Source organism: Micromys minutus (genome assembly GCF_963924665.1).
Source record: "Micromys minutus genome assembly, chromosome: 28".
NCBI lineage: Eukaryota > Metazoa > Chordata > Mammalia > Rodentia > Muridae > Micromys > Micromys minutus.
This window is the reverse complement of record NC_137963.1, coordinates 2,052,488-2,124,576: the sequence shown is the minus strand read 5'-3', so window position 1 is coordinate 2,124,576 and position 72,089 is coordinate 2,052,488. Positions and strand designations below refer to the sequence as shown.

Genomic DNA, 72,089 nt, shown 5'->3' with positions numbered 1-72,089 from the left:
AACAGGAAAGGGAAGGGAGAGAGACTGATTTTGTAAAGTAGATGGTGCTTTGTGTGACTGAAATCAAACAAAGCACAAACAATGGCTCGGTCACTATGACAACAGAGTTCATGCCTTGGTTTCAGAAATGCTTTGGCAGCTGACTGTAGTCTGAAGTGTTTGCTTTGCTACCTTATATCATGTGAGCGGCACTAAGGCCCTCAGAATGCAGGCCTTGGCAATTTAAGAGTTCACTCATCTAGTGAATCAACAACCAGGGAGCCTGCATATAGGCTACAGTTGTGTAGATTGGTCTTCTTGTGGGACTCCTAACGGTGGAAACAGAGGCTCTCTGCCTCTGTTGCCTGCTTCTAAGACCCTTTTTCTCCTACCTGGTTGCCTCATCCAGCCTTGATGAGGGTTTGTATTTATTCTTATTGAAACTTGATATGCAGTGTTTGGTTGATATCTGTGGGGGGCCTACATTTCCTGAAGGGAAACTAAGGAGTGGATGGGGGTGGGTGTCGGGAGACAGGAGGAGAGGAGAAACTATGGTCAGGATATAACATGTAAGAGAATAAGGTAAGAACAGAAAAAGTTCATTCATCTCATGTGCCACACACACGTGACTAAAGGCCACAGAGTCTGAGCAGTGCTCAGAGCTGAGCCTCTCACAAAAGTCAGAAGGAATCCCATAGGCCTTTTTTTTTTTTTTTTCAAGCAAGGTATTAGGTAGAGTTTACTTAAGCATCCACTTAGTCCTATGATATGTCTGTAACTAGTTTCATACTAGCGATGACAAATCTCGTATTCAGAGAGGTTAGGCAAACTTACATTAAAGTCACCAGAAAGCTTGATGCTTGGGTAGTCTGAAATCCAATTATATTCTTTCCAGTTTAGCCCTTTCTATGACTTTGATTTTTGTATTCAGGAGTATAGTTTAGAAAAAAAATGATATTTAGGAAACACCGATGTCTTAGAAATATTTTATGAGGGCAAACAATAACATTAAGAATAGAGCTATTGTTGGTAGCCTCCACCTGTGTGTGCATAATTTGAACATAAATGAATTCTCTGAATGCTTCTGAAGGCTGATAGTCCTATTTGAAAAGCAAATAATGTCTCGGATAGATAGCTCCAAGGAATTTTAATAGAAAGTGGGAGGTAAAATGCTATGCTATCAGGTCACATTGAAGAAGTTCCTAACAGTATTGAAATAAATAAATAAAAGCTCTGTGGCTTACTTCATCTATCTATTTGCCTATCTAGCTATCCATCCATTTATCCATCCACCCACCTACCCACCCACCCATCTATCTATCTATCTATCTATCTATCTATCTATCTATCTATCTATCTATCATCTATCCCTCTATCTCTATCTATCTATCTATCTGTCTGTCTGTCTGTCTGTCTGTCTGTCTATCTATCTATCTATCTATCTATCTATCTATCTATCTATCTACATGTGTGTGTTTTCCCTACAGTAAAATTCAGAGACTGGAAACCTTAAAGGTGAGTTGTAGGAAGGATGGGTAATTCATTAGCACTTGATTACAATATGGGTATCTGCGATGTTTAGTGTGGATATAGAAGCAAGAAAGCAGTCCTTTAGTGCTTAGGACACTTGTTATGGGTGGATATAAAAAAAAACAGATGATTGACATACATATCTTAATGGACAAGACTGCTGGGAAGTTGGTCAGACAAAATTGATAGACAGACAGAAATTGCAGTAAAACACAATTGGATGCTGTGGAACACAGTTGCCCTGCTTAACACAGGGGAGCCACAGTCACCTGAGATCCCTATTGACCCTGTGAGGTCTTCTCTATGCTGTCTAATATACACCTTTCTACTTTGACCACTTTCTCAGTTACCATCTTTCAGAATTAGCATATGAGTTAGAATTTTAAAATTGTGTATGAAGTCTACTTTCTCAACTAGATTATGAGTCTTTTGACAAGAAGCCATACATTGTTTCTTTCTATATTTTGTTTCTTTGGCTGTCCTTGAACTTGCTCTGTAGACCAGGCTGGTGCCCAACTCAGAGATCTGCCTGCCTCTGCCTCCAGAAGGTGGAATTAAAGTTGTCAGCACCAGCATCTGGCCAAATCCTTTCTCCATTTTCAAAGTCAAATGCTTTCTTTGTCTTACTGACCCCTCTACCTCACTTATATGTGAACATGGATAACTCTGAACAGTGTGTGAACTCACAGTGAAGAAGAACGTCTCAGGGAGATTCTCACATTGCAGGTTGAATTCACTTGACTGATTTCTTGAAGCATAGGAATCAGGCTTTTTGTTTGTTTTGTTTTTAATGGTTTCTTTCCTTTACTGTTCTTGTTCACATATAACCCATAACACGTACAAGGTATAAGGAAAGAAGAAAGTAGGAAGAAAGGAGAAAATAGGGAGGAGAAAGAGAGACTAGAAAGGAAGAACAATGGGCCTAGGTTGTTGAGGAAATGGCTGAATATGAGCAAGAAGTGAGAACGGTGGGCAAGAGGACATTATCAGCCAGGCCCTAAGCCATTCTACTGGAACAGGACACTGGCTCAGGATGCCCTTGGTCATTATGTTGAATAATAGCTTGGAAGCCAAACTATAACCATCCAGATAATGGGGGCGGGGATAATTTTGGGCTAACATTAGAGGCAATGGAACCATCTAAGTCCTAAAAATAACTTAAAAAAACGTACTTAGAGACAATATCTTGTGAGTTAGATGAGAAGAGAACATTTCTCAGAGAAAATGCAGTTAGAACCCAGGTGGAATCACAGGCTGGTGAGCCAAAGCTACAGTAGAGTGTTCAGACTAGAAAATGTCTGAGCACCCACATAAGTTCTGCATGTGGTGGTAAGGGTGGGAGACAATGTGAGTACAGTGAGCCCAGAAATCCTAAGGTCAGCAAGTAAGACAAGCAAGAATGGAATATAGTCTGAGGAGGGTAAGACACTTAAGTTTGCACAAGATGATTTAATAAAGTGACAGATCATGACAATGTTATGGATTATAGAGACAAAGAGAAGAAACAAAGCCAGGTGCCCTGGATCATCATGTAGACAAGCTCTTACTAGGGACAACCTCATGAGCACAGACAGCCAGCACAGACAGCACAGAAGGTTAAGGATGCTTTATGATCACTTTCATTATTACATCTTTGGGTGATTTTGTTTCTTAAAATATTAATGAGACACATGAATCTCTGCTATAATTATCATGGTGCAAGGGTAAAACGATATGATAGAATTTTTAGGGCACTATCCAACCTTTTGCAAGTTGAATTCAGAAAGAGCTACACCCAAGTAGAGATGGTATGTATCTTTTTAGCAGAGCTTACAGGGAATTATTACTCATTATATCTACTTTCCGAGCAGGCTGGAGGCACAGTTTGGTGTCAATGTGGATGTTAAGTTGAACTCCTAACATGGCATAAAAAGGTTTGGAAAGGAGAAGAGCAAAGGAGGCACAATGTACAAGAAGTATTCTCTGAAAACAGACACACACACACTAACACACACACACAACAGAAACAAAACAAATTCTATAATTAGTTGAGGTTTTCTATTTGTCTGCTAACTAAATACTTCTGCTCTGTCTTTTCAAATGTTATTTTGTCTATGTGCATCTCATATATGTGCAGGCACCTACTGAGGCTGGAAGAGAGTATCAGATGCTCTAGAGTTGTAGTAGCAGGCTACCTGACATGGATCCTAGAACCAAACTCAGGATCTCTTCAAAGGCAGCACGTGCTCTCAATCACTGAGGCATAGAGGTCTCCAGCCCGAAGTTCAATGATTCTTCGTGTTTGGATTGTTTCTTCTGAGGTGCAGGATGAGAATAGCCAAGCAGGCTCAGTGGGTGTCTCGACATGAACTCTAGATGTCCTGGAACTTGGTATGTAGACCATGGGGGCCTAGAACTCACAGAGCTCTGCCTGCCTCTGTCTCCTGGCCCTCATATTCACGATTATAAAGTAATAAGATAGACTCTTTTCCAACTGAGCAGATGTGTTCTACAAGGTTTAGTAACCATGAGAACAGAGGCTCTAAGTTGATGATGAAAGAAGGAGAGGTTCTGGGTGACAGAATTCTCAGTCACCGCACATCTGTAAGGAGTTTCAATCAGGTTGAGGAAGGAAGTTGATCCCTGGAGATTTTGACCAACACAGAGAGAAAGCATTTACTACTGATTAAGCACACAATCTCTGGATTCAGAGAAGGGTATTGACCTTTAGATAAAATGTCTCCTAACTGCACAGCTGTGTGAACTTTATGACGTTAACTGAGCACTATGTTGCATGTGGCATGGTAAGAAAACCAATATTCTTCTTAAATTATATTTATCACTTGTTTCACATGTACAGCTATTGCTTTTGTTTTTGTCCTTATTTTGTCTGCATATATGTCTGTGCACCATGTGCATTTCTGATTCTTGTAGATGCCAGAAAAGGACACCAGGTTCCCCTGGGACTGGAGTTACAGATGGTTCTGAGTCTCTGAGTAGGCACTGAGAAGTGAACTCAGTTCCTCTGGAAGGGTAGAAAGCACTTTCAAGTGCTGGGCCATCTCTCCAGCCCTGTACTTAGCTTATAATTTTATTATAGAGGACATGCCCTATGGTGGTTGTGAAGACATGATGAGATGCAGAATAATAAACACCAGTGAACAGTATTAAAAGGAAACTGTTAAATCTACTTCAACACATCACATTTATAGTAAAAAACTTGAAATATAAGGACTGACAGACAGGCAGACAGACAGACAAACAGGCAGAGAACGTGAGAGACAGAACAAAGGAAGCAAGGATGGGTAAAATTAAAAAAAAATAGGAAGGAAGAAAAAAAAAGGAAGGAAGGAAACAAAGAAACAAACAAAGAAACAAAAACAAAGGAAGAACTGAAGGGAGAGGGATTAACAGGCAGTTCAGTAGTAGGAAATAGCAGGCTCAAGACCCTGGACTCAATTCACAGCACTGGAGGGAAGAGACCGCAGTGAGGGGAAATAACAACAGAAGCAGGAAGAGGCATGGTAAGGGAGAACCGTTCATTGCTTCAGCTTGCAAGCTCTTCACAGTTGCCCATTCCTCCTCAAAACAGCTGAGGAGCACAAAGACCATCACCATGACAGAAGCAAAAAGAATGTTTAAGGGAACACCCAATGAGAGCTAGAGGAACCTGGAAAGAGCCTTGGTATTGAACATAGACAAACAATCGACAGTGTGACACGTGACTTAAAAACTCTCTTTCTGTATTGATTGTTCTTGTTGTTCTGGCTGCTGTTCGTTTGTTTTACTTAATTTTGTGTTCTGTTTTTTTTTTTTTTTTTTGGTTTCTCTTTGCTTGTTTCTTGAAACAGGTCTTTATTCTGTACTTTATGCTGGCCTCAAATTCTGCTATGCTCCTGCCTCAACCTCTGGATGCTAACATCTATTTTCTTTTTCTCTTTTCCCTTTGCTTATATGTCTGAGGGTTGATTCAAATGCTGTTTAAGCACTGTGAAATGCCCCTACCAAATCAGAACAGTAAATACCAACCCAACTGCAAACCCTTTGACCTACAGTGGTGTCCTGCCTGCAAATTATGCTACCACAATGTCATGGGAGTAGCCGAGAACTCCAGGCCCACTCCACCAGGGGGAACTCATACCTGATACTGCTTGATGACCCAAAATCTCAGGCTACATAGTCCAGGGACTGTAGATTGTCCTGAAGCTTTTCATATTTTAATATTAATTCCACTTCCCCAAGAAGTGCCGCCTAGTCATAGACTCAGGACTTCATCAAAACCTTCCCATTTTAATTAGTAAAATAAAAGCTAGAGTGGGTGATTGGGTATGAAAAGGGGGTGGAGAGAGACAGGGTCAGAAGTCAGAGGATGGGAAGGAATGAGAGTCAAATACCAAGATGGACCTCGGGAAGAATGAATTCGATCCAGGTGGGCTTTATTGGCGCTAAGTAGCTATGAACATTTAAGGATTTTATAGGTCTAATATCTCATATAGAAGGGCAGTTTGTATCTTTGTCTATTTGATGTAATGTTATTGTGAAGAGGGTTTGTGGATTGAGTGTTTGATATATAAACTTGTATGAAAAGCTGTCGGTTCTTAGAGTTGTGTTTATGTTGGGATTTGGGGTAAAGATTTGGGGTAAACACCCTGGGATGGAGGCTGTAGGGCAGGCAAAATAAACCACCAGGAAAAAGAGTCATGCAGACGGAGTGAGACCACGGGGGTGGATTGGACTAAGCGATGGAGGCCGTGTATGGGCTCAGTACTAGAAGCAGGCCCTTGGGGTGAGACCATGGGGCTAATAAAGAGATATACCTTTCTTTTTTAAAAAAAATATTTACTGCAACAGGGGCCTTGGGGAAAACCAAAGACAACTTTTCTATTAAAGTGACGCAGCAATACAGTGACTCCTAATAATGTTCTGCTATACTTATAGGTCAATGTATTGGTCAACCATTATCAGAGAAGCTTCTTCCTGCAGCAGATGGGAACAAATGCAGAGACTCACAGCCAGACAGAGATTGTACAGAGACTGAGACCTAGAAACACTCATCCTTAAACAGGAATCCTTTACATCAAATCCCTCCCTTCAGGGTTTAGGGAACCCTGTGGAGGAGGAGGAGGAGATAGAGGAGGAGGCGGAGGTAGAGGAGGAGGAAGAGGTGGATGAGGAGGAGGTGGTGGTGGTGGTGGAGGAGGAGGAGGTAGAGGAGGAGGAAGAGGTGGAGGAGGAAGAGGTGGAGGAGGAGGAGGAGGAGGAAGTGGAAGAGGAGGAGGAGGAGGAGGTGGAGGAGGAGGAGGTGGTGGTGGTGGAGGAGGAGGAAGAGGTGGAGGTGGTGGAGGTAGTGGTGGTGGAGGAGAAGGAGGTGGTGGTAAAGGAGGAGGAAGAGGTGGAGGAGAAGGTGGTGGAGGAGGAAAGACTGTAAGAACCAGGGGTCGGTCAGGGGACGAGGACACCAGGACATAAGACCTTCTAAACACAACAGAGACTGAGGCAGCATGCCCAGGGCCTGCACGGCTTGCTCCAGATAAGTCCTAGAGCTGAAAGAGGAAATGGTCACCCCCCCCCCCACCTCCCCCATCATCCCCTCAATCCAGAAGCTATTTCTAATTGATAACTAATTGCAAATAAAAATTCATTTTTCTCCAAGGGAGTCTCACCGAGAAGACAAACTATTCTTAAGAGTAGGCTGCTTGCCCAACAGAAGATGGCTAACATAAAAGGTACTCAAAGGTATTGAGGTTTCTTGTCTCCTAATGCCAGTGTCTGGGCTTTTCCTTCTTCTTTTAATTCTACCATTTTTAATGTTTTATTATCTTTATTATGGCTTTCCAATTTTGTGGTTTTTGGAATTCCTGAATGTGCAAATATATGCATCCCCATCTTTCAGGCTTTTACTTGGGCTGTTTTTTTTTTTCCTCTGCTTGTTTGTCCTATTTCAATGTGTCAATTTTTATCTTTTAAAAAAATGTTATATTTTTATCCCTTGCATGCGTGTTTCTAAGGAGAGACAAAAAGGGGCTGGCTCTGACTGGGATAGGAAGTGGAAGAAATGAGGAGGAATTGATGGAGGGGAATCTGTAACTGGAATATATTGTATGAAAAAAAAACTATTTTCAATAAAAGAAAAAAGGAAATATATGAAATGCATACTCTTTTAACCAATGTGAACTTCCATAAGCAGGAAGGGGGCTGGAACACAAAACAAGCTTCTGATTACACGCAGACACCCACGTTCTGTAAAACAGAGCCTACACCCCAGTAAACTAAAACATGTCTTCCCTAATCCCTATTCGCACTCAACTCTGAGTAATATCAAGTCAGGTTATAGATCAGCTAAATCATTCCTGTCATGGATCCAAATACTTAAGGAGTCTGTCTGGAGTTGGTAGCAGGCAAAAGAGGTGAATGACTATGTTCTATCTGCTTAGTTAATTAGAGGTCTCACAGTAGATCACGGCCATTCTATTTAAGATGTTCATACACATCCTTGATACATCTAGGTTGTGACTCTGCAGATATTTCTGATCATATCTTCTCTCTTGGCCCCATACAGGGCAACAATGAGTCACAAATTTAAACCAAAGATGAAATGCTTTCTGGTACCGCATGTCATAATTTAAACAGAACTTAGCATTAGCGCTAAACCTCGAAGTGTTTGAACTATTACAGACAAAGGTTATTCTGTTAAGGGTCAACCACCACAAAGTCAGCTGCCATAGGTAGCCAGGGCATAGGAAGATCATAGGAATGAAGTGGGTGGAGTGGGGTGAGTCAAGGAAGAGGGGCGGGGCTGAGCCACTGCCTTGCAGTTGCCATTCATCTTCTGGAATGTCAGGGTGCCTTGACATTTTCTTCTTGAGACATTGTCACACTCTGGGCGTTCCCTTCATCAGATAGACAGGGCAGTCTCCCTGGTCATAGGGTCACAGTCCCACGACCCAGGTCGAACTAAGTGCGCACATACTCATTGGGACACTCTTTCACAAGCATTGGACAAGCATTGCTTTGACACCTCCATACTTCACTTGGGGCCATCATCTGTGAACCAGGTCCCTAACTGTCATGTCTGTCCAGACCTACGTTCTCCCAAATGCAGATCTGGCATCAGGTGTTGGCCTTGTCCTTCCCAGGGGTGTGAGAGTTCATAGGAGCTGACTTCCCAGACCCTTTCCTTTCACTGAACATGACTCTTACAAGACAGCCTCAGCTAGTTTCCCCCTTTTTATTTCTTCTGCCTCTTATATTTTTGAAGTCTGTTTCAGCCACTGAATGAACTCCCCTGATTCATCAGAAAAACGAATAATTTAAGTTTTTTTTATATTTTGATTTCATTTTTAAAGATTTATTTATTTATTATATATAAGCACACTGTAGCTGTCTTCAGACACACCAGAAAAGGGCAATGTATCCAACTTCAGATGGTTGTGAGCCACCATGTGGTGGCTGGGATTTGAACTCAGGACCTCTGGGAGAGCACTAAGTGCTCTTAATCACTGAGCCATCTCTCTAGCCCTGCATTCTGATTTCTTAAAAGTGTATGTTCATCTGGGCATGATGCTACACACATTTAGTCCCAGCACTTCGGAGGAAGAGGCAAGTGGATCTCTTCTGAGCTCAAGGCTAGCCTGGTGTACATGGTAAGGTTCAGGCTTGCCAAAGTTATAGAGTGAGATAGTCAGGGGTGGGGATTGGGGGAAGGAAGGAAGGAAGGAAGGAAGGAAGGAAGGAAGGAAGGAAGGAAGGAAGGAAGGAAAGAAGGAAGGAAGGAAGAGAAGGAAAGAATAGAAGGAAAATAAAGAAAAAGACATGAATAACATTTAAAAACATATGTTTAGTGGTAAAAGTACTTTCACTTCCCCAAATATGTAGGGCCTCCTAATTCTGCTTTTGTTGCTATTACTGTTGTTTGTTCGTTTGTAACTTTGTTTCTGTTGTTTTGAGACAGGCTCCCTCTATGTATCCCTGGCTGGCCGGAAACTCACCACGGCAAGCATACTGATCTCAGACTCATAGAAATACGCCTGCTTCTGCCTGCCAAGTACTGAGCTTAAAGGTGTGTTCCATCTTGTCCGCCCTCCTTTACCTGTTCTATATTAGGACTAAAGATCATCTAAGGTGAAGAAAACTGTGGATGGGGTTGCCAAGATGTCTCTGTTGATCTTCCAAAGGACCTGGGTTCAATTCCCAGCACCCCATAGTGCCTCTCAACCATTTGTAACTCCAGGGGATCCAATGCTCCTGGTACCCACACAGAAAATAACATGAAGTTGGTAGTAGACTACAATTGAGGAACAGTTCTAGTTTCCTTACTTGCCCCGAGTAGAGTAGAACACTGAGTTTTTCATCCTTTGTAATTTAAAATGTTGCTTTACATAGGAGGGTTAATGGCATTTGTTTTCTAGATTGCTTGGAGCATTAAGCAGTAAAACCCTGTAGGGGTTGGGCATAATTCCTATGCTGATTCATATAGATAAAAGCCTCGCTACAACACACTCCTCCAAATGGGATATGACATAGTGATACATTTTAAATAAAATGACAAATATGATAGACCCAATGACTGGTAGCCATTTGATTTATTATTCCGAGAACATAATTATAGTGGTTGTATTGTCCATAAAATACAGATACTCTGCATGCCTTCTTACAATCATAACAATGTTCTCACCGAATCATGAGCTGCTTTAAAATGCACACACATGCACAAACATCTGCACAGCAAAGCTCATCGATAGCCAGTGAAGGCTAATTTTCAGCTGTAGCGTTGAGAGTGAGAGATTAGGAAGACACGGGATGATTTCAGCTATAATTCACTAATGTAAGCTACGCTGAGATGTGGCAAATGCAGCCGTGATCCAATAAACGTCCTTAAAAGAAGAAACTATTTGAGGTACGTACGCAGAGGAAAGAAGCAGCAGACATGAAAGCAATGGTTGTAGCTGTGCTGACACAAGCCAGGGGACACGCGGGTCACTTGGCCGTTGCTTGAGAGCTTTAGCTTACAAAAGTTTAAAATAATAAATTGTTATTGTTTTCAGCTAGCCAACTTCGTGTGACTTTTTGGCAGTCCACAGAAACTAACACAAGCGATTGATGTCCCAAGCTGTCTCAAGTGCCGTAGTTTCTCCAGTCATAGCATTGCCGACTCTCGGAGTTATATCACATCAGTGATTTCCCTTCAGCAATTATGAGAAGCACAAGTGTCCATGAGCTGGCCCAAACCAGTTTGCAAGAGATTATTGTTAAATTTCCAGGAAATGTCTGCTGAACACTTCTACTGTTTAAAAAAAATTGTATTGTGTAATTTTTAAATGTGGTTCCATTGTTATCATTTCCATTTGATTGTCCCATGCTCTGGCATATATTTATTTGCCTGGGTAATTCGCTATTATTACTTACATCAATAGCACACTTGTTTACAACTCTCTGTCCTGCACAGTGGAAACACCATACTGACCTAATGTGTGGACGTCCTTCCCCAACTCAGGTTGGTTACTCAGAATCAGTAACCAATATCAGACTGGTATTATTTGTACCACTGTGGAACCTTACAAAGCAGTTGCTGGCATATTTGCACAGAGCTTGCTGCAAACATTTACCAAAAACAGAATCAAAATCGCCACCGTGAAAAGTCACACTAAGATGTCTACAGGGGAAAGTACCAAGATTTCTCTGTCCGAGTCCAGTTTGAAAGAAAGAAAACCAAAGCCTGAGCAAAGCACGAAGGAGGAAAATCAGGCACCAGGACAAGCAGCAAAGCAAAGTGAGATGTGACAGGGATGGAGAGCGGGGATAAGGGAGACTTAGACACTGGTGACCTAGTTTTAGTATTATGTGCTAATCTCTTCAGGAAGTGGCTGGCTCTGATTATAAATATTAATTAGATTTCAAAGAGCACCTTTTAAAGGCACTGTAGTCCTCAGAGAGAAACATTTTGGATACGTCGAAGGTAAAAACATACATAGGAAAGTAAGTCGATGATAGAGATAGACAGACAGATAGATAGATAGATAGATAGATAGATAGATAGATAGATAGATAGATAGATAGATAGACAGACAGAAAGACAGACAGACAGATAGATAGACAGACAGATGCTAGATGATAGACAGATAAACAGACAGACAGACAGACAGACAGAGGACAATAGTTATAGCCATCACATGCACAACTTTGTTCAAGTTGACTAGTAACATAGTAAACTGAATGATGTTACTAGATAAACAGATCTAAACCAGCAACAAAATCATTAGGTGATTTAATGGGGTTATAAATGGGCCAGATAAAACTTTAGTGGCTTTACTAAATATATAATTCCCCTCTATATGGCTAAGGTCAACATTCTTTAGCTTTGCTGTGATCCTTTCCTTGTTCGGCCTATAAGCTGAACACAAATATTTACACCCACAGCAGCTCTACACTTTTAAATAAAAGATCCAAAGAACCCGATACCTGTTAAATAGCTACTTCCTAAAACTCTTAAGGGTAATTTGACCCCTCTGGCAGCTTGATTTTCTTTGGCACTGGAGGGAGTGGAGTCTCTGGTAGAGAGTCCTTGAACTTCGTGCCAGCAGGAACTGGGCACTGGGCAGACTTTGAGTGAGTGCCGGAGCAAAGGTGGTCAGTGTTCTTGTTTAACTGCAAAGCCAGCAGCAGACTAAGAAGTAAGGAGTGCAGCTACCAAGCTAGCCAAGTCCTGCTGAGTTGGCCATTGCTCCAGGTTCTCTCCTCCCCAACTCCCTCACCATGTGCTCTGACCAGGAAGTGTTCTTATCGAGGAATGGGAGACTTATGTCTCACCTCAGTTTGATGTGACCAGCGCATTCTTTGAGACTGTGTCACCTGAGTCCAAAAATGTTCCCATTTCATCAACCAACAGGGATTTTTCTATAATAAATAAGAGGCCTCTGTTCTTTTCTAGGGACACAGCAGTGGAGGAAGTTCAGTCTCTCTCTTTTCCATGCATTAACATCCATCCTTAGTTGCACATGCATGGTTAATAGAGTAGAAAGCCTAATTTCATGTGAGTGAGAACTAATCCAGAGCCCAGACCTATCACCTACTAAAAAGCATAAAAACTGCCACACACACAAACCTAATGTTTTTACAGTTCTGTGTCTCAGTACATTAGGCCTGGGTAAACACCCAGTGAACTAGGGAGCACTGAGGAATAAGTAGGAATGGGCAGCGAGCTGTTAAAAAGGGTGCAGCCAGGGCGTGTCTGCCTGTCTGTTTTCTTCTTCCTTCTTTCCCTCTTGCAAGGCTGAAAATGCTGTTCCCAGTCCACTGCCCATCTAGAGCTTTTGGTGGCAGCTGATGTCTAATTTCCCACATCAAGACCAACCCTCTTACACATTTCCTCACGGGAACATCTTTAAAACAAACAGAAAATGTGCTCAAGACTCAAACTGTTAAAAAAAAAAATCTGATTTTTCAGACATTTGGAAAGAGAAATACCATATTAGATCACAGAGAAAAAAAAGTCTACCATACTCTATGATAGGCCTAGTAAAAGATTGTAACTCTAAGTTGTTCCCGAAACCTGCTGTTTAAAACATTTCTATTTTAAACAAATATATCATAAGGCATCATAAAGACCACTTTACAAACTTAACATAACCAAGTTTTTCTTCAAATGCTTAAATGTGTTTTACATTTCAGCAGAATTAAATGCTAACGCTACACAGTACACTTTTTTTGTTCATTTGTTGTTTACAAACAGGATTTCTCAGTGTAGCCCAGATGTCCTAGAACTTGCTCTGGAGACCAGGCTGGCCTCCAGCTCCCTGCCTCTGCCTGCCTCTGCCTCCCGAGTGCTGGAATTTAAGGCATGTGCCACCACACCCGACTACAATACCCTTTTTATTATAAGGTCAGCTGCTGTCTTAATTATCGAGAGGCACTCCACGGATGAGAACTCGACAGTGACTTGTTGAATGGAGATCAAACTAGATGCTGAACACACGAGGCTTGCTTTAGATTTAGCTCTGAGTTGGACTTTGTACGGTTTATAATAAAAAGCTGTCCGTGACTCAAATGAGAAGCGTCCATGATTATATGCCGCAGTGCAACCCTCACGCAAGGACCTTGTGGTCTGTAAGCTTTAAAACAATACATACAGTTTTATGGGAGAGTTGAGATTTAATTCGGTTCTCCTTTGATTCCATAAATGGTAGTTTTGACTTTGAAATGAGCCACCTAACTTACAACATTTTCTTTTTCTTTTTCTTTTTTATTTCATTTAGAAACAGTTAACACATGCAAAGGTCTGGCTCCTTGACAAAACAATTTCAGCAGCGTTTTCCCTGAAATGAGCTATTTCATTCAGAAGGTCTATGCTTTTTCTCCTTTTAAGGTTTCTTAGATGAAGAAGGGAGAAAACCAACTGCAATCCCCATTTCTCTGTGTTGTTTTGAATGAAAAAGCTGAAAGGGAAGAGAGGCCAGAAGAATCAAAGGCACAAACTTCTACTGGTCCCAGGAAAAAAGGGTCAACTTGGAAATACTTCAATGGAAGCCAGAAATTATAGTTTAGTGGGTTGAAAACGCTATGCTTGATTCTCCTTGACACAACACAATGTTCAAACAATCTACGGACTTTACGCACGGGACTCCAGATTAATAGTTTACAAAGTGTGGTTCTTCCTAAATAGCAGTAAATTATAGGTAACTTATCAAAGAAAACAAGCATGATTTCAGTTGTTATTCTCAGAGTTTCTCTTCCATAATTAAAGAGAGAGGATTCAGCGTTTTCCTCAATTTAAATTTTAAAATTTCCTGCGCCCTCAATATTCACATATATGTGTATATATGTATGTATGTATATATATGTGTGCATGTATGTATGTATATATATGTGTGTGTATGTATGTATATATATGTGTGTGTATATATATATATTTATATATATATGCTCTGGCTATCCTATGATTTATTTCTACTTGGGGTGTATACTGGAATTTTCGTAAGGTAGTTATATCTCATTGCACATTTCACTGGAATATTTATTGATTGAATTTCCCCGTTCTTTGGGAAGTTATTGGGCAAGATTTCTAACCCTATGTATATTGGCTTTTAGGAAAGTTGAAGAAAATTTAGCCATTTTCCTGTCTCTAAGGTTAAAACTGTATTCTTCCGGTGGTAGCTGTCAGGGTACTTTAGCAGGACAATATTTAACTCAGTAACCAAAACATAGGTATTTCAAAGCTGAGGCAAAACTTGCATGTCAGTTTCTTAGCTTCAGGATTGGGAAAATGTTGCTGCTCTTCTTGTCTGTGACATACGGTACAAGGGTTGGCTCTGCTTTGGTCCACCTGCCAGCCGAGTTTAAAGTTTCCGAGGCTCTGAGGAACACAATGACTTGGATGAGACAACCTAAAAGGGAAGGACACTGCTACAGCAGCCAGGAAGCCCTTGAACCCCAGCTAAGCTAGCCGTGTCTTTCTTGTCTTTTTTCTTTCTAAATATTTTTAAATTCGTCTATACCGCCTACCCACACGACGAACCCACCTCTTTCACTGATCAGAGATTTTTTTTTTCCTGACCGTCCAAGATAGTCTGATCCTTGGCGACATATGGCTGAAAAATGAAACGACCCGGGAGTGTGGCCACATCGTTATCCTGTGTGGTGTAATACCAGATGGGCACCGTGAACGGCGCAGGGATGTGAATGGACAGTTTTGAAATGGGAATTTCCCCCCATCGAGCAGGTTCCATTTCCCTCTTGGGTCTCTCGGTATAACGCACTAGCTTTTTCCCTTCTCTGCGGTATCAATTAACTCAACTTGCTGGTGGAGTGGCCAGAGAGGAAGGAATGAAGCGATCTGGCTAATCTTACTGGCTGCGGAGCGGCAGAGCCTGAAACTGCGGCCGGGTGCAGATCTGCCCACTGCGCCCGGGGCATGGAGCGCACCGGCGCCCGCGGGGACCCAGGCCGGGCCGGGGGAACCCAGTGTTGAGCTCCGGAGCCCGCCAGGCCGCCACCTTCTCGCGCCCTCTGCCTTGACTGTCTGTGTCGCCCCTCGCAAAGAGTCATGGAAGACGGCCCGCTGCCAGACCTCAGAGACATCGAGCTGAAGCTGGGGCGCAAAGTGCCCGAGAGCCTAGCGCGCTCGCTGCGCGGGGAGGAGCCCGCGGCCCGGGAAGGGGCTGGGGACCCCAGCGGGGTTGGTGGGAGCTGCAGTAGCAGCAGCAGCTGCAGCAGCTTCGCGCCCTCCGTGTCCTCCTCGTCTTCATCCTCCCCTGCCTCTGGCTCTCCACGACGTAGCCACCCCAGCGCCCTGGAGAGGTTAGAGACCAAACTGCACATCCTCAGGCAGGAGATGGTGAGTGTGATGCGTCAGTGGCGACCTAGGGACCCCCGAGGCCTGGGAACCGAGAGGGGCGGCGCAGGAGCTGGGGAGAAGGCAGAAGGAGGTGAACGGGAGCGCGCCTCTGGACTCGGCTACAGCTAAGCTTGAACCCTGAGGACTTTGCTCCGTCACGGGGTGCCCTGGCAGCTCAGTTGGCTCCACTCTACTTTCTGATAGTGCCAGTCACTGCGCACCAGGCTGCAGCTGCCAGCCGCAGATTCTCCCGCACTAGCCTGCTGAAGGCCCGCAGTTAATTGCGCGGGTCTGGGCCTGCTGTGAGTGGTTTATGTTTTTTGCCTTGGTTCAAAGGGTGGTTTAGTCCAAGGCACTTAGCACAGAAATGCCTCCCAGCTGGCCGGGAGGTGGCGCGGCGGGGTCCCTGCAGCCTGCCTTGGTAGTTTGCTCTCCTCCACCCTCCTCTTGTAGCAGCTGCAGCTGTCCCAAGGCCACTGTTAAGTAGATTCGCCACAGCTGGTTCTGAAAACAATGGCTCCTCGCCCTTGAAGTGCGGGTGAATGGCTTGTTTCACTGTTTTGATCCTGGAGAGCAGGTGACCCTGAGCTTAGGGATTTGCTAATGACTGCCTCCTACCCTTTCCTCTAGTCCTCAATCAGCACTTGTTTTCTCTACCGCTTCTGTTAACCTAGGATTAGGACAAAGGGTCAAGTGGGTCTAAGCCTAAAACTAAGGCATTCATTCATTTGCCTTGAGCTCTTGGGCGAGTCTTGGCCTCTACAGATCTCAGTTTGTAATCTTTACAACGAAGAGCTGATTGGAGGAAATTATCTCTTTCTAAGCCTTTTGAAGCAAATGGCCACACACCAATGGCATTTTCTAACAACTTGGAGAGGAGGATAATTTCAACAGTGGCCCTCAGTCTCCCAGTGTGAGGTGACTACTACCAAAGTAGTCTGTGGGGGTTCACATCTAAGTGTCCTTCCGTTCTTATTTCCTGCGATAGGGAGACCCCAGTGATAAATTCCAAGGGGGGGAAAAAAGCAGTCTTCAGAGATCGTGACCTAGTAAAACACTGTAGAATATAACTCTAAAGACCCTCACTAGATCTCTAAACCTGGTCTACTTGAAGACTTCATGTGTTCAATACTCGATTACCATTTGAAAAGGTTTTAGATCGTGATATATATATATATATGTATATATATATATATATACACATATATACATACATATATATATGTATATATGGATATATACTTTGTGCATTAATTACTACTCATATTTCACTGCCTAAATATACATATACATGTTATACATATTGATCAGTCCAAATATTTAGTGCAAGTTACCATATCTTAGTAAGCAATGAGCTCTGAATATATACAATAAAAAAAAATCAAAGGAAGTGAGATTGATTAGACCCCAAGCGTCTCAAACATCTACCAAGTTCAGAGTCAGTACTGGTCTAGGCGGTGGTTCTCAACCTGTGGGTCTAGACCCCATCTGAGTTGACATATCAGCTATCTTGCATATCGGACCCCTACATTAAAACTAGTAACAGTAACAACGTTACAGTTATGAAGTAGCAATGAAATAGTATTATGGTCTAGGGTCACCACAACATGAGGTTGAGAATCACTGTCCTCAGAGGATGTAAAGATGCTAGCTCCTAAGTCTGATGACCTGAGTTTGATACCCGGGATTCATTTGGAGAATCAGTTCCCACAAGTTGCTCTCTGACTTCCAAATAAGCACAATGGTGTCATGTGCACAAGTATGTACACCTCACACACTAAGTCCATGAATGTTAAAAAGAAGAAGCAACTTTTCCATCAGTGAATTTGCCCCATAAGGGCTTTCCAATTTCTTACGCTTATTTGGCTTTTAATTGTAATCTTGAATTCTGTAGAATAAGGGAAACTGGTCATTTTCCACTAGAACTATCTACCAGACATCTGCTTTTCCTAATGAAAATTTCCAAGTTGATAAAACATTCTTTCTGCTATGTCTTGCTATTTATAATGATCATGATGTATCACATTTTAAAACAAAATTTTTATTTTACATGTTTGAATGGTTTCTCTGAATGAATTTCTTACACTGCATTCATACCTGGTGTCCTTAAATGCCAGAAAACAGTGTTGTACAAACCAGAACTGAAATTACAGACAGTTGTAAGCTACCACATGGGTGCTGGAACTGAACACGGGTCCTTTGAAAGAGCAACAAAGTGCTCATAACTGCCTAACCATGACTCTAGTGTTAATCTAGTGTTAAATTTTGAAAAGACAAATGGACAATAGCAATACATTAATGAATCATCACTGGACTTTCTCTGTGAGGTCACAGGGCCTGTAGACTTTAGAAAAATGCATGCCATGATTCCTGATTTGGAATAAACTCCTGTGTTCTAATAAAAGTCTCCATTGAGTCAGTCTTTCAAACACTAGCTTCATTTAGAAAGCAAAGGAGGCATATCCACTTTAGCTATGCACAGGTACATGTGCAGGGTGACATCATGTGACTTCAAGTGCCTTCCTCCATCGGTCTCTATCTTGTATATTGAGGCATCCATCTTCCGTTTGTCTAGTCTAGCTAGCTAGCCAGTCCCCTGGATGACAGGAATACATCTGGTGTTTATGCGGATGCTAGGGACCCTAACTCTGGTCCCCATGCTTGTGAGGCAAGCACATGTCCCACTAAACACATCTGAAGTCTCCCTCCAGCCCTCTGTCATCTCCATTGATGCTTCCATGAATAACATCTTTTATCCTTGTCTGCAAATGTTGTAGTTGTTGCTCTTAAAAATCTGGAAGGTGGTTTGAAAGGCAGGAAGGTGGATAAAGACATTAAAGTTGGGTAAGAAGCTGTTTCTGGCCAAACTCCTCAATGTTGAAACCCTTCTTAACAAATCAAATAGGGCCATGTATAAGGAAAATATCAATAAAGACGTTTGTAAGCATAACTTGATACAGTAGGCAAAATTTAACTAATGTTAGGATGTTTGGGGTTGGATACTTTAGGATGTTCCATTGAAAAATTTTAATGCAAATGGTTCTTATTTTGAATTTAGAGATTAGGAAGCTTGGCAATACAAGAGAGAAATGTAGAATTGCATGTGAAGCTTATGATGGAACTGGAAGGTTGTATTGGGCTCTGATACAAAGTTTACCCAAGAATCCCATGAGCGGTGGCACCACTTGGGAAGCAGAAGCCGGCAGGCTTCTGTGAACTCCAGAACAGCAAGAGCTACCCAGTGATCCCTTGCCATATAAAACAAGAACAAAACATAATACAACTTACAGATGATAAAACAAAATTTGTGCAGAAGTATTGTTTATTACTTCTCAGCACATTTTTACTTGTCACATCATTTGTACCCAAGATTAGACTACAACATAGGAGGTAGTTTCGTTCACACTCAGAAAAAAAAAAAAAAAACCTTTTTGTCTTGACGTAGAGATGGGTTGGGAATGAAGTCAAAGGCCACACAGTTGGTTAGTAAACAAAATTATCATTTGAAGTTTTGGCACCTGACTTTATGTACTGTGCTCCCCCCTCCGTCTCTATTCCAGAAATTTCTATTTTATTTATTATCTTATGTACACGAGTACACTGTAGCTGTCTTCAGACACACCAGAAGAGGGTATTGGATCCCATTACAGATGGCTGTGAGCTACCATGTGGTTGCTGGGAATTGAACACAGGACCTCTGGAAGAACAGACAGTGTTCTTCACCACTGAGCCCAGATTTTTCTTTTAAAAATATAGTTTAGCTCTTGTAAATCTGTGATATCTCAGTACCTCATAAGATGATAAGAAACCCACAGAACAAGCCCTTGGGATATGTGGCAGGGGTTGTTGTGAGTGTGGTGTAAATTCATTCATCAGTCAGTAATTGTGTGTGTCTCTGTGTGTGTGTCTGTGTGCATGTGTGTGTATGTGTGATTCCTGCCATTGACCTTAGGGAACATGAACAAAATGTCTTCCTTAAAAAAACTCAATACTGTGGTTTTTGTAATGGCTCCATGTGTAAAGGCATTCACTGCCAAGCCTGGCAACCTGAATTTGAGTTTAGAACCTACATGTGAAAGTAGGTGACTATCTCTAACAGTTGTCCTGTGGTCTACAAACACACACACACACCATGGCACATTGGTACGTGCCCTTGCCCTCATACACATCACACACACATACAACAATAAATATTATTTTTAAGTCAGTTTTGAGAGACTTATTTTGGAACCTTCTTTCCACATTATAAGCAAAGATTCACTTTAAACAATTTTCTTAAGATGAAGACTCGATTGGTTATTACTATATGTGACTACATTTATAATCTCATAATATCAGAAACCTTCTTCCACTAAGCTTAGACAAGTTCTATCAAATTTTGCTTTGGTATTTAGTTATCTAGTTTAAAACATATTCTTTCTTCATGAGTTACTCAGAAGACTGTTGAACTATTTCAAAATGGCTGTCTCATAGTTCCAGCTCGTGAATGAAAACCATTTTCATTCATTTACTCTGTGGTAATTCTGACATGAAGAAGGTGATTGGGCAATCAGCAGGCCATAGGAGGTTGAACTAACTAATGCACGGTTCTTCTGATGTTACCTTCCTAGACCACTATTAGTTAGAACGTCTAAGTCGCCGGTGGATGAGAGGCAATGACTGTGGAAGTGACCATGTGGAGCCCAGTCGGGGCCCTCTCCGGTGCAGACCCTTTACAGGTTTTAGGTAGGCAGGAGCCATTGTGAAAGCACACATGAAAATACTGTGTCCTGATTTCCGCATCTGGAGCCATAGTTTGCAGGTTTTAGTATCTTTGAACATAGAAATCTGCAGCTAGTGACTTAGACATTTTTTACTATACCATATCGAATACTGCAACTGGTTGTCAACTTTTGTCTTTAATGGAGCTTTCAGACCAGTGCCTTGGACTAGGTACAGATACATGTATGGGAGAAGGAGTGGGTTCAAGAGGTGGCTTAAGAGTTAAGAGCACCAGCTGCTTCTGTAGAGAGACCTGGTTCAGTTGCCTGTACCCACATTCATACATGCAGGCAAAACACTCAAACACATAAAGTAAAATAAATAAATCTGGATTTTTGAATGAAAAAAAATTACAAATGCTACTAGAACACAAATTAAAACGTGTGAAATAATCTTATTGATTTTTAAACTATGCTCCCTCCCTGTTTTAAATGGTTTATTTTTGTTATTAAAAAAACACTTTAAAATTCCCTCAAAAGCAAGTTTTAATGTTACTAACTTCACACTTGACTTTGGGGTACACTTCAGTATAGGCGAGGAGATTTTTATTACTTGGTTGCCTCTAGGTAGAAGCTGGGAAGTGGAGGCATTTTCCTTAATGAGCTCTCAAGATGGATGAAAAGATAAAATAGGAATATAATTTGGCCAGAGTATGATTACAAGCCAACACGTCAGTGGGCGCCAGATGCTACATTTGAGACAGGGGAGCTTGGCTGTGGATGTGACTCATGAGGATGATCCCTCCTGACTCATAGGTGATTCTAGTAATCATGTAAATTAAGGGTTTAACCTAGGGATAAAGACTCCGGGGGACAGCGAGTTCCCAGCATTAGCTGCTTCTGTCTTCTTGCCCATGAAATGTTCGTATTCTTCATGGAATAAGCAAATCTTTATGAGAAATTCTTTCTTAGTGAGCAGCTCTTGGATTGGCAGCAGCCCTGGTGTCACTTTGCTAGAAGCTCATTGACAATGAACACATAACCTGAAAACCATCACACTTCCACAAATTAATGTCTGAGCGTTCATAGGTGAGAGAGACTGAGAACAACCCAGGAATCAGTTTCCTACCATGTAAGTCCTGGGATTTAACGCAGGTTATCAAATCTGCTAAGCCATGTTGCAGACCCAATAACCCACTACCTTCCTCCCCACCTCCTTTATTTTATTCATTTATTCTTTTTGAGACATGGTCTCACTGCATATGCATAACCCTGGCTGGCCTCAAACTCCAAGACCTGCACTCCTCAAGTGCCCAAGTTAAAGGAATGCTCCACCACACCCACCCTAAGATCATTTTCTAAAAGAAAAGAATTTCCTTCTATGCAGGTTGCATAACAGAAGCACGCTGCATTATTTAAAGAAAGACTCCAAGTTGGGTGGGAATTTTAAAGTCAGAGTGTTCATTCTGTGCTGAAAGAAAAATATGCCTCTTACCTTCCATTGAAGTGAGCCAGCATCTGTTAGTGTGAGATGGTATCACTGGGTCTCTGGACCCACTGGAATGGAAGTTAGAGAGTTTGAACCATCCTGTACGTTATGTTAACAAAAACTCTACAAGAACAGTAAGTGCTCTTAACAGCTAAGCTATTTACCAGCCCCTTCTTTTTTTTTTTTTTTTTCTTTCAATCCTACACTTTTAAAATTCAAATGGTAGGCCTCTGGTTTTCCAGGGCCTTGGTAGACTTTGGAAGGAGTTTTTAAACTCAGGCACGGCCTGGGAAGGTGTTTTCTGAGCAACACTATGGACCTGAATTTAAAGTCTCAGCAGTAAAACCTGTAACCCCAGCTTGGGGTAGGGAAGAGAGAGGAGGAGCCATATTGCTTTTTTGACCCAATAGGCCCATTGTCTAGCTGAGTTGGTGAGCTCAGTGCAGGACCCTGTCTCCCAAATTTGGTGAAGGCCATTCGAAAAAAAATCACTCACCATTGATCATTGATCTCTGTGTTACATACACACACACACACATACACACACACACACACACACACACACACACACACACAGAGAGAGAGAGAGAGAGAGAGAGAGAGAGAGAATGAATAGAATCTATGACAAATTTTGATACCCACTATATAGATATTTTTTTGGCCCAACATAATTCTCCTATGCAGCCCTAACTGGCATGTAAGTATCTATTGAACTCACATAGATTCAGTAAACTTTGCCTCCAGAGAGCAGGGGTTAAAGTTATGCGCCATCATGCCCAGACATATTCATAACTCTTAGAAGCTCATTGATTCAGGTATTTTTCTAAGTTCAACCAGTAAATAGTCTTTCATGGTTCTTTTATTTATGTTAACCATCTATCAACTTACATCTGTCACACACATGTTGTCTCAAAGCATAGCTAGGCTGTTGTGAGTATGTTTTGACATTAGAGACTAATAGCAATGAATTTTCAGGCTTTTTTGCAAAGAGAAGGCAGAGGTAATGTGCTGTCCTATGCACTGGAAGAAGATGCATTGCTGTGGGTGGGATGTGTAGAGAGCACCTCGATAAACTTGATGCCATTGTTGTGGAAGGATGAAAGGTACTCCCTACATAACCTACTCATAAGTGCTACACAAGTGTATCCAGAAGAAATCGCCATAGATTTGTGTCAATGTCTACTTTTCCTGTACATTTTTCACTGCATGTCATCTCTAAAAGTCCAGCAGTACTGAAGAATAGTTCAGTCTGTAAAGTGCTTGCCTCATGATCAGGACCTGAGTTCAATCTCAAGAACCCCTGTAAAAATGGCTGGCCTGTGGTGCATGAGTGAAGGTCTCAGTCCTGGAAGAAAGAAACAGGAGCTCCCTGGAGCTCCTTGGTTAGCCAATCTAGCTTATGTCACCACTTCCTGGACAATGAGAAGCCTCGTGTTAAAGGAAGCTTATGGCCTTCTTAAGGATGACACCAGACATTGCCCTTTGACCTCCACACTCATGTGCATGCTCATACATCCACAGACACACAGACACCTACATCATACATAGCCTCATCAAACTTTGAGCCATCATTATTAATATAGTATTGCTGATGTTATTAATATTAATGTTATTAGTGTAGCCTATTTATAGACTAGAGAAACTAATTATATATACATGACTTATTAGACAGGGCTTTCTAAAGGAACAGAACCAGTAGAATGAATATGCACTATATTTTTTTTTTACAGCAACTTTCTGTTGCTGTAAAAATGTACAATGATCAAAAGCAACTTAGGGAGGAAAAGAATTGTTGTTTCTCATAGTTTATATATAGTCCATCGTGAAGGCCTCAGACTATTGGGGTGGTGCCATCTCTGGGCTGGTAGACCTGGGTTCTATAAGAAAGCAAGCTGAGCAAGCCAGGGGAAGCAAGCCAGTAAGTGACATCCCTCCATGGCCTCTACATCAGCTCCTGCTTCCTGACCTGCTTGGGTTCCAGTCCTGACTTCCTTTGGTGATGAACAGCAGTGTGGAAGTGTAAGCTGAATAAACTCTTTCCTCCCCAACTTGCTTCTTGTTCATGATGATTGTGGAAGAATAGAAACCCTGACTAAGACACCTTGTCAACCTGACAAACACATTACTATTGACTCCTAATTTTTCTTTCTTGATTATTCTCAAGATATGATACTAACATCACAACATAAACAAGTCATAGAATAACTTTAAAAGTTCTACAAACTTTAAACCCTTTAAAAATTCAGTTTCTTCAAAATATCCAAAATCTCTTCAACTGTGGGATCCTATACTATGACTACTACTACTAAATAATAAAAAACTAAATACTTTCACCAAGAGGGAATAAGTAGAGACAATGACAAATGAAGGAAAGCAAAGCCAAAGTCCAAAAGTGTAAACAAAACTGTGCCATATCTGGTCCATGCAAAAAAGGAAATGATGGGGTTGATAAATACTCTAAAGCGGTTGCAAAGCCGGTTACTTGGCAGTTCAGGACAGCCTAAACACTGCTGGCAAGAGGCGTTGAGAAAAAAAAAAAAAAAATCATTCAGCTCCCAGAAAACAGTTTAAAGGTTTTTAGAGAGAAAAATAATCTTTGTCAAGACCGGAGGATTAGAAACAATTAAGGGTATGGAAATTCTTCTATTTTAGGATTGTACATGACCCAAAGGCTACAATCAGAACCTACACTTTCGTCTTCTGCCTCTACAAGGAGACTATAAATTGCATCTCGGGGATAACACACATGGGGCCCTTCATATAACTTGGTTTTATCATTTCGACCTGTGGTTTTAGTCACACTGTAAAACCTAGTGAGTGATAGGCAGGTGAAGACTGAACGAATGGAAATCTTTCTCTCCTGTTGCTGCTTGGAAGACATTCACGTGCCTCTGGCCAAGGCTTTTGATGGAGCGAAAGTCTAACAGACTTATGCAGGTGTCATTTCAGTTGCCACTCCTGATGTGGCAGCACTAGCTCCTGTATCCCAACGTGGTTAGTGGCTCACTCTTTATTCTCCTAGAACATAGTTGGTCCTAAGACATCCCTGTGACTAGTTGATGGGATGCCTATGTCTCCCAATGGCCTAGCGGTTTCCTGAGAGCTAACTGTGGACAGAAGTATACCTCGGTCTATTTCCAGCTTCCATGTTGGGAGTGTGCCAGAAGCCCTTTTCCAGAGTAGAACAAGGAAGGCAGGCCTACCAGCCAAATCCAGTCATTGGCGACTAGGTTCTTGTTCAGAGACTCTTGCTCTCTGTGATTGTGGTAATAGACATAAAATAAAATATAAGACAACTATCATCTACCTGCTTTGAAGCAGTGTTGGAGAATTCATTCCTGGTTGTAGGTCCCATTCTATCTTGGGATGCAGCCTGTCTCAGTAACATGGGGTAGGAATGTTGAGCACATCCTGAAAGGGGGCGCTCTTCTGTGCCCCTGTCCCGAGAGCACCCACATCGGCTTCTGCCATCCTCTCCTGCTCTGTAATGAGACTTTTGAGGTTTACAGGTAAAGAAGCAATTTAAGAGAGACACAAAAGAGGCTAGGATCCTCGAGGCTTAGTTCACACAGGGAGGGAAAGATGCAGGGTGTGCAATTTGCATACTTTTGGCTGAAAAGGAGTGATCATTTACTTTGTCAGTTGCACGTGAGAGGTAGGTAGCGTTAGGGTCTGAACTGTCCTTGGCTTAGTCTGGGACCAGGATATTAAGGGCAGTGGGGTTTGGACACATTATATCAAGATACTGAAAAGAGAAAGCTTGTAGTGATCTTCATATAAACAAGATCTGCATGGTAAAATGAAATGAGTGGGTAGAAAGACAAACACTAGGTTTCTTGAACATTCTCTCTGGGATCATAATATTGGTAGGGGTTCCAGCAAATCAGTCTATTTGCTTGTGTTCATTTGAAACTATATAAATTAGGAAGATTTAAAATGGCTGTCACATAATCTAGTGTTGCAACTAAACCAGTAACTGTATATTTCCGCCCCGGTATTTTTGTCTGTACACAGCTGTGTGTAGACTGCCTTTCCCAAAGGCATCAGGCTTTGCCTTCTGAGAAGTACCACTGCATGGAATTTTCCTGCCTATAATCAGTCTTTCTAATTCAAATCATCTACAGGATGAATTCTAAATATGTGGCAGACATTTAAAACCCAGTTGTTTTGAAATATTTTAGACTTTTATTAAAGGTTGCAAAAAGCATAAAGAAATAAAAACAGGGCCCAAATCAATGTATTGTGCTTAGCCAGGGCCCTCTAAACCTTATATTTGTCCAATTCACTCTCTTTATATACAACACACACACACACACACACACACACACACGCACACACACACACACACACTCCCCACAAATGATTCTTAAATCTCTAAAGACAGCAAGTGTGATATTGCTGTGGTGTCTGTGCTTCTCGGGAACTTAATGAGTACTTCCCCAAGGCAGACATTCTGGGAGGAAGATGACTTTTTTTCCTCTCCTGTGTTTATTGTTGCCCAATAATGAAACAATCACTAACATATCTCACTTTGCTTCCCCTGGAATTCACATTTGACTTTAGAAATTTGTGGGACAGAACACTAAGCCTACCAAGAGACCAGAGATCAATCCGCACTTTTCCCACGAGGGCCAAATATCAGAGATCCTGCGGGGCAGACGTTGACAGGATGCTTCACAACAGTCACAAAATGACATCTCTTTTGAGATTTGTGCTTGTTCCATAGTCACAGCTCCCAAAGCACCTTCCTCTGTCTCCTTCATCATTCTTCAGGTTATACAGTTAAAATTAGATAACAAATGTGGTGTTTGTGGCCTATATCCCAGTACAGGAATTAGCGTATATATCTGGCATATAGTATGTGTCTTAGAATTGTGTCTATAGATGGTCTTTTGCCTGGTTTTCTGGCTGCTGGTTTAGGAGGCAGTGAAAGAAGTAAGTCTGCACTCTCTCTGCTCTCTCTCTGCTCTCTCTCTCCATGCAAGGCATTAGATGTGGCTTGTACACTTCAGCCTTGATTAGAGTATTATATTTAATAATAATAACAATACATACACATATATAAATATATATATATATACATATATGGAGCGTGGGAGAGAGAAAGAGAGATAGATAGATAGATTGATAGATGATAGTTAGATAGATTGATAGATGATAGATAGATAGATAGATAGATAGATAGATAGATAGATAGAGGGAGAACTTGAAAAACTCTCTTCTTAATTTTCTTTAATTTGGCTACAATCAGTGTTTACTGCAGGCTGTGGTCCTGAAAAATCCCAGGTAATCAAATAGAATTTTATCCTTTCTAGCTCCTTTTTATAACTGCGCTATTTCATCTTTAAGGCTTGCCTTCCACGCGTGCATCTTGCAGTAACCGTGCTTGTGCCAATTATCCCTTATTTGGAAAGTTCTAAAACTGGGCATGGGAATGGCCATGGTAAATACTCGAGGGAGAGTCTGTGTAATTAATCCATTTATGGTCTTTATGTATGTGGGTTGGCCAGTGGGAAAATGGACAAGAACACAGGGAGTACTATCTTAGTAGACACTAGACTTGATATTCACCTAGGTTCAGGTCATAAAATACTAGCACTCAAACTAGAGAGAAAGGGATTTAGTAGTTGATCTTTGAATTTCCAGGGCTCTGCTTCAATCCCTCGACCTTCAATGGGCATCCTTAGGAAACCTGAGAAGTCATAAGCCTCCAATGTCAACCTATGCATGTCACGTAGTCTCATACCAAACGGTAATGAAATCTCCTTTCTCCACTGCCGAGCATGGGACAAGATGGAGTCTGCATTGGTTTAGGTTCATGTTATAAGTGCTGGGTATGGTCATTAGATCACATTTTCATTGGCACCAGTTATCAACTGGGCCAAAGGGATTATCAGATGTGCTGCAACTCTTACTCATAATTATTTATCATTAGTTAGCCCTCCTAGGAGCAGTATCTAATCCTCACACTGCTTATTTGGAAATAGAGATTCAGAGGTGGAGGGACGCCACACTGATAAAGACAGGCCAGCTTTCCCACTTCCAAAACTGGTTGTTCCAGGTGTCAGGGCTTGGCCAATATAAATAGAGGAAGTTCATTTCCAATTACACTTTAATTCCAAAAGTCCAGCATCACTACTGGGAACGTTCTGGAGTTTCACCACATGAAGTGCTGGGTCATGTTTGTTTGCATTCAGTCTCGAGACAAATGGATTTCATTTGGATTTCACCCAGTTCTTACAGAGGAATGTACTGTTAGGATTTTTTTTTTCTTAAATTATTGACTTGGTTTTGATGCAGTAAGAGGAAGTAACTTGAAAATCGTATGCCTCTTAGTTACTCTTATGGGTAGAGTATTTGGTGATGCTCAAATGTACCACCTTTTCCGAGAGCAAAGAAAAGAATTAAAGTTAGAAAGTCAGACTGATTCATACTCTTGACAATTAGTCCAACAGGAACCTATTTTCCTGCTCTGTGCCCTTCTACATGAGTTGATTTTTGTCCCAGTTAGGTATCTGTGCATTTCAGTTAAGTACTATTTGTACAAAACCATAATAAATACATGTATTTCCAAATCCTCACTCTTGTTGGACCAGATGCTGATGAAAACTCACATGCACCCCATTTCACAATATAAGCATGTTCCCTAGATGTGGCTGGACAACTCTGCCTCAGGAAATATTTCAGCAGAAGGCATGAAGTAAACACAACACACATTTTGGTTATCAGCAATATTGATTCCAGTGATCCTCCCCACGCAGGGTACAGATTACATGAGTTTCAGGTTACTTACAAGTGAATCAGGTGTTAAGACATGGGTTACTATTAAATAGTTTAATTTCTACGGTATTAAAGATTCTTTTCAAATCTCCAAGGAATTTTTAATAAAGCATATGTTTTCATTTTTTATACAGAAAATTATTTCATAATTGTTTGTCTATATAAACATTTATTATATATATGTTATATATTAGTTATATATTCCCAACTGGAGCCTCACTTCTATTCCTGAGACTCTTCAGCAGGCTCAGTTGCCTTTGTCTGTCTCTTCTCTCCCTTCCAACCTTAGCTCCCACATTACATGTAGTTAATTCTGACACTGTCCTGAGGGTCGAACAATTAGTTACATTTTGCTTAATGTTGGTTTTGATTTTGTTCCTTTGTGGGTCTCTCATTCTCTCTTAGCTAGAACCATATTCAATTTACACAGCTTTAGAATTTAAAACAGTACAGGAATTCAGCATTGGAGGAACAGATTAGTTTAAGGTAGTTAATTTGTAAGAGTGCCCCTTTGAGAAGAGGTGTGATTGTTCAAATAGCTTCAGCCAATCAGACATAGTGGGAAGTATTGATTAACTGTGAAACCCTAGTAAGAATGACTGGGACAGATGGAGGATGACTGTTCAGAGTTAGTGAAGGTGAGATTAATTTAAAAGCTTGAATAATCCCTAAATAAAAGAATGCCAACCCGAGAAGTTTGAGTATGGCTGAATAGTCAGTAAGAACCAATTCCAGTTGCTATTTTAAGGATGTTATAGAAGGCAGGTAGGGTGATTTTGCATGTTTGCTTGTTTTATTGTATTTCTTGTCCTCAGAGATAAACAGTTTCCATGTGTTTTATATCTAGTATCTTTAATAGAAATACTTTTGAACCAGCCATAAACAAGAAAACACTGTGGATTACTGAGGAATGAAATGTGGAGTCAAGTAAACCATGACAGCATATTTTTGGAACGAGAGTCGGAGCAAGACTGTTAAACTTGTATATAATACAAATATTTCAAAAAATTTTGTTTTCTTCCTCTTGACTCTAATCCCGATTTTATAATGGTTCTGTGGTTTCATAATACAGTCCCGATAAATTAAATTTGCGTGGGTTCCCATGTTGAAGTTTTCTACAGAAAAAGAAAATTAAATATTTCAATCATCCTAATGACACAGATAATCCTCCGCTCCTAGGAGGAACAAAAGCGTGATTGTGATCACACTGTGCATACTGCATTGTTTTACTGAGGGCACTTTCATCTCATTTGGATGTTTTCTACCATTGCTTTCACTGCAGAAGAAATGCTTTGCCATTTCTATCCTTACCTCTATGGGAGCCCAGTCCTTTGCTTGAGATTGCTTTTTTATGTTTTCCCCATACAACTGTCATAACAAAAGATAGATTTATTTTCATGTGTGTGAGTGTTTTGCCTGCATGTTTGTCTTGCATGCCTGGTGGTCACAGAGGTCAAGAGAGTGTTGGGATGACCAGGAGCTGAAGTTATAGATGGTTGTGGGCCACCCTGTGGGTTGTGGGTGCTGGGAATTGAACCTGGGTCCTCTGGAAGAGCAGCCAGGATTCAGCAATGATGAGCCGTCTCGCTGACCTCTCTACATGACTGTCTCAAACATCATTTGTATTACTTGAAGATTCGTCTTGTGTGTGTTCAGCTCTATAATACTATCTGTTCAACTCATTTCTTTAGATTTTAATTTTCACGATCCTCAGCAGAATGACTTCTGACAGGTCGCAGTTTGAAGAAAATAGCTACCATTTAGGAATGTTAATAAGTGTAGCTAAGAGGGCATACACTGAAGTATTAGCTCTAGTGTACAGCACTAAAGCTGTTTAAAGCTGACTTGCTTTTGTCTGTAGTTATTATTCTTTGAATATATCCCTGTCCGTATGAAAGATATCTTGAAAATTAAAAACTTATTTACAAAATCATAAGGCAAAAAAAAACCCATAGAAAAAGAACACAGCGCTCCTCTGCCTCTGTAGTAAGTGGCTGGCGGAATGTTCTACTCTGTGGTCAGCTGGAGCTGTTCCGAAAGGAACTTGGCCTCTTTGCAGAACTCAGCACATTATCACTGCAGGTCCTCTTTACCATGCTTCCGCAGCAGCGGACTCTAATAATTGCAAAAAAAAAAAAAAAAAAAAAAAAATCAGCCCGGAAAGCTCATCCTGCTGTTACTGGGGTGGGCTGAGGGTGGCAGTGAGAATCAGTCTGGTTTCAGAAGAGACAGAGCAGTACAGGCAAATCATTAAGAGACAAGTTCCACAATCAGTTGGTTATCATGACCAGTATCAGGGGGAAAGACACAGACCCCAGAAGCCAGGGGGTTTTAACGATGTCGGAGGAGCCTCTAGGCAATACGAATTATATTTTGAAGCCGTATCTGCCAAGATTTTAATCATCATAAAAGCATCTTATGTTCTCCCGAGTAGTTGTGTAAAAGATGAACTTTTGTACGTCGTCTTTTCGTTCATGTGTTCATGTGTAGATGAAGGATGGAGACTTTGTTTTAATTTAGGAAATGCTATAAGGGTTTCGATTAAGAGTTTTTGTTTGTTTGTTTGTTTTTTAACTTTGACCTATCAAACCAACGCAACAAAACTTTATTTTAAAAATTTATATCCAAGAGAAATTATATCATGGGTAAGGTCGTGATGAAAAAAAAAAAGTGCTACCCAACAAAATCCAGGCCTTCATTTTCACAGTGTGGGCACTGTTTGTTCCCTTGTAATCAACCGTGCATCCAACTCCAAGTAATGGTGGAATTTCCCTTCGTCCAGAACAATAATGCAATGTCACTTCTGTGGGCAGACTTGTACCTGAGGGTGTCTCAGCACTGTCATAGCTGAGTCAGGGTTTTATGCGTTACTCTTTCCTATGTCTGCATTATAATGAAAGGCATAATTATTTATAAAGTTGCAAATCAAAAACTTCAGGTCACATTAGGTTAGGCAGTCACGGGAACAAGGATCAGATACTCGGACTTAGGGGTTGATGTCTGGACGTGTCCTGATGAATTCGCTATGTACCATCTACTCTAATAATTCTTGCCACCAACTGTCATATTCTGCAGTGTAGCAAGTTCTCATCTACAGTTCTCTGATGTCTGTTTATGGATTTTTTTCTACCTGGATAAGACTGACATTGTATCACAAAACACACTAGCAAACTGCAAGTCCCGTAGTTTTGAAGGACACACGAGAACTGTGGGAAAATGAAGCCCTCCTTACTTGGATGGTTTCCGCTCCACTTTTTTCACTGTTTCTTTGATATGAATTGAGGAAATCGAATCCTTCTATTCCCAGCAGCTCTTTAAAATGTGTTGACCCGTCTGCTGCCATATGTCAGGCATCTGCTTTGGCCATCCTCATCTGTGGTCCTGCAAAACCAGAGGTCTCGAATTAACATTGAATATATGCTAATTTGTAGTGCTAGGACAGCTATTGGCAAGACATTGAATCTGGCAGCAGTAAATTTTCAGAATTAGCAATAATAGAGGCTAAGAAGAGAAAGCAAAAGTATATTTGTATTCTCAGCCACCTTTTCTGAGTCAGTAACTGTAAAACCTTTGTCATCCCCCCTTCTTATAGTTATTCTTTTATTTACTTATTATTTATTTATTTACATACTTATTTAGTGAACCCTACTTGTTACCCGTTGACTTTCCCTTTGAAACAAACAGGGCATTGTATATGACAGGAGAGAATCATGCAAGCACGTTCTATGTCCATGTTGTGGAGTTTCTTTTGGGGAAGATATGGTCTTTACCTAATATTAAGGCATCATCAGAATATATTGGAGGGTTTTAAGCAAGCTTGTCAGTGTATCATCAATCCTGAGTTTGTATGTCTCATAAGATGCAGTATTTTATGAAACCTCCGCCATTAACTATGGTTTCTTTTGCTTATCTGTACACTCACTGTCTTTTCACTGGTGCATTGAAACATTCACTTGGGAATTTATCAACCACTTTCAAACACACCAGCCTTCGGAACAGCATAGTGTCACAACCAGCTGTTTTTATTTAAATGCTATAAATGAACGTTATAGTCCCTTAAATAATATGGATTGGTTATATTTTTTTGCCTCTTTCCCCTCCTCCCTTTCTCTCTCCTTTCTTCCCTTCCCCCTTTCTTTCTTTTTTATTTCCTCTTTGATATTTTGGAGGTAGAGTCCGACAGTGTAGCCTTGCTGGCATGGAGCTCTATGTAGACCATGCTGGCCTCAAACTCTTAGAGAAACACCTGCCTCTGCCTGCCAAGTGCTGGGATTAAAAGTGTGCAGATATCCAGCTGATTGGACACATTTGCTATGCTAATGTCAACTTTTAAATAACACGTCGGAACCAATAAACAACCAAATTTTTTATGAGAAATAAAATTCAGTGCAGTTATTTTTGTGCCATTTGTGATGGTGTGTGCCTTCAATCCCAGAAGGCCAGCTTGCTCTCTATAGAGTTTCAGGCCAGCCAGCCTGTGAATGACTAAATAACTAACAAACAAATAATTCTAACTTCTTTGAATATGACAGGCATTTAATATTGATGTGTACTGATTTTTATTGTTTACATTTGAGGTGAACAGGATGCTGTGCTTTTATAGTTTAGTGACTTCGTAGTTTTGCAAATTAACATGTTCGCAGGTTACCTTTTAAGATATCTCTGTGGTAAGATATTTCAAATCCATCCTCCTAGCAAATCCCTGGTGTGCCATATTGTATTTTTAACCATGGTCCTTGTATAGATTAGATCTGTGGGCTAATGGATTCCACATATCTGTAATTTAGTAATTTGACCTATCTCAAATTCAAAGGATACAGCTAAATTCTGTTGTGCACACGCTACATACAATATGTCACACAGTTCCATCATGATACTGGCGTTTGGTGAAATGGAGAGCCAGTGTAAAGAAAGTCTTAAGTTGTCTGTCCCAACAGACAGACATGAAAAAATGTCCCAACAGGAAGCCATGCCCTAGTAAAGTCATTGGACTATCTAATACAGTAGTAATTTCCGAGGTTAAGTAATGTCTGCAAGAGTCTCTGTACAGTCAAGTCCAAATGGAAAATAAAAGTCTCATTTCAGTTACTTTCTAGCCATAAAGTTAATTGCGATTTCCAGGGCATAAAGCAACTGAACCTTACTCTTAGGCACCAGTGAAGCTTCCCAAGCACTCTGTGCCTTCATGGCCTCTAAAAGATCATCAACATAAATTACCCCCCCCCAAATGTATTCCTAGAGTGACCTCTGATCATTTAAAAAAGAAAAAAAAAAAAAAAGAAAAGAAAACAAAGTGGTTTTCTGTGTCTGTTTCATTTGACTATTTAAGGGTGCTTGTTGTGTTTCATAAAACGGAGCATCTCGGGCAGGCCCGCCAAGTTGTTCCCTTGAGGAATCACCGCCATGACACAGGCCTTAGTAAAAAAGTTTGTTGGAGGAAGGGAAGGGGTCGACCTGGAAAAGATGTAGAGAAAGGCCAGAGAAATACAGAAAGAGAGAGGAGAGAGGGAGAGAGGAAGAGGCTGGCTGGGAGCATGTGGGGAAGAGGGAGAGCAGAGAGACGTGGGAAGGGGGCGGGGGAGAGCAGAGGGAGAGGGTGGTTGGAGAACAGGAGATGGAGAGAGAGAGAGGAAAAGTGGTGGGAGATGGGGAGGGGTGAGAGAGAGATACAGATGGACAGGCAGGCAGGCAGACAGACAGACACACAGACAGACAGGGAGGCAGATAGACAGAGTTGGGGTAGCCCAGTCATCTTTCTTATACACCTGGCTCCCACCTGGCATGTGGCTTGTTGAGCTGTTGCTAGGTAGCTGTTGGGTAGAGCCTAGCAGACTTGTCTGAAAGCCAACAGTGCTACTTTAGGAGGAAATCTTTTATTTTTACCTTCTTGTCTGAAACTAGCTCCTGGTGTATGCGGTGCTCAGGCTGACATGTGTAGCCTCAGCCTACCAAGTAACTGGGTCTTATCAACATGCACAGCCATGCTCAACAGATACTTTTCAAGAATTAAAACATGAAGTGTATCCAGAACATAAAATTGGAAACAGTGACTTAAAACTGCTTTTAGGTCATACGACTATTTCCTTTTGTGTCCTCCCCTCCCCCTCCCCCTTTTAGGATATAAATTGGAGAAGTTTAAGAGCATGCCCCTCAAAGGATAAATAACTCAAAACCCAGGGGGAAGAACCTATTTTCTGTGAGAGTTGAAGGCCAGCTAAACTGAGTTTATGGGGAGGAAATGGAGATCAGTATAAGAATTTGGTGTCAGAGCTCTGGGACTTTCAGTGTCATCCTCAAAAAGGACTTCCCCCTGATTTCAAAACTGAGAAAAGGGAAACCGCCTGTTTGTGCTTCCCAAGTACAAATTAGGCCTCTTTTTATTCCCATCACAAGTGGCCGAGAGAGGACCTGTCCCTCTGAGCTCAGGGGGATGAGATAATCACATGCAGTACAGGGAACTGAGTTTGAGGATCCAACACTCAATCTGCAGAGCTGAGATTAAGTCAATCGGGCGGAGATTCTTATAGCGGCTTCTTCCACGGCCAATCAGTTTTCTCCCGCTCTCCGTTGCTAAGCGTTATCAGCAAATTCTAGCCCACAAGATGAGAAAGAATAGGCTTGAGATGCCCACGAAGCCCTCCCTGCACCACGAGACTGGATTTCCAAGGAAGCTCACTTAGCCTCTTGAAGCCGAGCCAAATCCCTGATAAAGAAATATGTAGAAAAATGCGCTGAAGTTTCTCGCTGTGATCTGCTGTCCCCCCCCCACACACCGCCGCCTTACTCTACCACTTCCCTTTAAACCGCACTCTACAACCTAGCTCTTCCAGTTGGACTGTCAGCATCAAGCACACCTATTTCTACGGTGGAGGTTGCTGTCTGTGTTCTACACTGGGATCAGTGGACAGGAAGAACACTTGCTGAGGAAGGCAGGTCCACTATTTCCATATTATTTATGCTGGAAATTGACATGCTTATACATCTACATTACAGTAGTGATTTTATGGGTTTTTCTTGCTCCCCACTCTATCCCATTTAACCCTTCAGTAAATGGCATAGAGACATCAGATTTCATGATGCCAGGCAGGTTCTGAACTATTCTAACCTGACTTGTCTGTTATTAAGCAGATAAACGCTCCGTTACTTGCCAACTGAGTCTTGTTCTGTTCCATGTGTGTCCTCAAGTGAGCTTCTCTTAGTCTCCAGCTCATGGCCCATCCTCAGGATCCGTCATGCCTCAGGGCAACTTCCTTCTGGTCCCTACCTGACCTTTCCTCATATATCCAGAGTTTTCTCTTCCTCTCTCTCCTGCCCAGTCACAGGCACAGTTGCCAGTCAGACATAATTGGCGAGAATTTTTTTTTTTTTTATAGCATGTTGGTCAATATAATGTCCCTGTCCAGATTGCATCCTGACTTTGGGGCAGGTAACTAACTCAGCATCTGAATACATGGTGTGCAGAACCAACCCCAATACCCCAGCACACACACCAAAACACATTCAAAAGTGACACACTCTTACTATTCCCAGTAAACTTGTTTTAATGGGTGAATGTGAAATTCTTGAAGGAAACTAAGTTAGAAAGAAAGACGAGACATAAAGCTATTTCATGGATTTGAATTCACTTCACGTTGAATTCATTAGCATGACAACTGTTTAAAATGGTGCCCGTCAGCTAGGAATATAGCCTTGTGGCAAATTTTGGTATTCAAAGATTATTATATTTAATCTGTACACACCAAGAAAACTCTGACTGTTTCCATGTTACATTCTGTTCTACATGTACCTTATGCTTATGGTAACTACTGGGAATTCAATGCATGCTATCAAACCTCTAAAAGAATTGCCAAAATGCTTTTAAAAAATAAAGATTAAAAAAAAGAAAAGATGAGAATATATAGTCAATATACCATGATAATTCATTCTATAGCTTAGTAAAAATAAATTTTATTTTGCCAGCAAAAAAAAAAAAAAAAAAAAAATGGTGCCCACCAAGAAGGATTATTTAAATACTTCTAAAGGGTGAGACAAGATGGAAGTATATGACATGGGTCAGTGTCACTTCAGGTGCCATTAAGCTCCTAAGTTCTTGCAGTTTCCAAAGTAACACATGTCTTCTGTGTGTTGACTGATCAGTCCACTGGTGGCCTCAGCGTGGGAATTGGTCTCCACGGCAAGACCGAATCGTGGTTATGGGACTGGTACCTCAGTCGGAAACCCTAACTCTGGGACCAATAATGGGATGAAGGTTAAGTTGGTCAGTGATGTTAACTGTTCAACTTTACTTATTGAAGCCTCCATGAAAACACACAAAGGTGGGATTGGGAAGGTTTTTTTTAACCTGTAGTGCCTCCTGGAGAGACCACTTACTAGAAAGGGTATGAAAGCTATGTGGACCTTCTTTCTTACCCTGTATCTTTTAAAATATACTGGTAAATCTAAGGAAGGTGTTGTGCTAAGTTCTGTCTGAGGTATTAGCAACCTGTTTATCCTGAGGAGGAGAAAGGAACTTGGTTTATACATAGGTGGTTCATCAGAAGCATGGGAAAACAACCTGAAGCTCACACTAAAAGGGAGCCTTTAAGCCTGTGAGACCTGGTGACATCTGCAGAGACATAGCACCTGGATTGAGGCATTTATTACAGACTGACATGCTTGCTTAGGCCTATGTGGAAAAATGTTGACTTCATACCTTCTGATCTCTGTGCTGGCACACATGTGTGTGTGTGTGTGTGTGTGTGTGTGTGTGTGTATGTGTGTATATATGTGTGTGTATGTATGTATATATATGTATATATATACATACTTATATATATATATATATATTTCTGTATTCCAAAGACAGATAATAATCAGACATAAATGCAAAAAAAAAAAAAAAAAAAGCAATCTACTTTTTCCTCATGGAATTCTCCTTGTTCCTACTCAAAAGATGTGTCAACTTAGTTATTCTTGAAGTATTAAGTTCGGCGTGTATCCATCCTGGGCAAATGATTGAAATGTGAGCACAAGGTGAGGAATGAAAAAATTAAGATGAAGGACGAGCTGAAGGCAAGACACAGAGACTTAATGGTCATATGCTACTCCACTGCCTGGCTTTCTACCTGCCTGCTTCTTCTGCATTATCTATACCGTACTAAAACCACCTGTGTCTGAGTTCTCAAACAGTTCCTCTCAGCAGCTACCAGCTGATACCATCAAAGAACATACTTCTTCAAAAGAGGCAAAGAACTGTAGACACAGACACAAAATAAGCTTTTGCTGAGGACTTGTACAGCTCAGTGATTGCACGCATTAGAATGGAACGGACGGATGAAGGAAGACTCCAAGGCCAGAGTTCCGATGAACTAGAAGAAAAACACTTGGAAATGTTCTCTAGGAAGCATCTTGTCCTCCTCCTTCCTCACCTCCATCCCCCCTTTTAATTCCTTGCAGCTGGGATTTAGAAAGCCCAGTTCCCCCATCTAGCTAGCTCTCTTGTGTTTTGTAAATATTTTTGTTGGGTCCCAGCATGATTGCTCTGTGGCTTCTGTCTAGCTTTTCTCATGGCTGCCATTCATGCAGAGCCCTTTGAAGACAAGCTGGGCTACAAAGGACATTTAAACATTTAAAAAAGCCCCTGAAGTTTGGCTTTTCTTTAGAAGGGAAAGTCAGAAGGATTCTTGGAGTAGACTTAGTTGATTAAAACACTGCTATATGTACTTAAAAACAAGAAATAGCTATAGTTTGAAATTAGGACATTTTAAAAATAAAGATATATCTATTTTTAAATTTGATGTGTATGAGTGTTCTGCCTGTATGTGTGTAAATGCAGCGCATGTATGATTGGTGATCATGAAGGTTAAAAGAAGATAGCCTTGGACCTCCTGGGTCTGGAGTTATAGATGGTTGTTAGCTGCCATGTGGGTGCTGGGAATAGAAATCAGGCCCCCTGGAAGAACAACCAGTGTTTTTATTCAATGAGCCATTTCTCCAGCCCCTCATAATCTTTTGAAAGTTTTTATTATTATTTATTACTGTATATGCATATGTGTGTATGTATGTACATATGCATTTATGCATGTGCACACGTACATATATGCTTTTAAGTGACTTCTGGTGATTGAAGTCAGAACAGGTCTTGTGTGACAAGGGACTTCATCCACTATTCCATCTTGCTAGTCCTACATGTTATTTATTAGTTTATTAGTGAATGGTAAAAGATTTCTCAGTTAAGTCCACAACCACCTGTAGGACTTGAAACCTCAGCTTCATGGTCTTGGGCACAGAACACTAGAAAACACAGGCCACCAATTTCAAAGAGTTATTTTCTTCCTTAGTGGAAAAGGAATGTTTTCTTCACAACATTAGCAAATTGACAATCAGACAATAGAGAACAACTGGTCATATCCTCTATTACCTCCCAGAGTTCCCAGACATCAAGTCATCCCAACATGGAACCAGATTGCCAGCATGCCCACAAAGTTACACACAGAGTGTGAGACATTTCCCTGGCCTCCGTGTTCCGTAACAGCTGAAGTGGCTGTTTATACACGTTTTGTTTTTGAGGCATACTCGGCTATGTAATTAACCCTGCCATTATCTAGTTGGGAAATGGGTATGATGTGATTACAGAGTTAAGTAAAACACGGGGCTACATAGTCAGGATTGGAAACAACAAGGCAAACCAACCAGAACAACATCAACAACAAAAGTACCGCCCCAGAAGAAACCATGTGCTGAGAAGGTGAGGGTCCCTTCTATTGCTTATTCTGAGTTCATGAGCATCTTAGACAATTCCCTATGAGCAGCTCTAGCCCAGAGCCCACAGTGCTTCTTGGGGCAGGGCAGCAAGTCACAGGCCTGACTGTCACAAGAAACTCAGAAGGAACATGTGAAAATTGATGGGGCATTTCTTTTTAGAAACCAGAATTACATAAATGTGCTTTCTGTATATTTTTTTCAGGAAAAATCGTAAGACCAAATTACTCGCTTAGAAACAAAACTGTCAAATGTCCCTTGGAAACTATAAAATTGAAGTTTATGAGATTATCTTTTTTTCCTACCCTGCAGATGTCATCTATTTGTGTATCTTTGAAACACAAACTTCCAAGTTCACTTATAACTTCTTAAGTCTGAGCAAAATTGGTAGTAAATAGCCAATTACATGAAGAAAATAGCCCATAGACAACCAGGTCATACCCTTAAGCTATTCTAGCATATTATTGAGGATATGTTGAAATTTTGAACATTTTCAAATGACAGATAACCTTACAAAATGTTTAGATAAGATGTGATTTTTTTTCATGGAAGTTTATAAACATATGGTAAAAAGGATCATAGTAAATTATTTTTAATCTTTTCTGACAGTCCCAGAGAACAAAACATAAGGTAATGGAGTTTATTTCTTGATGGCAAGGTTCTTCAATTTGAGTGATAGTCTCTCAGGTATCTCTGTAGATATCAAGAGAGTGTCACATACACAGTCTCTTCATAATGCTAATGCTAAGCTTAATAGCTCTTAGAAAGAAAGAAAGAAAGAAAGAAAGAAAGAAAGAAAGAAAGAAAGAAAGAAAGAAAGGAAGGAAGGAAGGAAGGAAGGAAGGAAGGAAGGAAGAAAGAAAGAAAATGAAAGAAAAAAAAGTGCTCTTTGGCTGCTATTCAACTATGCTATGATGTTCACATCAACGACCGAAGTCTGCTAAGTGGTATGTTGCCACTGAGTTGTGAAGAGACCAGCTGTCTCAACCTCGACTATGGAGACCTTTCCACGCAGTGTGGCTTGAGGAAGGGAGAACACTCCACACTCTACTGAGCTGCAGCCTGACTGTCCTTTACTATTTAAGGGTAATGCTGCCAATATGCAATGTCCTCTGGTAGTATTGATTACCCCCTTCCCTTCAGGACATAAGTATTTCAGTTCAGATTTCTCTTCTTTTAACAGTTTGAAAGAAAAAAAAAAGGTGTCTTATCATTGTTCACTTGGCTCTTTACACTGCTCTGGACTGTTTTTTCAACTTTTCTCTGGCTTTCTGTGACTGTTGAGTATGAAAGCAGAGCAGAGTTGGGAGCCCTTGAAGTATTAGCCTGAGTTGGAGTTAGGCTTTGTTTAATGTTTTTTCTTGCTGTGGGTGTCAGGGACTAAAACTTCTTCCAGGACTCCTGTTTTGGCTACTCTGTTATGACTCACTTCTCTTAGACAATCTTAAGAAGGATCAGAAGCACTTGATGTCTTAACCCCCAGGTTATACAGTAGTAGCTGGGTTACTGGGATGGTGGCCTAGGGAAGAGTGTTTTGTACTGAACCTGACTTGAATGGTTTCCTTCGAAGACTCAACTAGGCTATGCCTTAAGAAAGACTTACTTTTGTTAGTAAGGTCTGGAGTATGCACTGCAGAGTGTTTCATCTGCCAGAAACCCAGGAGATCATGAGAAGGCAGCAGGACCCCTGGAGGTTAAGCTGTAACGTGTGGAGAGGTCTTGAGACTGTTCCTAACTCACAGGCAGAGGCCACTGAACCTCCTGCAACTCACAGATTGTCCTTTAAGCATTGCTGCTGACATTAGTCCTGGCTCGGGACCTTCTGATTCTGCACACAGTGATTTTACTAACTTGTATCCATAGTTTGCCCTTGTGACCTCAGGTCTCTGGTTATTCTAATTGGTGACCTGCAGTTTGTTTGGCGTTTTTTTCTCATGGTGAAGACCGGTGTGGTCACTTGTCAGATAGGAACCATGGTGTGAGTGATCAGCTTAAGCAATTATTATTATTATTATCATTATATTTTTACTTGTGGTACTGGCAAATTGATATTTAAGACAGCAATCTAAGTCTATGGCATAGGAAGCTTGTAATAAATGATATACATTATTTTTTTAGTATTCCTAAAACTGTGTTTAAGAGCTGAGACTGAGTAAATCACTAGATCAGTGGGTCAGTGTACCACAGTGAGTGTTGGGATGGTGTCTGAGTTGTTTATTGGCTGCTCTCCCATTCCTTGCCTCCACGCAGTGAGGTGTAGCTCACTGCTTGATCTGGAGGGTCCCACTTAAAATCCCTGAGTGAACACACTTGGTCAGCGTTGAGCACTGTATGGAAAATCAGACAAGGCTGAGGCTCCTGCACCCTAAAGGATATTATTAGATGGGGCCAAATCACTAACAGTAGGTGAAAAGGAGTATTGTAGTAAGATGTCAGTGGTTCAGTTACATTCCTTATGCAAGAGGAACATTCTATGGGGACCCATTATTAGGAAAATGAATTAACTTATGAAAAAATTTGGTTTATAGTAGGCTACTCAACAGGAAACGTTTATTCCCATCGTATGTACCTTCTTCCTCTCCCCCTCCCCCCGCCAACTCAAAGTGTACTTTGCGCTTAAATGAGCCATTTCGAAAAGAAAAATTGGGACAGAAAAAAATTGGGAATATGGAAACATCAATAACGTTACTGTTAGCATTTTGTCTAAGCTCCGCTCCACAGTTACCTGGCAACAGCCAGGTATGCCTGATTTAACTATAGACGGGGCTGCTTGCGCCCTCCGCTCTTTCTTGCTCTTTCCTTCTTTTCCCATTCCCTTCCCTTTCCCTCTTTCTCTCTCCACATGCTCATGGCTGTCCTCTACTTCTCACTATCCTAGCTATTGCCTGGACCTCAGCTGGTGAGTATGTGGAGCTCAGAATAGGGCTGATTACAACTAGGAAGAGGGCCTTCTTCACACGGAAGCCAAGCTCTTCATAACTTTCCTCAGATGTCATCCTACTCTTTAGAAACCAGGCCATAGGCCAGATGGATCTATAGAGGATGACAAGGATGACCAAGGCTGTCACTCAGGAGAGGGAGTAATATATATATTCTCCAGGCTTCTTATGAGTTAGTATGAGCTGAGACCTTGTTTGAAATGCAGTATCATGGAACTAGTAAGCAAAGCTTGTACCTTTGCAAGATTCTCAGGGGGCCCATGTATACCTATCCAAGCTCGCTGTCTTCATTGTTTTCTGCTGTGATAAACTGTACCGAAAAAAGCTCGAGGGAGAAAAGTTTTATCTTGCCCATATATAGTTCCAGGTTATAGTCCTTTCTATCCAGGAAGTCCCCGAACAGGAACATTCTGGAGCTGGCTCAGGGCTGTCAACAATGCTTGTCGTGGCTCAGTTCACATTCTTCACTTCATACAGCACAATTCCCACAGCCCAAGGCATGTGGATATCACAGTGGGAAGGGCTTCCCACCTCGTTATCTTAATCAAGATAACCTTCCCCATGCCAGAGGTCCAGCGACCAGTTGGGTTGAGATTGTGTCAAGTTAATAGCATCTAACCTCATAGCTGGGGAGCACTTCCCTACAAACAGGGTCCATCCAGTTTGTTCCGTGGCAGAAGCTGTCTTCTCAATTTAACTGACATACTGGTGACTTTTTACTGAACTCAAAGATCAGTTTCCCTTCCCTCTTATCTAACAAATATGTGAAATGCAAAGGTGACTAGAGCACGTGCAACTTGGAGGCTGTTATCTCATTGAGACTATAGTTGGTGGAATGTGGAAAATGCATAGGACATAACGAGATCAAAAGGCATAATGGTGGATGGCATAAAGAAATTAAAGAGGGGCATTGGAGAGATGGCTCAAGTTAAGAGCACTGACTGCTCTTCCAGAGGTCCTGAGTTCAATTCCCAGCAACCACATGGTAACTCACAACCATCTGTAATGGGATCCGATGCCCTCTTCTGGTGTATCTGAAGACAGCTACAGTGTACTCACATACATAAAATAAATAAACATTAAAAAAATTAAAGAGTTGGCTGGAGAACTGGCTCAATGCTTAAGAGGACTTGTTGCTCTTGTAGAGGACCTGGATTTAACTGCCAGTGTTCACATGTTCAGGTGGTGGCTGTTCACATGGTAGCTGTTCACAGCTGCTTTTAACTCCATTCCCAGGGGATCTGACACCTTCTTCTGGTCTCAGCAAGCTCCAGCCATGCACACAGTACACAGAAATAAATGCAGGTAAAACGTTCATATACATAAATTATAAAATAAGTGTAAAATCAATGTTAAGAATTTAAAGAGGTTAACTATTAAACAGAAGACCATAGTTCTATTTCTTTAACAACACTTATTATTGAACAACTATACCATGCAGCATACTAATTTCTTATACATATATAATAATGGTAAGCATCCTTTGTTGCCTGGATTTATTTGATTCTCCCTACCAAAACACAGACATGCTGAGCATAGTTTGGAAATATAGCCACTAGATCCCGTCAGTCCAAAAATGTAAATGCATAACTGAATTTCAGCACTTTAATTATCCTGTCCCATTTACTACATGTTTCAACAGATGAAAGACATCTTACATTTGAGACAGTGTCTCTCTATGTTACTCAGGTGGCACCCTCATCCTGCCTCAGCCTCCCAAATGTCTGGATTATAAGCCATGTCTTCCTTGACAATAATTTCAGTGCATTTTACATTTATCTCAAGTTATATCTAGTGGGAAAGATAAAGGTAGATTCATTTTAAAATCACACACCCACACACACACACGCATATATATATATATGTATATATATGTATATATGTATATATATGTATATATATGTATATGTATATATGAGAGAGAGAGAGAGAGAGAGACCAGCCCTAAGATATAAAAGTAAGTCCCTAAATGTACTTTTTATAAAATACAATAGATTAGGTAAAGTCCTCATCTGTATCATCCCAGTGGTTCTGAAAACCAACACCTTTTAGGATGCATGAGCTGCCTATTCAACTTTCAAAAGCTTTGGGAATCACTATTAAAACTTTAGGTATGTATGTAAACCTAGAAATCAGTATTTTATGCAATGATAGCAAGTCATCAGCTACATCTTCATGATTTTACCGCCTTTGACTTTCAGTTATAATATGGAAGCAAGTGTCTTCTATACAGGAGAGGAAAGCTGCACCCATGAATCTCAATAATATGGTCACCTAAACAAGACCTAAAAAGTGGTAAGACCAGTTAGCACGCTAACATGCATAGCAGAAACTCATCAGGCTCTATACCATAGATGAAGAGCAGTCAGTGGCTGTTGAGAGGAAGAATGAGCCTTCCCTGAGAAGAGAGGCTTCCTATACATTATCCAATCCCAAGTGGTCAGCCCTCAACAGATGTGCAGACAGTAACACTAGCACTAAATGGACTCAGGACTCAGGTATTGTGTGTGTGTATATGTGTCTGTGTGTGTGCATAACACTAATAAAATATAAAAACATATACCTTTGAGGACGTAAGACACAGGGACACTAGAGGAGTTGGAGGCAAAGTGAAAGTGATGTAAATGAAGTTCCCATGATTCTTTTCTGTTTCTATGCAAGAGCTAAAAACGCTGTACATGATTCTTTCAGAACACTTGGCCAACCATGTTTGCTGTAGTCACATTGCTAACATGACAATGTTATTGACAATTGTATGTTAGATGAATTCTTACACAGAAAGTAGAAAACACTGTAAAATAAAACCTTGGCTTTTAATGAATTGATTTCGTACTTTAAAAAGGCGAGAGACTATTTCAACACTGAAGACTAAACTTTAAAATGTCCCTGTTGGCTACAGAAATGGCTCAGTGACTAAGAGCACTGGCTGCTTTTCTAGAGCACATTGTTCAATTCTCAGAACCCACACGGAAGCTCTCAACCATCTGTAATGCTGAAGGCACCCAGCATGCACATGGTACACAGGTATGCATGCAGACAAAAAAAAATCTATACACATAAAATTCAAAGTAAATACATTTTGAAGTGTCCCTGTTACTTTACTAACAGGGAAAAGGAAAATAAAATATGCATATCCGAAACCAGTTATCCAGTTCACCAAAGAAATTGCTGACTTTGATAGACCAGCAACATAACCAGCGTAAGGCTTACACAGGTTTCACATTTAATGAACATGATTTGTACTTGAAAACGCGTAACCACAGGTAACTACCATATTTAAGGATGAATGATTATTGAGCAAAGTCAGTGAAATGTTACTGAAACAGCTTCACACATTTTTCATGTTAGCCAAACTTAGTTTGCATTCACTTATACAGCAGAGTTTGGGTTTGGATCTTAACTGCCTTCCAAAGTTTCATCTGTGTAAGACTTGACCTTTAACTTTGTGATAGAACTGGGAAGTGGAAACACTTAAAATGTACAGCCATCTAGAAGGATATTGACTCCCCGGGCAGTATGTCTAGCCTCTGTTTCTCAATCACCTCCCCGTCAACAGTCCTCCTTCATATGCACTCGCCCTGTGAAGTATTTTTCCCTCACGTCTCCTACGCATGCTGTGAAAACATGAGATAAACCTTATCACCTTATACATTGACTGTCTCAGTTATTTCAGCAGACTGGTTCGATGTCTTAGCCACCATTTCATTGCTGTGATGAAACACCACGACCAAAAGCAGCTTGTGGGTGTCGGGTGATTTATTTGGCTCACAGTTTCATGTAGAAGTTAGGCCCTGGTTCTTCCTTCAAGTCCCATGCTACCAGAAATAAGACACCACCTCAAAATATATTTACAAATACCTTGGCCACATAGCTGTGCTCTTCTCTGCCTGGATATAACTTAAAATATCTCATTTATTCTAGCCTGCATGGCTGGTTACCAGTGCTAAGGTACCATGTGTCGGTCCTGTCACAGTTTCCCAGTGAATCTTCTGTACCTGGCTCTACCCCAGAATTCTCTCTCCTCTTGGATGTCCCAGCTTCCATTTCCTACCTAAGCTTTTTAACTGACAGGTGATGCATTCATACAATACACATGATGATCTCGCTACATTTCCACATTGCAGGGACTGTGGAGAAATGCATTCAGCCTTCTTTCTTATAAAGTCAAGGACTACTATGGGAGGAGCTCTCCCCAATCAATCACAAATTTAAAAAAATGCCTTACAGCAGGGTCTGATGGAAGAATTAGCTCAGTTGAGTTTCTGTACTTTCAGATAGCTCTAGCTTGTGAGAAATTGACATAAAACTAGTCAGCACACAGGACATTGGATAACCCAGTAAATAGGTGCAAATGTTTGCATGTATTGGCTACTGAATTGGCCATTGATCACTTGGCATTATACGGCCCTACATCCTCTCCTTAGAGCATAAACTACAGATAACGGAGAAACACAGTACTATGACCGGAACCTCATCTGAAAATACCGCTTTAAGGTCTATCCTGAAAAGATGGCTATGCAGAACTTTTCTGTGTGTGGACAGACTTCCCTACAATCTCTGTGGATGAACTTCTCTCTGGGGAACGTAGGGCATGTCTGCGAACTCACTCTAAAGAAATCTTGGCTTGGGTAATTTTCAGTCTGCTGCATTAGCCTCAGTCGAGCGTCAGACATGACTAGGTAAAGCTGGCTTTCAGTCCATTATAATATACCTGATAGGGTAAGGAAGAACGGCTGTGTAACACACTTTAGTGGTCAGCAGACTCACTGGGAAGCACCGATCTGTACTCACACACTAGTCTCGTGCTGGAACTGGTTGCAGATTCAACAGGTCACAGGTACCTCTTGTAAATAACCAAACTCGGCTTTCTGTGTCGTTGGAAGCATCACTGGTCAGCTGTTTGACTGCAGTGCTTTTTGTCAGTAATTTGGTCATCAGGGAAGTTACTCAGCCGAAAGGCTCTGGGAGAAGACCAAACTCTTAGTTCTGCCAGTGAGAATGGTACTGACATTCATGAAGGATGGCAAAGCTGACTGATAGATAAATGACCCTCCCAACTTCCCATTTTCTAGTTAAAAACAAATTTTTCCTTGAATTTTGAACCAAATGAGAAAGGTGTGTGTGTGTGTGTGTAGTCACAGGCTTTTTCTCCAGAGGGTTCTAAAGAAAAGTTAGTGAACAGAAATGTCACGTACTGTCTTCTGAACTAAGGGTAGACAGCCATGTCCTCATGGATCGGCTGAGAAAAGCAGAGAAGGGGACATTCTGTATAACACCACTATCAATAAAACTTCCGGAGACTCCAAGCATGAGTGGGCAGAGACTCTCCTGCGACCATCAAACAAATGTGACGAGTTTGGAGAAAGAACAGAAGTGGGCACTAGGAGCCTACACAACAGGGATGTGCATGACATGGCTAATTTAATGTGACTGGACATAAGCTAGAGTCACTCGGGACAAGGAAACCAACCGCAACCAACAAATATCTACACCAGGTTGATGTAAGTGGGCCCAGCCCATGGTGGGTTCTGACACCCCTGGAGTGTGGTCCTGGAGTATATAAGGAGAAACAACCCACAAGGAGTAAACCCATCAGAAGCATCCTCCCATGGCCTCTGCTTCACTTCCTGCTTCTTCTAGATTACCATCTAGTGAAAGTATGAGACGAAAGAAACCCTTTCCTCCCCAAGTTATTTTGGCCATGGCATTTTATCACAGGAGTAGCAATCCTAACGAAGACAACCAGTACACTAAAGCAAGCTACCGAAAAGGCAATATTCCAGGCACACTTCCTATATCCTTTCAGTTTATACCTAAAGTTTAAATCTATGTAAAAGTAAGTATGGTAAGGAAGGGGGGACATAAATGTGACCATAAAAGAGCATTGTCCAGAATCAAACACTGTCTGTAACTACTACTGGAAGAGTGGGAAAAAAACCAAATGTTGGAAAGTAGGAGGAAAACATGACCCTGAAAAGGTTTATCTGGCCTCATTTTTCCCTCATGAACTTAATGACGGACTTGTATATAACTTGTATTATAGCTTTCAGGACATTTGGGATTGTTTTACAGTAGACTATATAACCGGGAGAGGGCCGACTTTGTTCACTCGACATTAGTGTATAATAGGGTGGAAACGCAGAGGACTTTGTGAGAGATGTCTTACCTAGTCCTCCAGTAGGACAAGACAACTTGAGAAATGCCCCAATTTGTAAGATACATTCAGCCGCTCATATGCATGTTAATTAATATAAAGACAGTATTTTTTAAAAGGGTGGCACCATTTAATAATAATTATATTTATGTTCCAAGGTAAACGCATTGTTTTTGTTATATATTATTATTTTTATGAGTGCATATTTATGATGAATCTATATGAGTAAAGGCGTGTGTGTGTGTGTGTGTGTGTGTGTGTGTGTGTGTGTGTGTGTGTGTGCGCCACAGCATGCATGGGTCAATCAGAGAGCAACTTTCAGGGGTCAGATATGTGTGTGTGTATGTATGTATGTATTTGTGTGTGTATATATATATATATATATGTGTGTGTGTGTGTGTGTGTGTGTGTGTGTGTGTGTGTGTGTGTATGTCTGTGTGTGTATATATATATATATGTGTGTGTATGTCTGTGTGTGTATATATGTATGCATGTGTGTGTATGTCTGTGTGTGTGTATATATGTGTGTGTGTGTGTGTGTGTGTATGGAACTCAGGTTGTAAGGCTTGCACAGCATGTGTTTTTACCTTATAACTTAGAGCATGATTTTAATAATTTTAATTAAATGGTGAGGGTCCAAATTTTTATGATCCCACAATTTCTTACAAGTAAGATTCATGTTGACTTTGAATGTGGGTATTCAACTGCAAACTTTTTTTGCTAGCCACTCTTTGTGCTGAAACTATTGAACAGCAACTGTCTGTCTCGCTTTGGCCCATATGATTTCCTCATAGTGTGTGTGTGTGGGGGGGGGGAGAGATTTATTAAACACAAATCTCCAGGAAGAAATATAATGTTAGAATGGAAGGAGACCCTTGGGATTTTACAGGAGTGCACTGATGTTTTCTCATAATGTAATATCTGAAATGCAACCTCAGTGGGAAATGGAGACAAGCCCATGAGGCTTTGGCTAAATTTGGTCTCAGTGAACAGGATTCCTCTTTGTTTCACAGAATTCACTGTGGCATTCCTATCAAGCCTGGTACCTCATAGAGAAATTAATGCAATCTCAGGATTTTTTTTTCTCTGCTTTGGGGAATTGGAAGTTCTACACACCCATGTGTTTACCTGGAGACCACAGGTAGATTATGCCACAGACAGACTTAGACCTTGGACCATGTTCCACCTTCAGGTTTAATTCTCTGATTTAAAACAAATTATTCATTTTTGTCTATGTGTATAGGTGTTTTGCCTGCTTGAATGTCTGTGTACCATGTATAGGCCCAGTGCCCACAGATCTGGCACTGGAATTAGAGATGATTTTTAAGTCACCCTGTGGATGCTGGAAATTTAACTCTAGTCCATTGGAAGAACAGCCAGTTCTACAAGTCACTGAACCCTCAGTCTTCAGCACCTCCCCCCCAGTTCTTTTACTAATTGAAAATTTGACTGTATTATTCCTTGACCTCCATCATGATAATTCATAATTTTTGCATTCTTGTAGAGGAAAAGGACCCTGAAGGGCCAGGGAGATAGCTCTTGTAAATGTCAGTAAAAGCAGTTTCTCTCAAGCCCAGTGACCTGACTTTGATCCCTGAGACCCCCACATGATGGGTGGGGCTGACTCTTGAATGACTTTCACTTATGTTTAGGACACGTATAAATCCCCAGCCTCTGCACAGATAAATACATTAGCAAATAGATGTTTTTTTTTTTTGAAAATGGTTTTAAAAAGGATCATTTGGAAGAAAACAGACCTTGAAAAAAATTGTGTTGTTGGGCACCATTGTTCTCTCTGGGTCCTTCATTTCAAATTTTGTATAAACCCAGTCCATCACTTGTCAGAGATGACTTGAAAGGCTTAGCACTTTCCCTAGAGGCCAAAAACATGCTTGGCACAAACCTGAGGGTTGGAAGACTCAGTGTGAAGGCAAAAATATATAACAGGAGTTGTAAATATAAGGATAGGGTGTGGGGAATGGGGAGAGAAAGGAGAAGATACCAACATCACTTTGAGTTAGTCTGTGCAGACACTTGTCCTAAGGAAGGAGAGACAAGGTTTGTTTGGTCTCTTTGTTCAGCTCCTTTCACTGGATGTTTGCAGAACACCTGTGCTGTGCTAGGACACGTTATCGCCCCTGAGTAAACAGAATCATGTGTGCACTGTGACTCACAGCTTGAAGTCCGCTTCCCTTTTGGATGCTATCTTAGACTCTGTAAACTTAAGGTAGGGAGAGTCTACACCAGTTATTCAGTGCCAGAGTCCTGGGAATTATTAGAGATAGATTATCTGCTTGGGAGTGCTTCATGCCTCTGGGTGTTTCTTTTTGATGATGTTTCTTTCAAATCTTACACTGCCAGCCCACACAGAGCTCCAGGCTTCTGAAGGGGTCCAATCTGCAACATAGCTGGTGTCCAGTCCTTGGCCACTTTGACCAAGTAGATACTATGTGCCAAGCACTCTCCTAGGATTTAGCAAGCAGTGGTCATTACACAGACAAAGTTCCTATGGCTCAGAAACTCCTTTATGCAAAAGTAATAAGCAAATTAATTTCAGTAAGTCATAAATATTAGGCAGGGAATGAGGGTCATAAAACTCAGTCTGACTGGGTATGAGGACTGGGCATGATTAGTCAGGAATGGGCTCTACATGCTGATAACATGGACGCTCTGAGCATGAGGAGGACCCCAGCCCAGCAGCATCCAGAGTAAAGTCACACACAGTACTTATAAAACATGAGCTGAAAGAATCACAGCTTCCAGCTACTGTGGAAAAGCTCCTCTGTTCTTCATGCAGCTATCACTAGGACTGAGATGAATCATAGCATGAAAAGGGTTGGGCAGCCATTGGAGTAGCACTGTGATTCAGTTTTTTGGTAGATTTTTCATACTCCCAAAGTTTATCAATACCATAACCACACCTTTCTGGAAGAAAGCCAAAAGTAACAGGCAAGAACTCTTGGAATGGACTAGCAGTCTATCACAGAAACCAGCACACCCAGCAACCTAGAAGACATAGGGGCAGACACACATCTATAATCATTAACTGCATCGGCAGGTTTTAACCGTATTACTTTCCCCACCTCCCCAACAGTGACTCAATATACTCTGAATGCTTTGCTTTTAGCAGCAAAATAGTTCTTTACTTGAATCATTTCATGGTCAAAGGAAGCTTTTGTTTCTTCATAGTCTGCTTTTTTGTTGTTGTTCTTACCAATCAATTCAGTTGAAAAGAAAATATATGTATTAGATGCTGCCACTGTACAAAACCAAAATTGCTGACAGCAAATGTATTTTTAGTACATATTAACCCATGACCAGTATAGTTTCTGAAAGTCTGAGTTTATTAACTGATTAAGAGCTGAGGTGTCAAAGATCTTAAAATATGACTAAAATTTTAAAAAGTGTTAAGCAAAGGCTTTGCAATATGGGAGGACAGTAAGGATGGCTTTTGTAAGGGACTTAATAACTTAATTTAGAAGACTGATATAAATATAAATATAAATATAAATGTGTGTGTGTGTGTGTGTGTGTGTGTGTGTGTGATATAGATCACTAATCAGTCCTACTATGCAATGGCACAAAATTTGGTAAGTCTAGAGACCTACATATCCAAATTCTCTCTAGGTCTTAGAGAATTGGCATAGCCAGCTCTTTGTGTTTCTATCCCAAGTGGGAAGAGTGGGAATTTATTTTCACAACTGTAATGAATGTGAGTAGACCCTCTTTTGGCCGCCAGGTCCCTCCCACACAGTTTGGTTCACCTTACAAGCAAATGCATTATATAGTGGTTTTTTTATGTAGATGCAGTCAGAAGGGTTGCCTCTTTGAATGTATTCTTAACGTTTTTTTTCCTTGTGGTTTTTAGTTCTTTTTGAAAGATGAAAGTTAAAATGCTGCAGTGTAGGGTAATTAGAGTTTTCTAATGAACATTGATTTTTTTTAATAATGTTGTATGTTAGCACTTGATAAGCAAAGAATCTATACAACTAATGATTCCTTGGTTTCTTCACTTTGTTGGTTGCCACAACCATGTTACCTAGTAGTATTGATAACTTAATCCAGAAAGAGAATGCATTTCTTCATAGACAGCTTAGCATTTGATGGGTATGTTCAAGGAGCTTCATTGGGGTCAGAAATACAAATTTTTTTGGAGGGGGTTAGTTAGGATCCTGATGAATATTTAAAGAAGTTCTTGATTCTGACTTTTTCTAGGAGTCAACAATTTCCAAAGATCGTGAAACACACCGACACACACACACACACACACACACACACACACACACACACACACACACTTTTTTGTGTGTTTTTGTGTGCAGTGAATTTAAAATTGTGGACTGCAGGCCACCGGGTATGAGAGAATTTGAGTTTATTCTTGAACGTAGAGTAACTGGCCTGTCTTTCTTGTTTTTTCTCCCTGTCACAGGTTAACCTCAGAGCCACTGATGTAAGGCTCATGCGCCAATTGCTCCTCATCAACGAGAGCATCGAGTCCATCAAGTGGATGATCGAGGAAAAGGCCACCATTACCAGCCGAGGCAGCAGTCTCAGCGGCAGCCTGTGTAGTTTGCTGGAGAGTCAGAGCACCTCCTTACGTGGCAGCTACGACAGCCTCCATGATGGTAGTGATGGGCTAGATGGCATCTCCGTAGGGAGCTACCTGGACACGTTGGCAGATGATGTACCAGGTCATCAGACCCCTTCAGACTTGGATCAGTTCAGTGACAGCTCCATCCTAGAGGAATCACAAGCTCTGCACAAGCATCCCAAGTTGGATTCTGAGTACTACTGCTTTGGCTAATGATCCACGTTTTTGCATGGGACTGATGTGCAATTAACTTGTATGTATTCTTCTTCTCAGCTGCTATATTTTTGGTGTGATTTATTTTAATAAGGCAACCTTTTTAAAGAAGCTTATTTTTAAACTGCTTAATGATCATTTCTGTTGCTCCTAATATTTCTCCTCTAGACTGATTTATTTTTCTCTGTTACATCTCTATTTTTATTTATTGTAACAATCTTTCCTCCCTTCTCTTACACTAGCACAAAGTGGAGGGGAAAAATAAGCAATAAGTGTGTCTGCTTTTGTTTTCAGAGTGAGGGGTCCAGGGATTATATGAAACACTTTGCTAAATTTTACAATAAACCAAAGTCTGATCACTTCCTTCATATTGTTGTTTCTGGTGTTAAGTGATTGAGATTTCTATGTGTCAGAGGATATGAGGATATTTTACTATTGGTGTATTAAATTAAACTAGCTCTCTGGGCACAGGTAGACATTACTTCATAGCTGGAATCTGTTAGTGCATAATGAGCTGTATTCTTTAGACACACGTGTCCACAACACTGACACTTGGAAGTTCCAAACTGGGTAGACTTGATTCAGCCTACTTCAGTGTGAACATTGTAGACTCATTTTAGAATCATTGAGTTTAACTCACATCTCGAGCTTATTTGTTTTGCAATGTGCATTCTACTGCTAGATTTCAAAGGAAAATGGACAATAGTTTTCAAGGTGAGTACAGGGGAATGCTGTTGGATTTCTGTGGGCAGCATGAAGGGGAGATTGAAAGGCTGAAAGAGTAGTGTGTTGCATCTGGAGCAGAACAGGAAGATTGATGGACACAAAGGAGAGTCACCATCTCAGCCACATGGATCTTTGAGCCAGGCCGGCAAATGGGGAATTTCCCACAGGAAGAAGGTAGAAACGACTACCATGTGTATCTTAGGTCCCTCTCATAGTTCCTCCTTTCAGGGAATCTGGGAAGTGTAATCATTCAGCCAGAATCTATTTGTAAAAACTAAATTAAAAAAACAAATATGTGTGTGTGTGTATACATATTAGTTGAAGATGTAAACATGTACAGTAGGAAAGGTAAGTACAGAATCATTATGTTGTACCTATAAATCCCAATATGTAATTTTCATCCTTAGATGGAAAAATAATTTCTTAGTTTTCTGCATTGATACCTGAAAATGTTTTCATATTTATAACGAGTCAAAACACTTAGTTTTTCCTTTGGCATTTATTTTGTTTTACTTTGCATGTGTGTGTTTGGTAGGGAAAATGAAAACATGGGAACCTATGACTGTGGTGGCCAAAGGCATTAGGTCCTCTGGAGCTGGAATTAAGGGAGCTGTGAGTCAGCCACCATGGATGTTTGGGATCAAACCCTGGTCCTCTGAAGGAGAAGCACAAACTCTTAACCTCGGAGCCATCTTTCCAGACCCATTTAATTTGACGTGGTATCGTTATTTCTATTCATTGTTTTTTTTTTTTTTTTTTTAGTGAGAAAGCTTAATTAAGATTTTAACATACTATAACAAATGATATATGTTTGTACACTAAATATTTGACAATGTAAGTCAACAGGGACTGATACTCCCATCTGGAAAGGTCCCTATTCAAAGAATATTTCCTCTACTTAACATACTCGTTCAATTGTCAATTTTTTTTTCATTTCCAAAACACACACCACTCAGTTTTAAATTAAAATCTGTCTGATGTTCCTTTCCCCTTTTAACATAAAATTTTTGTTATTTGATAGGTTATTTATTAAACACATTTTGTCTCAGGATATTTTAAACTCTATGATGACATAACTTTATCACAAGTCTCTGCATTTATGAACAAGTTGCCCCCTCTTCAGTTCTTTTTTTGATTTTTTAATTGAACAACTTTATTTTAAAAAACAAAGATAAATGTACAGATTTTAAGCATTTTTGTATAAAAGCATACGAATACATTTTTATCAATACTTGGTATTTTTTAAAGGTTTGATAGTGTGCATTAAGATCTTACTAGTTACAATGAGCATAAAGTACATGTAAAACAAGATGTAACCTAGAATTAGTCAAAGTTTTCTTGGTGTGTAAAGAGTAAGCATAATGGTTTTTCATTTTCTTTTTTCTTTTTTTTTTTTTTTTTTTTTTTTTTTTTTGAACTTCATATAATCTGTGAGTTGTTTCTGGGGTGTTCAGAGCTTTCTGGGGTTAGTATCCAATTATCAGTGACTGCATATTATGTCTGTTCTTTTGTGACTGGGTTAACTTACTCAGGATGATATTCTCTAGATGCATCCATTTTCTTAAGAATTTCATAAAGTCATTGTTTCTGATAGCTGAGTAGTACTCCATTGTGTAAATATACCACAATTTTTGTATCCATTCATCTACTGAAGGACGTTTGGGTTCTTTCCAGCTTCTGGCTATTATAAATAGGGCTGTTATGAACATTGTGGTATATGTGTCTTTGTTGTATATTGGAGTGTCTCTGGGGTATATGCCTAGAAGTAGAATAACTGGGTCTTCAGGTAGTATTATGTCCATTTTTCTGAGGAATCGCCATACTGGTTTCCAGAGTGGTTGTATTAGTTTACAACCCCACTAACAGTGGAGAAGTGTTCCTCTTTCTCCCCATCCTCACCAGCATCTGCAGACATCTGAATTTTTGATCTTAGCCATTCTGTCTGGTGTGAGGTCGAATCTCAGGGTTGTTTTGATTTGCATTTCCCTGATGGCTAATGATGTCGAGCACTTCCTTAGATGCTTCTCAGCCATTCGATATTCCTCAATTGAGAACATTTTGTTTAGCTCTGTACCCCATTTTTTCAATAGGGTTGTGTGATTCTCTGGTGTCTAGCTTTTTGAGTTCTTTGTATACCTTGGATATTAGGCCTCTATCTGATGTGGGGTTGGTAAAGATCTTTTCCCATTCTGTTGGCTGCTGTTTTGTTTTCTTGACAATGTCCTTAGCCTTACAGAAACTTTGCAATCTCATTAAGTCCTATTTGTCAACATTTGACCTTAGAGCACGAGCCATTGGTGCTCTGTTTAAGAAATTTTCTCCTGTGCCTATATGCTCTAAGATTTTGCCTACTTTCTCTTTTAATAGTTTCAGTTTACCTGGTTTAATGTGGAGATCTTCGATCCACTTGCACTTGAGCTTTGTACAAGGAGATAAGAAAGGGTCTATTTTCATTCTTCTGCATGCTCAGTGCCAGTTGGACCAACACCATTTGTTGAAGAGGCTGTCCTTTTTCCATTTACAGTTCCTTTGTCAAAAATCAAGTGACCATATATGCGAGGGCTCATTTCTGGATCTTCTCTTCTAGTCCATTGATCCACGTGCCTATTTCTGTACTAGTACCATGCAGTTTTCATTACAATTGCCTTGTAATATAGCTTGAGGTCAGGGATATTGATTCTCGCAGATGTTTTCTTGTTGTTGAGGATTGATTTGGCTATTCTAGGTCTTTTGATCTTCCAGATGAAATTGTACATTGCTCTTTCCAACTCTATGAAGAATTGGGTTGAAATTTTGATGGGGATTTTATTGAATCTGTAGATTGTTTTTGGTAAGATGACCATTTTTACAATGTTGATCCTTCCAATCCGTGAGCATGGAAGATCTTTCCAGTTTCTGAGATCTTCCTCAATTTCCTTCTTTAGTGTTTTGAAGATCTTGTCATACAGGTCCTTCACTTGCTTAATTAGAGTCACATCAAGGTATTTCATATTTTTTGTGACTATTGTGAAGGGTATATTTTCCCTAATTTGTCTCTCCACATGTTTGTCCTTTGAATAGAGGAAGGCTACTGATTTGTTTGAGTTAATTTTATATCCAGCCACTTTGCTGAACTTGTTTATCAGCTGTAGTAGTTCTCTGGTGGAATTTTTGGGGTCACTTATGTACACTATCATGTCATCTAAAAATAGTGATGTTTTTGCTTCTTCCTTTCTAATTTGTATCCCTTTGATTTCCTTTTGCTGTCAAATTGCTCCAGCCAGGACTTCCTGTACTGTGTTGAATAGGTGGGGGAGGGGGGAGTTGGCGGCTTTGTCGGGTCCCTGATTTTAGTGGGATTGCTTCAGGTTTCCCCCCTTTAAGTTTGATGTTGGCTGTTGGTTTGCTGTATATTGCTTTCATTATGTTTAGGTATAGGCCTTGGATTCCTGTTGTTTCTAAGACATTTAACATGAAGGGGTGTTGAATTTTGTCAAATGCTTTCTCAACATCTAGTGAGATGACCATGTGGTTTTTTTCTTTGAGTTTGTTCATATGGTGGATTACATTGATGGATTTCAATATATTAAATCATCCCTGCATCCCAGGGATGAAGGCTACTTGATTATGGTGAATGATCATTTTAATGTGTTCTTGGATTCAGTTTGCAAGGATTTTGTTGAATATTTTTGCATCAATGTTTATAAGTGAGATTGGTCTAAAGTTCTCTTTCCTTGTAGGGTCTTTGTGTGGTTTAGGAACGAGGGTTATTGTAGCCTCAAAAAATGAGTTAGGTAGTGTTCCATCTGATTCTATTTTGTGGTCTAGTTTGGATAGTATTGGTATTAGGTCGTCAATAAATGTCTGATAAAATTCAGCACTGAACCCATCTGGACCTGGGCTTTTTTTTGGTTGGGAGGCTTTTGATGACTATGTCCATTTCTTTAGGTGTTATGGGATTATTTAGATTGTTTACATGGTGTAACTTTAGTATCTGGAATCTGTCTAGGAATTCATCCATTTCCTCCAGATTTTTCAGCTTTGTTGAGTATAGGCTTTTGTAGTAGGATCTGATGATTTCTTGAATTTCCTCAGTTTCAGTTATTATGTCTCCACTTTCATTTCTGATTTTGTTCATTTGGATACTCTCTCTTTGCCCTCTAGTTAGTCTGGCTAAGGGTTTATCAATCTTGTTAATTTTCTCAAAGAACCAGCTCTTGGTTTTGTTAATTCTTTAAATGGTTCTTTTTGTTTCTATTTGGTCTATATCTCCTCTAAGTTTGATTATTTCTTGCCATCTACTCCTCTTGGGTGTATCTGCTCCCTTTTGTTCTAGAGCTGTCAAGTGTGCTATCAAGTTGCTGGTGTATGCTCCCTCCAGTTTCTTTTTAGAAGCACTCAGAGCTATGAGTTTTCCTTTCAGTACTGCTCTCATTGCATCTCATATGTTTGGGTATGTTGTGGTTTCGTTTTCATTAAATTCTAGAAAATCCTTAATTTTTTATTTATTTCTCCTTTGACCCTGCTATTGTTTAATAGAGCATTGTTTAGTTTCCCTGTGTATATGGGCTTTTTGTTGTCTTTGTTGTTATTAAAGACCAGCCTTAGACCATGTTCATCTGATAGGATGCATGGGAGTATTTCAATCTTCTTATATCTATTAAGGCTTATTTTGTGACCAATTATATGGTCAATTTTGGAGGAGGTGTTGTGAGGTGCTGAGAAGAAGGTGTATTATTTTGTTTTAGGATGATATGTTCCATAGATATCTATTAACTCCAATTGGTTCATAACCTCTGCTAGTGTTTCTGTGCCCTTGTTCAGTTTCTGTTTCCATGATCTGTCCATTGGAGAGAGTGGGGGGGGGGTGTTGAGGTCTCCCACTATTATTGTGTGGGTTGCAATGTATTTTTTGAGTTTTAGTAGGGTTTCTTTTATGAATATAGGTGCTCTTGTATTTGGAGCATATATGTTAAGGATTGAGAGTTCTCCTGACAAATTTTCCTTGTAATGAGTAAAAAGTATCCTTCCTTATCTGTTTTGATAACTTTTCATTGAAAATCTACTTTAATCGATATTAGAATGGACGCTCCAGCTTGCTTCTTGGTTGTTTGGAAGGTTTTTCCCCAAACTTTTACTCTGAGATAATGTCTATCTTTGTCTCTGAGATGAGTTTCCTGTATGCATCAAAATGCTGGGTCTTGTTTATGTATCCAGTCTGATCGCCTATATCTTTTTATTGGGCAATTGAGTCCATTTATGTTAACAGATATCAAGGAATAGTGGTTGCTGTTTCCTGCTATTTTTGCTTTCAGAGTTAGAATTGTGTCTGCGTGTCTTTCTTCTTTTTGTTTTCTTGCTTAGGTGTTTTCTTGTTTTTACTAGGATGTAGTTTCCCTCCTTGTATTAGGTTTTCCACCTATAATTTATTGTAGTGCTGGGTTTGTGGTCAGATATTGTGTAAATTTAGTTTTGTCCTGGAATATCTTGGTCTCTCCATCTATGGTGATTGAGAGTTTTGCTGGGTATAGAAGCTTGGGCTGGCACTTGTGTTCTCTTAGGGTCTGCATGATGTCTGTACAGGATCTCTTCACCCTCATAGTCTCTGTTGAGAAATCGGGTGTGATTCTGATTGGTCTGCCTTTATATGTTACCTGACCTTTTTCCCTTGCTGCTTTTAGTATTCTTTCTTTGCTTTGGGAACTTGGTGTTTTGACTATTATGTGTCGGGAGGAATTTCTTTTCTGGTCAAACATATTTGGAGTTCTGAAGGCTTCTTTTATGCTCGTGATCATCTCATTCTTGAGGGTAGGGAAGTTTTCTTCTACGATTTTGTTGAAGATATTTACTGTGCATCTTAGTTGATATTCTTCTCCCTCTTTTATTCCTATTATCCTTAGGTTTGGTCTTCTCATTGTGTCCTGGATCTCCTGGACATTTTTGTTAGGAGCTTTTTGGTTTTTGCCTCTTCTCTGACTGTTTTGTCTATGTTTTCAATGTTGTCTTTGGCCCCCGAGATTCTTTCTTCTATGTCTTGTAGTCGGTTGGAGATGCTTGCATCTGTGATTCCTGATTTTTTTTTTTAGGATTTCTACCTCTAGGGTTGTCTCTTTTACTGTTTTCTTTATTGTGTCCATTTCCATTTTAAATTCCTTCTTCCTTCATCTCTTTGGTTCTGTTTTCCTCTAGTTCTTTGAGTTCATTGAGTGTTTTTCTTGTTTCCTCTTTAAAAGCTTTTAACTCTTTATGCTTTTCCTCCCGTTCTTGTTTAAGGATCTCTATCATCGTCTTGAGGTATGATTTCAGGTTTGAGTCTTATTTTTCTGGAATGTTTGGTATTCCGCTGTTTGCTGTGATGGGAGAGCTGGGTTCTGGTATTGTCAGGTTGTCTTGATTTCCCTGGGGTACATTCTTTCGCTTTCCTCTTGCCATCTTGTTGTCTGTGATTATATGTGGTCTTGTTAGTGATTGGTTCTTGTCTCTCCCTTGTACCTGGCCTGTGTCCCTGGATCTCTGCTGTTCTTGTGGTAGATGGCCTGAGCACCTGTTCTGCAAACACGGACTACCACTGGCTGGAAACAGACACCCCAAAGCAGAGTTCCTGCTTCCCTGAACCAACCAGGGAAAGGGGGATGCACTTTCTGAGCGCTTGGCAGAGACTGCTTTGCTCCCCAGCTACTTGAAATGCTGTCTCACCAGGCCTGTGTCCCTGGGTCTCCGCTGTTCCTGGTGGCCTAACATAAAATTTTTAAAGTAGCATCACAGCAGTCTCATGGTAGGAGAACTGACACTAGTTTAGGGTAATTCATGTATGGAGCCTAAATGATGGGGTCAAATTTCCCCACTGTGAATCCCAGGCCTTGAACTGAATGGAGGTCTCTGTTGCTCTTAAAACTGTACTCACAAACCCTTCCTGATCTTTGTTGACATACATAATAAAATGTAGACAAGGGGGCAAATGTATGGCCACATTTGTAAAATGCAATCAACTGTTTTCTAGGTCACCAATGTCTTCAGGTTTTCGTGTTTGTACTATCAAGCTCTTTGTTTAAATCATATATCCAGAGGAAGGTAGACAGGAGTTGACCCTTTGCCAGGTCTTCCTCACCTAGTCCCCTTTCTGTATACTTTATTTTCAGTTTAGTAATGACTGTTTGATTGGCTGTTTTAATCTGAAATCAAGCCAAGAAATTCTTAGCATAGACTGTTTATCATGTAAAAACTCATGAGCATGCCAAGAAGTGCATGCTGACAGGAGCCTGATATACCTGTCCCCCAAGAGGCTCTGCCAGAGCCTGACAAATACAGAGGTGGATGCTCACAGCCAACCATCGAACTGGGAATGGAATCTTTAATGAAGGAGTTACAGAAAGAATTGAAGGAGTTGAAGGAGTTTGCAACCACATAAGAACAACAATATCAAACAACCAGAGCTCTCAGGTTAAAATTAAAAATTAAAGCACTATCTAAAGAGTACATATGGATGGACCATGGCTCTAACTGCATATGTAGCAGAGGATGGCCTCATTGGGGATCAATGGGAGGAGAAGCCCTTGGTCCTGCCAAGGCTTGATGACCCAGTATATGGGAATGTGAGGGAGTGGAAGAGGGAGGTAGAGGGTGGTTGGGTGAACACCCTCATAGAATCAGGGAAGGGAGATGGAATAGGGGATATAGAGAGAAATCTGGGAAAGGGGACATCATTTGAAAGGTAAATAAAATATATCCTATAAAATCAAAATCAAAATCACCGCCGCTTGCAACTCCAGAGCTGGGGAATCCAACGCCATCTACTGGCCTCTGTGAACATTTTTTTCTCCCAAGGCATACAGTTGGAGACACACACACACACACACACACACACACACACACACACACACACACACAGAAGAATAAATAATTTGGGAAAGGGAAATAAAAAGTCCTCATGAGCATATATTGTAACTCCACATAGAATACAACCTGCAAAACAAGTCTGGTGCATGTCAAGCAGAAAGTAATGAACTATATAAGCATGTGTTTATAGTACGGTGAAAAGACTATCCTTAATAAGAATAACACTGGCATTTAATGATAGAAGAGACACCAAGTACAAATTCTAAGATCTTTTCAGTCCCAAGAGATGTCCAGAATGAGCTATGCACAAGCAAGTTGCTGTTCTCAGACTAACTTCAGCCTGCGAACTCATTCTGGCAAATTTTTCTTCTACCTTCCTTTTCAAACCAACTTCCCTAGCTATTTGTCCGTACTACCCATGGATATCGCTTAGTTACCAAGGAAATGAGAAGATCTTAAGGGCACATTGTGAGAGACATATGGAATAGTTCTTATTTAAACATTGTATTTTTTTATAAGGAAGCTGTAGGAGCAGTGGTGGAATATTTCAGGTTGTTCTGTGCTCCATGGGTAATAACTTTTAATATTTTATAATCTTGGTACTTATGCCATGTGTTTTGGAAGTGGCAAGTGTGGCTGTCCTGGATTTTGCTCTGTAGACTAGCCTGGCCTTGACTCAGAAATCCTTCTCCTCCATCTCCAGTCCCTGAGTTCTTTAAAGTCATGCACTACCCCTATTACATTCAGCTTCTGCTCTGCTCCCCCAGCCCCCCCCCAAAAAAAAAAAAACCTAGTAAATATTTTATGGTTTAGACACTAGAGTCTGTTATGCAGCAGTGATTTGAAGCTAATTTCACTGAGGGGAATGTGCATTTAAGCAAGAATAGTTAGTAATGTTCATTGATCTCAAGAGATCAATGCATAGAAGTGTCTCATTTTCAAAACAGAATTTCTGTTACCAGTCCCCTGATTGAGCTTCTGACAGTTTGTCTTTATTAGCACCAGAAGGAAGTGAGACTGAGAAACTAAAGCGAGAGAGTTTCCCCAAACTTCCTGTGTGCCATAGAAACTGGAATGTGCTTGGGTCACGTTACTCTACTTTATGTAGTCTTGTAGTAAAACTGAAGTAACCGAACAAAAGGAATTCAAGCAAGACAATGCCGACATACTTTCTGGCACCGTTCCCTACTACCTGGAGTTAGAGATTAGAGTTCTGCAATTTTCAGGGCTTCCTTGCACGTGGCTGGATTATAAGGCACTTGGATAAGCATAATCTACTTCAATTAAAGCACTTTTTGCCCCCACTCCACAAGATCACAGTCATGCTGGCGATGATAAAGCAGAAGACAGGTTGGAAACACTGAAAACATTACTGTATCGGCTATGCTTGATATATTTGGTCACTCCGCTTTTGAAAGCCTTGTCTTTATCTGGACCCCAAACGCCACTTTCTTCTTCTATGCTGCTTGCTTGTTCAGAGCCCATTGCAGCCTTCCCTCCTTCTCTTATCCTGCTCTCCAAACCCAAGTGTGCCGGCTCTGTTCTGTTCTAAAAGTTAATTCTGGGGACTGTATTGCTGAGATTTCTAAACACATACCACATTCCCATGCTCCTCTGCCTTCTTTAAAAATCATGAAGAACGAGACATTTAGGAGCAACCCATACCATGCCATGAACACATGCTAAGTATTTTTCCTATATTACTCCTCAAAAAACATTGTCTGATGCACAGTTATGGCAAAGTAAAAATAATTTAAAGAATAATGCAAAGTTAGCAAGCAAATAAATGGAATCCATTTACCACTCAAATAATGAAATGTAACAAAGACATTTAAAGGACTAAGAATCATAATCACTTTCCAGTAAGGGTGGTATTAAAACACAAAGACTGATTTCATTGTGTCTCTGGTTTGTGTATAGTAGACTGTGAACTTGAGGAGAAAGGAACTTTGCATGTCAGCTTTCTACTCTGAAAATGAGGGTAATGAAACCTGACTCAGAGTTGACGAACAGTTAATCTGCTTACTGTATCTCTTGACATAGACAAAGGCTTGGTGAACGATGCTATTGTCCTTTATAATATATTAGTAAAGGAAGAGTTTACATCTAAGATGTCATTGCTGGCCATCATAGTCTATACACTTTAACAACATATAGCACAGATATTTCAATCATGTAAACATTTAACGAATTTCTTACTTGACATCCTGTGCAGACAACATGGGGAGTAAGTTCTACTTGTAGTTTCCCTTGTAGCTAGCCATGACCATGGGACTAAGTTATGGAGAGCGAGCTATGGGCAAACGTGAAACCGAGGCTTCTGGAAAACATCTTCCTGTCTTTGAGCTGTTTATATAAACTATTCTTGAACTTAATATTTTGTGGTTTTCATATAATGAGTTGTTATGGAAGTTGTAAAAAACTCTTGAAGACAGTGCCCATAATGAATTTTAAAAAGACCCAAACATAGCTCTTTTTATTGTGTCCTCAAAATCACCATAATGAAGCTAATATAACTGAGCTTAAAAACAAAATGTCTTTTTTTTAACTGTACATGCTTCAGAGTAATAAATCTTCAGAATGACAAAAAGACACTAGATTTAGAATCTACTTCCTTGAATTTCTTTTCCAGAAACAAATGAAAGAAGCAAGAAAATTATTTAGAAATTACTACTTTATAAAGTAGTATCAATTTTCTGTATCAAATTTTACTTTATGTTTAAAAATGTATGCACATTTATGTGTTGGCTGTTTTAGATCTTTTATAGATAGCAATAATAAAATGATGGATTTTTTCTAGATTTTTATAGATTAAAAACAGTCAATTCAATGTAATTGGAGTTCTTTTTTTAATATCAGTTTTATAAAATAAGTCCATGAGAAGATTATAAGCAAAAAAATAAAGACTGGTAGCATTATTTATAGAAATACTTATTGCTTATAATGGAGATCATTCTGTTCTTTAAATATTCACCAAATAACAAAAATCTACCAGCAACTGAATGCATGTTTTCATCAAATTAAGACAGTGGTTCTCAACCTTCCCTAATACTTTGATCCTTTGTAGATTAGGTTGGTAAGTGGCATGTGTAAGTGGGAAATTATCTTCATTCCATTGGTTAGTATGTGAAACCCTTCCAATTGTAGGTGATAGCATCCCCTAAGCAAGATATCCTGAACTGTGTAAGAGTGGAGAAAGTGAATTGAGCCCAAGCATGCATGCATACGTTCTCTGATGTGCACAAAAGCAATGTTTATTCCTCAGGAGCAATTGCTGTCTCAGATGCTTAATGCTGAATGGATTCACCTTTTCTAGCTCTTTCTGAACTCTGGCTGACTGGTGAAACTCAGCTGTTCTGGCAGAAACACCTCTCTAAGCTGAAAGATTCAAACTGGCTTCTCTTGACTTCTGAGTGAATTGCTCTGCTTGGCCTCAAACTAACTCTCGAAATTTGTTCTAATCTTCTGGCTCCTTGTAATTCTCTGGCTCGTTCTGTCTTCACCTGCAACCTGTCTCTATAAAACTGTTCTGATAATGCCTCCCTCCCCTCCTTGTCACCCTTCGAGTGTGTGTGTGTGTGTGTGTGTGTGTGTGTGTGTGTGTGAGTGTGTGTGTGTGTGTGTGTGTGTGTGTGTGTGTGTGTGTTGTTCTCTTAAGTAGCCTCTCTTTCCTGTCTGTTCTCCTGGGAGTTGGGCATATCCTATCTATGATTCATTCTGTCAAACCTTCTCTGCTTTGTCACTTTGTCTTCCCCTCAAATGTCACTTTCGCCACTAGACATCACTTTCAAACATGGCTGTTTCCTTCTATAAACTAACCTTACTTTAGTTTTTGTGATTAAAGGTGTATATTAAGGGTGTGTCTGTATTTCAGCCAAAGAGATTAAAGGTATATCATTCACCACACAATCACAATCTTGGTGTGATTCCAGCTGGACCACACAGACCCAGAAGGTCTTTGGATGTGATCTCTTGTCAGAGCAGTTATGTTGCTGGATTAAAATTCCTCTACATATGTAACTAGCTGCTACATTTTTGCTGCTCTGACTCACTCAAAATAATGGCCTTGTAACTTGTAACTGTGAGCCAAATAAACCCCTGTCCTCACTAAATTGTTTTTGCCAATTACTATACCAGCAGAGCCAGAACTAGAAAAATGTAACCCAAATGGTTTTAGTGGAGTTTATCCTGAAAGACCACTTCTGTTAGTACACATACTTAATTTTTTTCAATATGTCTATGAGCATTTTTGTTTTGTTGAAAAATTTCTACTAAATAGAATCTATTTTAACCCCGAGTCATTTTCTGTCTGCTACTTTTTCATTTTTTGAGTTGCCTCATAGCTTCCTGTTTCTATGTAAGTCCAGTGACACATAGTTGGGATTGGATGTGGTAGGTAAAAGTGGGAGTGGCAACTCTGTTCTTTTGGATCATTGTGTTTGTCCAGCAGAATTACCTTGCTTAGTACAAACTGCATTCAAAGCTCTCCTGTTGTATCTAGTATTTGCAGTCATTACTCAAATTTATGGTCCAGCAGTTCCTGGATTACAGGAATTCAGGGGTTTGGGCAAAAGTTTATTCTTCACAGGGGACATACCATTCCTGCGGTTTTTTTTTTTTTTTTTTTTTTTTTTTGGAAAATCTCCTTTATATTTTTAGCATATCAGCCAGCTTTTGCCTGTTTTCTTTGGCCTCTGCACTTCTGATGGTATCTGCATTTCGCCACTTGACAGTCACCTTGTTTAATCTCATCTGTGGCAGCAAAGACTTTCAGAGCTAGGGTTTGCTCTAGCTGTGATATAGTTTCGTCCAGTTGTTTACTATCTCTCTGCACTGTGTAAGTGAACAGCCTGCTGTTGCTGGAGTGATTAACTTTGTTACTGTTAGATAGGCATTGTAACTATGTAACTCATTTAAGAATATAAAGCTTATACCCTTCTCTAACTGCTATTACAAACTTTTTAGATAATTGAGAAATATGAGTTAAGGGCCAGATAGCATGGTTATGTAAGACTCTGATTACATTATTAAAGGTATTTTTGAGTTATTTCAATTAGAAACCACTGAGAGTAGTCAAGATTTAACAGTTCAGAAGAATATATTCATTTTTCAAAAACATCAGAAATCTATAGAATGTGACATTTGATGCTATTCAATCACTTGACAGTAAGACATATCTGCTCCTGAAAGCAACCCCCCCCCTTTTTGGTTCAAAGAAGATATTAAACGTCTTCCCCTCCAGGCAAGGTTGCTTATCATGGCAAGGTGGCCACTGGGTAGAAATTACCTATTTCACCTGCAGACAAATAGGGTCCGTGAAAAGGACACATTATGCAGAATAGTCAACTGTTGGTTCTGCTGAGACAGGGTGAGGAGTCCTTAATAACTCTTCTTTGCAAAAAGTCTGTCAGATGACCCTGGGCCAGAAGGCCAAAGATGCTCATGGCTAATGTGCAGAGTTTAGGGTCTAGTGAGAGATTGCTGCCTTGCTCATAGATAAAGATCTTTCATCATAATCTCACCCCATTACAGATAAAAAGATGTTAATTTTTGTCGTGTATAAGCCAACTAGCCTATGTCGGTTTGTTATAAGAGGATTCACGGAATAATACATTTTGGAAATAAGAGAAGTGTTTTTGGATAAAGTTACTACACACAAATCTCACCCATTTCCAGGTGTCTCTGAGTGCAGAGTCCTTACTTAAGAACTTTACTTAATTTTTTAATAGAAACTTATTCATTAAAAACATAAGTTATTTATTGTTATTTTGTGCGAGGGAGTATATCATGGTGCATATACGGAGATCAAGGTTTTGGAGTGTGATTTCTGTTTTGCCTGAGTTCTGGAGACTAAATCCAAGTGCTCTTTTTGGCTTCACAGCAAAAAGTTTTATCCACTGAGATGCTTTACTGGCCCTGAAGGACTTTTACTTAATATTTTGTTTATATTTTTATAATTGCTATATGAGAGAAGTTTTATTAACAAATCCATCACGATCATTATAAGAAGCTGTCAAAACTGGAAATTACTGATAAAATTACACAGGGCCAGTTTGCTGGCTTATAGAGTATACGTTCAAACTGTTTTTAGTAGGTATATCTACTGCATAGATGTACCCAGTCACGTTATCGTCAGGAGAGATGGTAGATTTTTTTTTCAGGTTTTCACTATTTTCCACAGGAAGATTAATAACTATTATATCATCAAGACTTAAATTCTAACTATATCCTTTAAATGCCATTATGATTCTGTTATTAAAATATGCTTTTGGCTTATTTATACATACACACACTCATTTAAAACTTTTACTTTTCAATTTATTTTGAAATTTAATTTTTCGTATATGAATGTTTTGTCCTCTATGAATGTAAGTGATCCCAGTACCTGCACCAGATCCCCTGGCGATGGAGTTGTGGGGGATCTTAGAGTCGGAGTTACAGATAATTGTGAACTTTCATGTTAGTGCTGGGAACAGACTGTTGGTCTGCTGCAAGAGAAACAAGCTCTCTTAACCGTGGAACTAACTCTCAAGCTCCAAAACTATTTTAACCAACTAGCTTCACTACATATAAATCAAAGGCGGGGGGAGGAAGCATGATTTCCACTAATTTCATCATCTCTTTTTCTTTCTGTCTATGTAAAGGTCAGAACACCAGTGCTGTCATTCATCTCAGTACCGAGTACAGGTAAAGAATAAACCACAGACGTTTGGAATCTTCATCCCACTCTCATTTGTGTCCGAAAGAGGGTTCAAGGCTCTGTGCAGAAAGCCTGTGGCCTCTGTTATACACGGCATGACTCAATGGGAAGGAAAGCCAAACTATGCTGGCTGGCTCATCTCTGTTCTCAAGCACACTGTGTTTAAGTTGATTCACTAGAATGGAATGAGCCAGATTTAGAACTTTCTCAAAGATTATGTCCAGAGATTGATTTTAATCTCTCTGAACAAAATCGTGCTTTTCCATTGGGAAAACTTGATAGAAGATTCTGTGGCTAGTGTGTATATATATATGTGTGTGTGTGTGTGTGTGTGTGTGTGTGTGTGTAGTGTAGTGTACATATATACTAAATATAGTTATACATATGTATATACATATATATAGTTAGTGTATACATTATGTATGTGTATGTATATGATGTATATGTATACATAGTTATACATATCTGTATATATATAGTTAGTATGTATATATACATATATTTAGTATGTGTGTGTATGTGTGTATATATATACATACTAACTAAATCCAGGTTAGTTGAGATTGCTGGTCTTCTTATGGTGTCACCCTCCTCCTCAACTTCTAGTTTTTTTCCTAATTTATCCACAGGGATCCTTGACTTCAGTCCATTGGTTGGGTGTAAGTATCTGCTCCTGTCCGTGTCAGCTGCTTGTTGGGCCTCTCGGAGAGTAGCCATACATACAGGCTCCTGTCTGTAAGCACACTATAGCATCAGTAATAGTGTCAGACATGGGAGGCTCCTCTTGAGCTAGATCTCAATTTGGGCTGGTCACTGGACTTCCTTTCCCTCAGTCTCTTCTTCATTTTTGTCCATGCAGTTCCTTTAGACAAGAGCAATTCTGGGTCAGAGCTTTTGACTATAGGATGCTGTAATGGTTTGTATATGCTTAAACCAGGGAGTGACATTCTTAGAAAGTGTGGCTCTGTTAGATTAGGTGTGGCTTTGTTGGAGTAGGTGTGCCACTGTGGGTGTGGGCTAGTCATCCTAGTTGCCTAGTATTCTGCTAGCAGCATTTAGATGAAGATATAGAACTCTCAGTTCCTCCTGCACCCTGCCTGCCTGGATACTGCCATGTTCCTGCTTTGATATACTGGACTAGACCTCAGAACCTGTAAGCCAGCCCTAATTAAATGTTGTCCTTTGTAAGACTTGCCTTGGTCATGGTGTCTGTTCCCAGCAGTAAAACCCTAAGACAGATGGTAACCTCATCCCTTCACTTGATTCCCTGTCTTTCTATTGGAGGTGGACTTTACAAGTTCCCTCTTTCCACTGTTCAGCATTTCATTTAAGGTCTCTCTCTTTGAGACCTGAGAGTCTCTTAATTGCCAGGTCTCTGATATATTCTAGAAGGTTCCCCTACCTCCTACCTCCTGAACTTGAAGAAAATGATATTTTATAGTTTTTCATTTTTGTTTTTCAATGGAGTTTGGAGGCTGGGAAGATTGCTCAGTAGTTAAGAGCATTGTCAGCTCTTCCAGAGGTCCTGTGTTCAATTCTCAGCATGGTAGCTCACAGCCCTCTATAATGGTATCTGATCTGGTACCCTCTTTCAGTGTATCTAAAGACAGTGATGATGTACTCACTGTATATATATAAAGGTATATATAAAATAAACCTTTAATTAGTAGATTTTAAAGGTTCTATTTAAACATCAGAAAACAGAATTTGGAGTAGGGCTCTTAACTTCTAAAATGTTTGGAATAATTCTTCTTAGTAAGGTAGAACCATACTTCCAATCATATCATTTATGGTGACTTTACTACTCATTAGCATTATAATTTTGAACACTGAGATACCAGGTTTTCTTCAGTCTGCTATGGGAGAAAGTAGGGCAAAAGTAGAGAACATTAAATTTAATATTAGAGTTATACCATCCGCATTGTATTAATGCCAAGCAGAAGGAACTGCAGCATCATACTAAAGAGACGTCTAAATATATACAGGAATAAATACGTCCTTATGAAATGCAGAGCCACATGCCATGAATATAGGGCAAACAAACATAAACAAAATAATATGTATTGATTTAAAAAATAATATTAGAAATGACATCTAGTAAAGACATAACCTCTGAGGTGAGTTTTGTATGTCTCTAAATAGTTGGTGCACATTCATTTTTTTCATTATCAGAAAATGTGATAGAGTTACATTATAGTGAATTTGACCATGATAACATATTTGAAACTAGCTATATCATCTGATAGGCTCATACCAGAGATTCCTTAGAGAGCTTTCATGCATTGTTGGCCATTGTTCTTTGAGTGATCAACCACTTGACTGAGCAGCCAAAAGGTTCTTTGACTCTATGGCATACAGGCAGCCCAAAGTATCAGTGATAGAAAATATGATTCAAGAGTGTGGCTGCTAAAGACAACGGAAAGCCTTGTAGACCAATGGAGGTTGTAATAGTTAATCTTGACTGTCAGCTTGATCCAAGTAAATTTTGTCTATAACACCAGTAAACCACAATTCTAGATGTGTCTGTGAGAAGACAGACATTGGGAAGAGCCCAGGGGAATTAGCAACCACAAAATTGGAGGTAGCACATAATAATAAAGCATGTGTGTGTTTGTGTGTGTGTGTGTGTGTGTGTGTGTGTGTGTGTGTGTAACAAAAGTGGAAAGATGAAAAAGGTAATCAACCCAATGCAAGGTCTATTATTTTTAGTAGATCTGATGCTGCCATTGCCCCTTTGGGACATCTGACACTGGTTTTATCATTTTCTGATGGACTCATGCCAGAGATTCCTTAGGCAGCATTTAGGCCTTCCACTCTCAATGAGACAGCATCATTAACCCATCTTTTTTGAACCATCTTGACTGAGCAGCGAAGAGGTTCTCTGACTCTTCAGCTTATAGGCAGCCATTATTAGATTATCCAGTATCTAATCACATAAGCCAGCTCCCTAGTTTTATTTTATCATTCTATGCCTATGTACATGGGTTCTGCTTTATTGGAGATTGCTGGCTGATATGAAGGCAATGATTATTAAGAATCTTAGACATGAAAATGGTAAGTAGGAAAGAAATTCTAGCATCTAGTCTGCTGTGTAATTTAAAAGTTGAAGATAAGTGGATTATACACTTGGCCGCTACTGCTAAGAAATTCATGGACAATTTAACAGAATATTCTATTAATCAAAGTACTAATTAGTATTTCACAAGGGGACCTTGAGTAGGATTATTTTTTCCTTTACACTAGCATGGTGGATTAAATATATTTAATATCCTTATGTATATTTTTTTACCACCTACGTTCCATATAAATGTGGATATAGCTTTTGTCATACATTATGCCTTGTTTTGTGAAAGCAAACTGGATAAAAACAGAGAAAAACCTAAATGTTTCACAGAGAATACGAAAGAGCATAAAAGAAACCACAG

The 72,089-nt window shown here is 40.2% G+C and overlaps 1 protein-coding gene across 1 annotated transcript; it reads left to right on the top strand.

The window, feature by feature from the left end:
- Positions 1–14,913: 14,913 nt before the first annotated feature.
- On the top strand, positions 14,914–53,791 carry LURAP1L (leucine rich adaptor protein 1 like). Its single transcript, XM_080940383.1, has 2 exons — positions 14,914–15,817; positions 53,049–53,791. Exons 1-2 carry the CDS (start codon positions 15,527–15,529, stop codon positions 53,421–53,423), a joined length of 666 nt encoding a protein of 221 aa, XP_080796509.1. The 5' UTR covers positions 14,914–15,526; the 3' UTR covers positions 53,424–53,791.
- Positions 53,792–72,089: the final 18,298 nt, after the last annotated feature.

What these genes read in the sequence shown, in the direction of transcription:
- LURAP1L (XM_080940383.1), top strand. Translation starts at nt 15,527, where the DNA reads ATGGAAGACGGCCCGCTGCCAGACCTCAGAGACATCGAGCTGAAGCTG. An exon ending in ACATCCTCAGGCAGGAGATG is followed by an intron (nt 15,818 to 53,048) that starts GTGAGTGTGATG and finishes TCCCTGTCACAG; the next exon opens with GTTAACCTCAGAGCCACTGA.